This window comes from Oncorhynchus gorbuscha, unplaced genomic scaffold (genome assembly GCF_021184085.1).
Source record: "Oncorhynchus gorbuscha isolate QuinsamMale2020 ecotype Even-year unplaced genomic scaffold, OgorEven_v1.0 Un_scaffold_551, whole genome shotgun sequence".
Taxonomy (NCBI): Eukaryota; Metazoa; Chordata; class Actinopteri; order Salmoniformes; family Salmonidae; genus Oncorhynchus; species Oncorhynchus gorbuscha.
The window spans coordinates 382,320-454,408 of NW_025745380.1; the positions used below are offsets into that span (position 1 = coordinate 382,320).

General features: G+C 44.0%; 4 protein-coding genes across 6 annotated transcripts in view; 3 read left to right on the forward strand and 1 right to left on the reverse strand.

The window, feature by feature from the left end:
• The first annotated feature begins 3,478 nt into the window (after positions 1-3,478).
• LOC124018607 (chitobiosyldiphosphodolichol beta-mannosyltransferase-like) lies at positions 3,479-19,787 on the forward strand. The gene is made up of 14 exons (XM_046333950.1): positions 3,479-3,793; positions 3,959-4,036; positions 4,286-4,389; positions 7,131-7,279; positions 8,378-8,467; positions 9,487-9,515; positions 9,954-10,035; positions 11,635-11,756; positions 12,634-12,672; positions 14,523-14,582; positions 15,866-15,976; positions 16,372-16,486; positions 18,652-18,727; positions 19,308-19,787. The coding sequence occupies exons 1-14, from the start codon at positions 3,502-3,504 to the stop codon at positions 19,443-19,445; spliced, it is 1,485 nt and encodes a 494-aa protein (XP_046189906.1). The 5' UTR covers positions 3,479-3,501; the 3' UTR covers positions 19,446-19,787.
• Positions 19,788-20,375: 588 nt separating this feature from the next.
• Positions 20,376-26,327, reverse strand: LOC124018602 (protein-lysine N-methyltransferase EEF2KMT-like). Its single transcript, XM_046333946.1, has 8 exons — positions 26,099-26,327; positions 25,900-25,962; positions 25,692-25,772; positions 25,294-25,395; positions 24,801-24,934; positions 23,774-24,018; positions 22,576-22,725; positions 20,376-20,654 (listed from the first exon to the last, which is right to left on the reverse strand). Exons 1-8 carry the CDS (start codon positions 26,231-26,233, stop codon positions 20,554-20,556), a joined length of 1,011 nt encoding a protein of 336 aa, XP_046189902.1. The 5' UTR covers positions 26,234-26,327; the 3' UTR covers positions 20,376-20,553.
• Positions 26,328-26,959: 632 nt separating this feature from the next.
• On the forward strand, positions 26,960-57,859 carry LOC124018611 (phosphatidylinositol N-acetylglucosaminyltransferase subunit Q-like). Of its 3 annotated transcripts, none has more exons than XM_046333953.1 (14): positions 26,960-27,192; positions 30,294-30,543; positions 31,628-31,814; positions 32,926-33,179; positions 38,038-38,234; positions 40,752-40,883; positions 41,087-41,207; positions 43,993-44,119; positions 46,979-47,132; positions 50,007-50,118; positions 52,944-53,024; positions 53,810-53,924; positions 54,481-54,542; positions 57,637-57,859. In XM_046333953.1, the coding sequence occupies exons 2-14, from the start codon at positions 30,391-30,393 to the stop codon at positions 57,787-57,789; spliced, it is 1,848 nt and encodes a 615-aa protein (XP_046189909.1). In that variant the 5' UTR covers positions 26,960-27,192; positions 30,294-30,390; the 3' UTR covers positions 57,790-57,859. The 3 variants fall into 3 exon arrangements, with proteins under 3 accessions (XP_046189909.1, XP_046189910.1, XP_046189908.1); XM_046333954.1 differs by lacking the exon at positions 26,960-27,192 and adding an exon at positions 27,579-27,671; XM_046333952.1 differs by lacking the exon at positions 26,960-27,192 and adding an exon at positions 27,596-27,746.
• Positions 57,860-66,926: 9,067 nt separating this feature from the next.
• The window catches only part of rab40c (RAB40c, member RAS oncogene family), a 40,621-nt gene continuing 35,458 nt past the window's right edge, over positions 66,927-72,089 (forward strand). The window contains exons 1-2 of the mRNA XM_046333956.1: positions 66,927-67,276; positions 68,706-68,878. Coding sequence (XP_046189912.1) covers positions 68,737-68,878 — 142 coding nt within the window. The 5' untranslated portion in view covers positions 66,927-67,276; positions 68,706-68,736. The remainder of the gene's footprint in view (positions 67,277-68,705; positions 68,879-72,089) is intronic.

Below are 72,089 nucleotides of genomic sequence, written 5' to 3' on the forward strand. Positions count from 1 at the left end.
TTCCGCTAAGGTCCAAGCTGTCAGTGATTGGCCCGTTCCAAGGTCACGTGTCGAGTTGCAGCGCTTTTAGGTTTCGCTAATTTCTATCGGCGTTTCATTCGTAATTTCGGTCAAGTTGCTGCCCCTCTCACAGCTCTTACTTCTGTCAAGACGTGTTTTAAGTGGTCCGGTTCCGCCCAGGGAGCTTTTGATCTTCTAAAAGAACGTTTTACGTCCGCTCCTATCCTCGTTACTCCTGACGTCACTAGACAATTCATTGTCGAGGTTGACGCTTCAGAGGTAGGCGTGGGAGCCATTCTATCCCAGCGCTTCCAGTCTGACGATAAGGTTCATCCTTGCGCTTATTTTCTCATCGCCTGTCGCCATCTGAGCGCAACTATGATGTGGGTAACCGTGAACTGCTCGCCATCCGCTTAGCCCTAGGCGAATGGCGACAGTGGTTGGAGGGGGCGACCGTTCCTTTGTCGTTTGGACAGACCATAAGAACCTTGAGTACATCCGTTCTGCCAAACGACTTAATGCCCGTCAAGCTCGTTGGGCGTTGTTTTTCGCTCGTTTCGAGTTTGTGATTTCTTACCGTCCGGGTAGCAAGAACACCAAGCCTGATGCCTTATCCCGTCTGTTTAGTTCTTCTGTGGCTTCTACTGATCCCGAGGGGATTCTTCCTTATGGGCGTGTTGTCGGGTTAACAGTCTGGGGAATTGAAAGACAGGTTAAGCAAGCACTCACGCACACTGCGTCGCCGCCGCGCTTGTCCTAGTAACCTCCTTTTCGTTCCTGTTTCCACTCGTCTGGCTGTTCTTCAGTGGGCTCACTCTGCCAAGTTAGCTGGTCATCCCGGTGTTCGAGGCACTCTTGCGTCTATTCGCCAGCGCTTTTGGTGGCCGACTCAGGAGCGTGACACGCGCCGTTTCGTGGCTGCTTGTTCGGACTGCGCGCAGACTAAGTCGGGTAACTCTCCTCCTGCCGGTCGTCTCAGACCGCTCCCCATTCCTTCTCGACCATGGTCTCACATCGCCCTAGACTTCATTACCGGTCTGCCTTTGTCTGCGGGGAAGACTGTGATTCTTACGGTTGTCGATAGGTTCTCTAAGGCGGCACATTTCATTCCCCTCGCTAAACTTCCTTCCGCTAAGGAGACGGCACAAATCATTATCGAGAATGTATTCAGAATTCATGGCCTCCCGTTAGACGCCGTTTCAGACAGAGGCCCGCAATTCACGTCACAGTTTTGGAGGGAGTTCTGTCGTTTGATTGGTGCATCCGTCAGTCTCTCTTCCGGGTTTCATCCCCAGTCTAACGGTCAAGCAGAGAGGGCCAATCAGACGATTGGTCGCATACTACGCAGCCTTTCTTTCAGAAACCCTGCGTCTTGGGCAGAACAGCTCCCCTGGGCAGAATACGCTCACAATTCGCTTCCTTCGTCTGCTACCGGGTTATCTCCGTTTCAGAGTAGTCTGGGTTACCAGCCTCCTCTGTTCTCATCCCAGCTTGCCGAGTCCAGCGTTCCCTCCGCTCAAGCGTTTGTCCAACGTTGTGAGCGCACCTGGAGGAGGGTGAGGTCTGCACTTTGCCGTTACAGGGCACAGACTGTGAGAGCCGCCAATAAACGCAGGATTAAGAGTCCAAGGTATTGTTGCGGCCAGAGAGTGTGGCTTTCCACTCGCAACCTCCCTCTTACGACAGCTTCTCGTAAGTTGACTCCGCGGTTCATTGGTCCGTTCCGTGTCTCCCAGGTCGTCAATCCTGTCGCTGTGCGACTGCTTCTTCCGCGACATCTTCGTCGCGTCCATCCTGTCTTCCATGTCTCCTGTGTCAAGCCCTTTCTTCGCACCCCCGTTCGTCTTCCCTCCCCCTCCCGTCCTTGTCGAGAGCGCACCTATTTACAAGGTACATAAGATCATGGACATGCGTTCGGGACGGGGTCACCAATACTTAGTGGATTGGGAGGGTTACGGTCCTGAGGAGAGGAGTTGGGTTCCGTCTCTCGGGACGTGCTGGACCGTTCACTCATCGATGATTTCCTCCGTTGCCGCCAGGATTCCTCCTCGAGTGCGCCAGGAGGCGCTCGGTGAGTGGGGGTACTGTCATGTTTTGTCATTTATTATCTTGTCTTGTCCCTGTGCTTCCCATTCTATTCGTTTCCCTCTGCTGGTCTTATTAGGTTCTTTCCCTCTTTCTATCCCTCTCTCTCCCCCTCCCTCTTTCACTCTCTCGCTCTCTCTTCTCTCTATCGTTCCGTTCCTGCTCCCAGCTGTTCCTATTCCCCTAATCAATCATTTAGTCTTCCCACACCTGTTCCCGATCCTTTCCCCTGATTAGAGTCCCTATTTCTTCCTTTGTGTTCCGTTCCTGTCCTGTCGGTTCCTTGTTTAGTATTCACCGTGCTGTGTTTGTGTATCGCCCTGTCGTGTCGTGTTTTCCTCAGATGCTGCGTGGTGAGCAGGTGTCTGAGTCTGTCTGGTTCAAGTGCCTTCCCGAGGCAACCTGCTGTTCACCTGCTGTTCAAGTTCGAGTCTCCAGTTTGTCCTCGTCATATCGAGTGAAAGTTGTGTTTTTTTGTTTGTATTTACGTTACTGGATTAAAGACTCTGTTTTCGCCAAGTCGCTTTTGGGTCCTCTTTCACCTGCATGACAGTAGTTTAATATAATCTCTATAGTTACAGTCATATAGTTACATAGTGCCTGTATTTTAATAGAATCTCTATAGTTACAGTCATATAGTTACATAGTACCTGTAGTTTAATAGAATATCTGTAGTTACAGTCATATAGTTACATAGTACCTGTAGTTTAATAGAGTCTCTATAGTACCTGTAGTTTAATATAATCTCTATAGTACCTGTAGTTTAATAGAATATCTGTAGTACCTGTAGTTTAATAGAGTTTCTGTAGTTACAGTCATATAGTTACATAGTACCTGTAGTTTAATAGAGTTTCTGTAGTTACAGTCATATAGTTACATAGTACCTGTAGTTTAATATAATCTCTATAGTACCTGTAGTTTAATAGAATCTCTACAGTACCTGTAGTTTAATAGAATCTCTGTAGTTACAGTAATTAATCATCCCTGGTCGGCTACACTTTTAGAAAAAAGGTATTCAAACAGGTTCTTCGACTGTCCCCATTTTGGGTTCCATGTACAACCCTCTTGGGAAACTTCAATATGTACACATGGTTCCTCTTGGCATTTAACTTTAGAATTTTACCAGTCAGAGCTCGTTTTTTACGAGTTCCAAGTTGTCGGGAACGCAACTGATGTCGGAAATCGGAGATTCCCGAAATGTAAAATACAATTATATGGGAAACTATTTATTAAATTGAAGCAAACGGAACGTAACGGGGAGTGGATACCTGATTTTGTGCATTAGAGACTGTCGTTTTAGTTGAACAAATGTTTGGTCTAATGATAACACCGTAGGTGCACGGTCCCTTTAAATCCCAGTTGAACCCCTCCTCCCCCGTCACGTCACACTGAGACACGTCATCAGTCACAACAAACATGGCGGATGCCGGTGCATCTATGACTCTAGCGACAATTTCACTGATAGGTTTCGCATTACTGGCAGGGTTTTACCTGACCACTTTAAATGCACTATGGACACTGGTCTCCGTTACTGTTACTGCCGTGTTGGTGTCCCAGTTATTGCGGATGTTACGGAGAAGAGACGCGTTGACGGAGCGGCGTGTATGTGTGCTGGTTCTGGGGGATATCGGACGCAGCCCTCGCATGCAGTACCATGCCCTTTCACTCAGCAAACACGGCTACAGCGTAACGTTTGTTGGATTCCCTGGTAAATGAATAGATTGATTGTGTTATATGTATAAATAAACATGGAACTATACTTTAATTTGTGGCCTCCCTGCTGGCCGGGTCCCAGATGTGTTTGTGCTCTTGCCAACTCGAGCCCTTCTGACTATTCTTCTCTACTGTGACAACATGTTGTGGTTATTGTCAGGTACCAAGCCTCATCAGGATGTGATTGGAGATGAGAGGATCACAATCATCCCAATCACAGAACTTAAAGGACTCCAAGGTACTGGAACTGATCTGGAGAAGAGTTTACAGCATTTACCATGACCGTATATTTATGCCACATTACCATATATTTATGCCATATTACCATATATTTATGTATTTCATATTACCGAATATTTATTCCATTACTAATCACTGGTTGTATAACAGTAGTTAGGTCTTGAATCTATGCCATAATATGGCCTGGTTCTGAGAGGCACTACCAGAGAGCACTGAGACAAAAATCCATCTGTCTGTCTGTTTCCAGTGGGTCCTAGGATGGTGAGCTATGTTACCAAGGTGATTCTCCAGTCCCTGCAGCTTCTCCTGGTGTTATTGAAGACTGATGTCCAGTCCCATATTCTCATGCAGGTATAGTTCTACAATACACTCTGCTGTGTGTGTGTGTCCTATATTCTCATGCAGGTATAGTTCTATAATACACTCTGCTGTGTGTGTGTGTCCTATATTCTCATGCAGGTATAGTTCTACAATACACTCTGCTGTGTGTGTGTGTCCTATATTCTCATGCAGGTATAGTTCTATAATACACTCTGCTGTGTATGTGTGTTCTATATTCTCATGCAGGTGTTTCTACTACAATACAATAAACATAATGTAAACATTCCTACTTATTGACTGTACGAACTTGCAGAAAAACCAGTGAACTTTCATTTATTCTGTTCTGTAGCCTATCATGTCATATGTCCTGAGACATCTACAGATACTGCTGGGATTCCCCCCAAAACAACAGTTAGGATGCTGTTTGTGTCCTGAGACATCTACTGATACTGCTGTTATTCCCCCCAAAACAACAGTTAGAATGCTGTTTGAGTCCTGAGACATCTACAATACTGCTGCTATTCCCCCCAAAACAACAGTTAGGATGCTGTTTGAGTCCTGAGACATCTACAGATACTGCTGTTATTCCCCCCAAAACAACAGTTAGGATGCTGTTTGTGTCCTGAGACATCTACAATACTGCTGCTATTCCCCCCAAAACAACAGTTAGAATGCTGTTTGAGTCCTGAGACATCTACAATACTGCTGCTATTCCCCCCAAAACAACAGTTAGGATGCTGTTAATGTGTTTTGCTTTAGTAAAGGGTGAATTTAATGTTGGTTTTAATAGTGTTTATTAAGGACCTGACCTGCCATTCTATTAATTATATTCTGTTCTATTGTGTTCTATTCTACTTCTATTCTTATTCTATTCATTCTATTCTGTTCTATTGTGTTCTATTCTACTTCTTTAAATTCTATTCTACTTCTATTCTTATTCTATTCATTCTATTCTGTTCTATTGTGTTCTATTCTACTTCTTTAAATTCTATTCTACTTCTATTCTTATTCTATTCATTCTATTCTGTTCTATTGTGTTCTATTCTACTTCTTTAAATTCTATTCTACTTCTATTCTTATTCTATTCATTCTATTCTGTTCTATTGTGTTCTATTCTACTTCTTTAAATTCTATTCTACTTCTATTCTTATTCTATTCATTCTATTCTGTTCTATTGTGTTCTATTCTACTTCTATTCTTATTCTATTATTCATTCTATTCTGTTCTATTGTGTTCTATTCTACTTCTTTAAATTCTATTCTTATTCTATTCATTCTATTCTGTTCTATTGTGTTCTATTCTACTTCTTTAAATTCTATTCTACTTCTATTCTTATTCTATTCATTCTATTCTGTTCTATTGTGTTCTATTCTACTTCTTTAAATTCTATTATACTTCTATTCTTATTCTATTCATTCTATTCTGTTCTATTGTGTTCTATTCTACTTCTTTAAATTCTATTCTACTTCTATTCTTATTCTATTCATTCTATTCTGTTCTATTGTGTTTTATCCTATTCAGAATCCTCCAGGACTGCCCAGTATTGGTGTTCTGGTGTGTTATTACTTCTTTCCCCAGAATCCTCCAGGACTCTATTCTACGTTCTATTCTTATTCTATTAATTCTATTCTGTTCTATGGCTGGTGTTCTATTCTACTTCCTTTCCAGGACTGCCCTATTCTACTTCTATTGTTATTCTCTTTCCCCCAGAATTCCAGGACTATTAGTGGTTCTGGCTGGTGTGTTATTCTCTTCCTCCCCCAGAATTCCAGGACTGCCCAGTATAGTGGTACGTGGCTGGTATTGTTATCCTATTCAGAATCCTCCAGGACTATTCTGTGGTATGGCTGTTGTTATTGACTTCTTTCCCCAGAATCCTCCAGGACTGCCCAGTATAGTGGTACTGGCTATTCTTATTGACCTCTTCCTCCCCCAGAATCCTCCAGGACTGCCCAGTATATTCTGTTCTATTGTGTTCTCCCCCAGAATCCTCAGGACTGCCCAGTATTTAAAATCTATTCTTATTCTCCCCAGAATTCTATTCAGTATAGTTCTATTGTGTTTATTCTACTTCTTTAGAATCCTCTATTCTACTTCTATTCTTGTTCTATTCATTCTATTCTGTTCTATTGTGTTCTATTCTACTTCAGTATTTAAATTCTATTCTACTTCTATTCTTATTCTCCCCAGAATTCATTCTATTCTTTTCAGCTTGTGTTATTGACCTCTTCCTCCCCAGAATCCTCCAGGACTGCCCAGTATAGTGGTGACGTGGCTGGTGTGTTATTGACCTCTTCCTCCCCCAGAATCCTCCAGGACTGCCCAGTATAGTGGTGACGTGGCTGGTGTGTTATTGACCTCTTTCCCCCAGAATCCTCCAGGACTGCCCAGTATAGTGGTGACGTGGCTGGTGTGTTATTGACCTCTTCCCCCCAGAATCCTCCAGGACTGCCCAGTATAGTGGTGACGTGGCTGGTGTGTTATTGACCTCTTCCTCCCCCAGAATCCTCCAGGACTGCCCAGCATAGTGGTGACGTGGCTGGTGTGTTATTGACCTCTTCCTCCCCCAGAATCCTCCAGGACTGCCCAGTATAGTGGTGACGTGGCTGGTGTGTTACTGACCTCTTCCCCCCCCAGAATCCTCCAGGACTGCCCAGTATAGTGGTGACGTGGCTGGTGTGTTATTGACCTCTTCCTCCCCCAGAATCCTCCAGGACTGCCCAGCATAGTGGTGACGTGGCTGGTGTGTTATTGACCTCTTCCTCCCCCAGAATCCTCCAGGACTGCCCAGTATAGTGGTGACGTGGCTGGTGTGTGGTCTGAGAGGATCCAGGTTCATCATTGACTGGCACAACTACGGCTACACCATCATGGCCCTCTCACACGGCCCGGACCACCCCATCGTCAGGCTGGCACAGTGGTCAGTAACATCACCATGGCTGAGTCCCAAATAGATCCCTATTCAATACAGAGCATTCAGAAAGTATTCAGACCCCTTCTCCACATTTTGTTACATTAAAGCCTTATTCTAAAATGGATTAAATAAACAAAAATCCTCTTCAATCTACACACAACACCCCATAATGGCATCACAATACCCCATAATGACATCACAATACCCCATAATGACATCACAATACCCCATAATGACATCACAATACCCCATAATGACATCACAATACCCCATAATGACATCCAATAACCCATAATGACATCACAATACCCCATAATGACATCACAATACCCCATAATGACATCACAATACCCCATAATGACAAAGCAAACATATTTTTGGGGAAAATGTTGCAAATGTACAAATAAACAAAATGTATTTACACAAGTATTCAGATCCTTTGCTATGAGACTTGAATTTTAGATCAGGTGCATCCTGTTTCCATTGATCATCCTTGAGATGTTTCTACAACTTGATTGGAGTCCACCTTGTGGTAAATTCAATTGATTGGACATGATTTGGAAAGGCACACACCTGTCTATACAAGGTCCTACAGTTGACAGTGCATGTCCGAGCATGTCCGTAGAGCTCTGAGACATGATTGTGTCGAGGCACAGATCTGGGGAAGGGAACCATGTCTGCAGCATTGAAGGTCCCCGAGACCACAGTGGCCTCCATCATTCTTTAGTGGAAGAAGTTTGGAACAACCAAAACTCTTCCTAGAGCTGGACACCCGACCAAACTGAGCAATCAGGGGAGACGGGCCCTGGTCATCGAGGTGACCAAGAACCCGATGGTCACTCTGACAGAGCTCTAGAGTTCCTCTGTGGAGATGGGACACCCTTCCAGAAGGATAACCATCTCTGTAACAAATGTGGAAAAAGTCAAGGGGTCTGAATACTTTCTGAATGTATCTACAGCTTTGCATGAACACGGTCTTCTTCAGTGGGAACTAAACGGGCAGATCAAGGAGGGACCTACCTGAATTTGTCCCAAGAAATTGTTGCAGACTGTTTAGCTACGGTGTGCATTAATGAATAGGACCCATGTTCCTGTCTCTGGCAGGTATGAGCAGTTGTTTGGCCGACTCTCCAGCCATAACCTTTGTGTCACCAACGCTATGAAGGAAGACCTCCAGAACAACTGGAACATCAGGTAAGGATGGTTTTACTTTCAACATCCGTCTGTCAATCAATCCATCCGTAGATAGATAGACGTACAGACGACGGACGGACATACAGACAGACACAGATAGACGGGCGGAGAGACAGACACAGACGGACGGACGGACGGAGAGACACAGATAGACGTACAGACGACGGACGGACATACAGACAGACACAGATGTACAGACGACGGACGGACATACAGACAGACATCGATAGACGGGCGGAGAGACAGACACAGACGGACGGACGGACGGAGAGACACAGATAGACGGACTGAGGCACAGACAGATGCAGTGGGGAGTCTGAATCTATCCCCCCTATCTAAACCCTTGGCCATTAACTAAACCCTTGGCCATTAACTAAACCCTTGGACATTAACTAAACCCTTGGCCTTAACTAAACCCTTGGCCTTAACTAAACCCTTGGCCTTAACTAAACCCTTGGCCATTAACTAAACCCTTGGCCTTAACTAAACCCTTGGCCATTAACTAAACCCTTGGCCTTAACTAAACCCTTGGCGTTAACTAAACCCTTGGCCATTAACTAAACCCTTGGCCATTAACTAAACCCTTGGCCTTAACTAAACCCTTGGCCTTAACTAAACCCTTGGCCTTAACTAAACCCTTGGCCTTAACTAAACCCTTGGCCATCATGACTAACCCCTTGGTCATGACTAATCCCTTGGTCATCGTGACTAATCTCTTGGTCATCGTGACTAATCCCTTGGTCATCGTGACTAACCCCTTGGTCATCGTGACTAACCCCTTGGTCATCATGACTAACCCCTTGGTCATCATGACTAACCCCTTGGTCATGACTAACCCCTTGGCCTTGACTAACCCCTTGGTCATCATGACTAACCCCTTGGCCATGACTAACCCCTTGGTCATGACTAACCCCTTGGCCTTGACTAACCCCTTGGTCATCATGACTAACCCCTTGGCCATGACTAATCCCTTGGTCATGACTAACCCCTTGGTCATGACTAATCCCTAATCACTATAGGGCGACCACATTGTATGACAAGCCACCTGTCTTATCCTCCTCCTATAGGGGGACCACATTGTATGACAAGCCACCTGTCTTATTCTCCTCCTATAGGGCGACCACATGACAAGCCACCTGTCTTATCCTCCTCCTATTGGGCGACCACATTGTATGACAAGCCACCTGTCTTATCCTCCTCCTATAGGGGGACCACATTGTATGACAAGCCACCTGTCTTATTCTCCTCCTATAGGGCGACCACATGACAAGCCACCTGTCTTATCCTCCTCCTATTGGGCGACCACATTGTATGACAAGCCACCTGTCTTATCCTCCTCCAATAGGGGGACCACATTGTATGACAAGCCACCTGTCTTATTCTCCTCCTATAGGGCGACCACATTGTATGACAAGCCACCTGTCTTATCCTCCTTCTATAGGGGACCACATTGTATGACAAGCCACCTGTAGACCTGAAAGCCACCCTATCTTCAAGGAGACTTCAGTAGACCTAAAGCACCAGCTGTTCATGAGGCTGGCCAAGACTATTCCTCAGTTCCGGGTCTGGTGAGTCCAGTATAGTCTGTTGATGAGGCTGGCCAAGACTATCTCTCACTACAGTTATCCTCTTGGGTCTGGAGGAACACAGGGCCTGTACTATAGTTATCCTCTTGGTTGTGGAGGAACACAGGGCCTGTACTACAGTTATCCTGTTGGTTCTGGAGGAGGAACACAGGGCCTGTACTATAGTTATCCTCTTGGTTCTGGAGGAGGAACACAGGGCCTGTACTACAGTTATCCTCTTGGTTCTGGAGGAACACAGGGCCTGTACTACAGTTATCCTCTTGGTTCTGGAGGAACACAGGGCCTGTACTACAGTTATCCTCTTGGTTCTGGAGGAACACAGGGCCTGTACTACAGTTATCCTCTTGGTTCTGGAGGAGGAACACAGGGTCTGTACTATAGTTATCCTCTTGGTTCTGGAGGAACACAGGGCCTGTACTATAGTTATCCTCTTGGTTCTTGAGGAACACAGGGCCTGTACTATAGTTATCCTCTTGGTTGTGGAGGAACACAGGGCCTGTACTACAGTTATCCTGTTGGTTCTGGAGGAGGAACACAGGGCCTGTACTATAGTTATCCTCTTGGTTCTGGAGGAGGAACACAGGGCCTGTACTATAGTTATCCTCTTGGTTCTGGAGGAACACAGGGCCTGTACTACAGTTATCCTCTTGGTTCTGGAGGAACACAGGGCCTGTACTACAGTTATCCTCTTGGTTCTGGAGGAACACAGGGCCTGTACTACAGTTATCCTCTTGGTTCTGGAGGAACACAGGGCCTGTACTACAGTTATCCTCTTGGTTCTGGAGGAGGAACACAGGGTCTGTACTATAGTTATCCTCTTGGTTCTGGAGGAACACAGGGTCTGTACTATAGTTATCCTCTTGGTTCTGGAGGAACACAGGGCCTGTACTATAGTTATCCTCTTGGTTCTAGAGGAACACAGGGCCTGTACTATAGTTATCCTCTTGGTTCTGGAGGAACACAGGGCCTGTACTATAGTTATCCTCTTGGTTCTGGAGGAGGAACACAGGGCCTGTACTATAGTTATCCTCTTGGTTCTGGAGGAGGAACACAGGGCCTGTACTACAGTTATCCTCTTGGTTCTTGAGGAACACAGGGCCTGTACTACAGTTATCCTCTTGGTTCTAGAGGAGGAACACAGGGCCTGTACTACAGTTATCCTCTTGGTTCTTGAGGAACACAGGGCCTGTACTACAGTTATCCTCTTGGTTCTTGAGGAACACAGGGCCTGTACTACAGTTATCCTCTTGGTTCTTGAGGAACACAGGGCCTGTACTACAGTTATCCAACGTTGCCGTTCTTGGGCGGCTTTCTTTGCCTTTTAACAGTATAAGGAACAGTTATTATAATGTCATTACTCTGTCAAATACATTAAACAGACATGTTTATAATCACTGAGTTTGTTTATATTGGAGAGATAAAGAACTATCATAAAAATATATATATTACACTATCATAGACATGTCATAACACACTTTATAATCACTGAGTTTCTGTTTATATTGGAGAGATAAAGAACTATCATAAAAATATATATATTACACTATCATAGACATGTTATAACCCCTGTGTCTGTTACAGTGGTGGGCGACCTGGTGATGAGACAGAGAGAACAGCGTTTACATGTCGTGACCCCAGTGACCTTTCTGTGACTTTGACCTCAGGTCGACCTGCCCTACTGATCAGCAGCACCAGCTGGACCGGTCAGTACCCCACAGGCACAGCTTGAGTCCCAAATGGCACCCTATTCTCCATAGGGCTCTGGTCAAAAGTTGTGCACTACATTAGGGAATAGGGTGCCGTTTCGTAAGCAGCAGGAAACTCTGCATTATATTCAGTTTAAATGGGAAGTTTTTCTGGATTTTTACCCCAATCTAAATAGTTTTTCTTACCTCGAGAGCAGTTCTAGCCTCGTCCAAACATCCTGATCGCGCGAGTTTACATTCTGTTAGGAGTCAGGTCAGGATGGGGATCAGACTAGAGCCAGATTACATTCTGTTAGGAGTCAGGTCAGGATGGGGGTCAGACTAGAGCCAGATTACATTCTGTTAGGAGTCAGGTCAGGATGGGGGTCAGACTAGAGCCAGATTACATTCTGTTAGGAGTCAGGTCAGGATGGGGGTCAGACTAGAGCCACATTACATTCTGTTAGGAGTCAGGTCAGGATGGGGATCAGACTAGAGCCAGATTACATTCTGTTAGGAGTCAGGTCAGGATGGGGGTCAGACTAGAGCCAGATTACATTCTGTTAGGAGTCAGGTCAGGATGGGGATCAGACTAGAGCCAGATTACATTCTGTTAGGAGTCAGGTCAGGATGGGGGTCAGACTAGAGCCAGATTACAGGAGTCAGGGGAATGGGATCAGACTAGAGCCAGATTACATTCTGTTAGGAGTCAGGTCAGGATGGGGATCAGACTAGAGCCACATTACATTCTGTTAGGAGTCAGGGTCAAAATGGGGATCAGACTCGAGCCAGGATTGTAATTTTATGTGTTTAGTTGACAGGTGTACAACGTAAGTACACACAGCTGTCAGGTGTAAACACTTGTCTCACTGTTTCCCCTGTCTGTGTTCAACAGAGGATGAGGACTTCTCCATTCTGCTGAAGGCTCTGGAAGGTAATCATTACCATCTGCAGTTGGGCCCCATTTTAAAGAGCATCCTCCCATCCTCCCATCATCCATCCATCCATCCTCCCATCCATCCTCCAATCCTCCCATCCTCCCATCCTCCCATCCATCCATCCTTCCTCCCATCCTCCCATCCATCCATCCATCCTCCCATCCTCCCTCCCTCCCATCCTCCCATCCATCCATCCTCCCATCCTCCCATCCATCCTCCCATCCTCCAATCCTCCCTCCCATCCATCCTCCAATCCTCCAATCCTCCCTCCCATCCTCCAATCCTCCCTCCCATCCATCCATCCATCCATCCATCCTCCCATCCTCCCTCCCATCCATCCATCCATCCATCCATCCATCCTCCCATCCTCCCTCCCATCCATCCTCCCTCCCATCCATCCATCCATCCTCCCTCCCATCCATCCATCCATCCATCCTCCCATCCTCCCTCCCTCCATCATCCATCCATCCATCCATCCATCCATCCATCCATCCATCCATCCATCCATCCATCCATCCTCCCATCCATCCATCCATCCATCCATCCATCCATCCATCCATCCATCCATCCTTCCTTCCTTCCTTCCTCCCACCCACCCACCCACCCACCCACCCATCCTTCCTCCCACCCACCCACCCACCCACCCATCCATCCATCCTTCCTTCCTCCCACCCATCCATCCTTCCTTCCTCCCACCCACCCATCCTTCCTCCCACCCATCCATCCTTCCTCCCACCCATCCTTCCTCCCACCCACCCATCCATCCATCCTTCCTTCCTCCCACCCATCCTTCCATCCTTACTCCCACCCATCCATCCATCCATCCATCCTTCCTCCCACCCATCCATGCTTCCATCCTTCCATCCTTCCTCCCACCCACCCATCCATCCTTCCTCCCACCCACCCACCCACCCACCCACCCATCCATCCATCCTTCCTTCCTCCCACCCACCTATCCTTCCTACCACCCATCCATCCATCCTTCCTCCCACCCACCCACCCACCCTTCCTTCCTTCCTTCCTTCCTTCCTTCCTTCCTTCCTTCCTTCCTTCCTTCCTTCCTTCCTTCCTTCCTCCCTCCCTCCCTCCCCCCAGCCTTCCCCCTCCAGTTGCCAGAACCAGGCCTTCATTAGAATCAATCATGTCTTATCAGTGATTCTAAGAGAGAAAGGAAAGAGACCTCTCAGTGGTGTCCTCTTAGGGCCCATGGGGCTCTGGTCAAAAGGTAGTGCACTACATGGGGAGTAGGGTGCTGTTTGGGATACAACGGGCCCATGGGGCTCTGGTCAAAAGGTAGTGCACTACATGGGGAGTTGGGTGCTGTTTGGGATACAAAGGGCCCATGGGGCTCTGGTCAAAAGGTAGTGCACTACATGGGGAGTTGGGTGCTGTTTGGGATACAACGGGCCCATGGGGCTCTGGTCAAAAGGTAGTGCACTACATGGGGAGTTGGGTGCTGTTTAGGATACAACGGGCCCATGTGGCTCTGGTCAAAAGGTAGTGCACTACATGGGGAGTTGGGTGCTGTTTGGGATACAAAGGGCCCATGGGGCTCTGGTCAAAAGGTAGTGCACTACATGGGGAGTTGGGTGCTGTTTGGGATACAAAGGGCCCATGGGGCTCTGGTCAAAAGGTAGTGCACTACATGGGGAGTTGGGTGCTGTTTGGGATACAAAGGGCCCATGGGGCTCTGGTCAAAAGGTAGTGCACTACATGGGGAGTTGGGTGCTGTTTGGGATACAAAGGGTCCATGGGGCTCTGGTCAAAAGGTAGTGCACTACATGGGGAGTTGGGTGCTGTTTGGGATACAAGCCCTTGTATTAACCTTGTGTGTTTTCTCTACCAGACTACGAGGGGTTTGTGAAAGCAGGAGCCTCTCTTCCCTCACTGGTCTGTGTCATTACAGGTAACTATAGTGTTGACAGTGTTCTGCAGGTCTTTATGGTCCAGGTAACTATAGTGTTGACAATGTACTGCAGGTCTTTATGGTCCAGGTAACTATAGTGTTGACAGTGTACTGCAGGTCTTTATGGTCCAGGTAACTATAGTGTTGACAGTGTACTGCAGGTCTTTATGGTCCAGGTAACTATAGTGTTGACAGTGTACTGCAGGTCTTTTATGGTCCAGGTAACTATAGTGTTGACAGTGTACTGTAGGTCTTTATGGTCCAGGTAACTATAGTGTTGACAGTGTACTGCAGGTCTTTATGGTCCAGGTAACTATAGTGTTGACAGTGTACTGCAGGTCTTTATGGTCCAGGTAACTATAGTGTAGACAGTGTACTGCAGGTCTTTATGGTCCAGGTAACTATAGTGTTGACAGTGTACTGCAGGTCTTTATGGTCCAGGTAACTATAGTGTTGACAGTGTACTGCAGGTCTTTATGGTCCAGGTAACTATAGTGGTGACAGTGTACTGCAGGTCTTTATGGTCCAGGTAACTATAGTGTTGACAGTGTACTGCAGGTCTTTATGGTCCAGGTAACTATAGTGTTGACAGTGTACTGCAGGTCTTTATGGTCACAGGTAACTATAGTGTTGACAGTGTACTGCTGGTCTGTGTGATCACAGGTAACTATAGTGTTTACAGTGTACTGCTGGTCTGTGTGATCACAGGTAACTATAGTGTTGACAGTGTACTGCAGGTCTTTATGGTCCAGGTAACTATAGTGTTGACAGTGTACTGCAGGTCTTTATGGTCCAGGTAACTATAGTGTTGACAGTGTACTGCAGGTCTTTATGGTCCAGGTAACTATAGTGTTGACAGTGTACTGCAGGTCTTTATGGTCACAGGTAACTATAGTGTTGACAGTGTACTGCTGGTCTGTGTGATCACAGGTAACTATAGTGTTTACAGTGTACTGCTGGTCTGTGTGATCACAGGTAACTATAGTGTTGACAGTGTACTGCAGGTCTTTATGGTCCAGGTAACTATAGTGTTGACAGTGTACTGCAGGTCTTTATGGTCCAGGTAACTATAGTTACCAGGCCGGATTACAGTAAAGCACTTTGACATGCTCCGTCTGATTTGGTCTTTTGACCAATCAGATCAAGTCTTTTGACCAATCAGATCTGATCAGACCAATCAGATTGTTGCTAGATTAAACCAACTGAGAAAAACCTTTACAATTGTTGTCGGTCCTGTTAACCCTAGTTACGTGTTTCAATTCCCTGTGTGTGTGTGAGACCAGGTAAGGGTCCTCAGAAGGACCACTACAGGAAGCTGATCGACACCCTGCGCTTTGAGCACGTGAAGATCTGTACTCCATGGCTGGAGGCAGAGGACTACCCTGTTCTGCTAGGTTAGTGTGGTCTCCCTGTCCCAGGCTCAGCAGGTCTGTAGACTACCCTGTTCTGCTAGGTCAGTGTGTTCTCCCTGTCCCAGGCTCAGCAGGTCTGTAGACTACCCTGTTCTGCTAGGTCAGTGTGTTCTCCCTGTCCCAGGCTCAGCAGGTCTGTAGACTACCCTGTTCTGTTAGGTCAGTGTGTTCTCCCTGTCCCAGGCTCAGCAGGTGTGTGTGTGTGTGTGTGTGTGTGTGTGTGTGTGTGTGTGTGTGTGTGTGTGTGTGTGTGTGTGTGTGTGTGTGTGTGTGTGTGTGTGTGTGTGTGTGTGTGTGTGTGTGTGTGTGTGTGTGTGTGTGTGTGTGTGTGTGTGTGTGTGTGTGTACTGATGTTCTGAATGGTCTCCCTGTCCCAGGCTCAGCAGATCTGGGTGTTTGTCTCCATAAGTCGTCCAGTGGTCTGGACCTGCCTATGAAAGTGGTGGACATGTTTGGCTGCTGTCTGCCTGTCTGTGCCATCCACTTCTACTGGTGAGACAGGACTCTTTAACAGGCACCTTCTGACACCATGTCCACACACACTGTCTGTGCCATCCACTTCTACTGGTGAGACAGGACTCTTTAACAGGCACCTTCTGACACCATGTCCACACACACTGTCTGTGCTGTCACCTTCTACTGCTGAGGGAATACTCTAAAATACTGCTGAGGGAAACCCTGGGTCACCTTCTACTGCTGAGGGAATACTCTAAACCCTGGGTCAACAGTCACCTTCTACTGCTGAGGGAATACTCTAAACCCTGGGTCAACAGTCACCTTCTACTGCTGAGGGAATACTCTAAACCCTGGCTCAACAGTCACCTTCTACTGCTGAGGGAATACTCTAAACCCTGAGTCACCTTCTACTGCTGAGGGAATACTCTAAACCCTGAGTCACCTTCTACTGCTGAGGGAATACTCTAAACCCTGAGTCACCTTCTACTGCTGAGGGAATACTCTAAACCCTGAGTCAACAGTCACCTTCTACTGCTGAGGGAATACTCTAAACCCTGAGTCACCTTCTACTGCTGAGGGAATACTCTAAACCCTGGGTCACCTTCTACTGCTGAGGGAATACTCTAAACCCTGGGTCACCTTCTACTGCTGAGGGAATACTCTAAACCCTGAGTCACCTTCTACTGCTGAGGGAATACTCTAAACCCTGGGTCACCTTCTACTGCTGAGGGAATACTCTAAACCCTGGGTCACCTTCTACTGCTGAGGGAATACTCTAAACCCTGGGTCACCTTCTACTGCTGAGGGAATACTCTAAACCCCGAGTCACCTTCTACTGCTGAGGGAATACTCTAAACCCTGGGTCACCTTCTACTGCTGAGGGAATACTCTAAACCCTGGGTCAACAGTCACCTTCTACTGCTGAGGGAATACTCTAAACCCTGGGTCACCTTCTACTGCTGAGGGAATACTCTAAACCCTGGGTCACCTTCTACTGCTGAGGGAATACTCTAAACCCTGAGTCACCTTCTACTGCTGAGGGAATACTCTAAACCCTGAGTCAACAGTCACCTTCTACTGCTGAGGGAATACTCTAAACCCTGAGTCACCTTCTACTGCTGAGGGAATACTCTAAACCCTGGGTCACCTTCTACTGCTGAGGGAATACTCTAAACCCTGGGTCACCTTCTACTGCTGAGGAATACTCTAAACCCTGAGTCACCTTCTACTGCTGAGGGAATACTCTAAACCCTGGGTCACCTTCTACTGCTGAGGGAATACTCTAAACCCCGAGTCACCTTCTACTGCTGAGGGAATACTCTAAACCCTGGGTCACCTTCTACTGCTGAGGGAATACTCTAAACCCTGGGTCAACAGTCACCTTCTACTGCTGAGGGAATACTCTAAACCCTGGGTCACCTTCTACTGCTGAGGGAATACTCTAAACCCTGGGTCACCTTCTACTGCTGAGGGAATACTCTAAACCCTGAGTCACCTTCTACTGCTGAGGGAATACTCTAAACCCTGGGTCACCTTCTACTGCTGAGGGAATACTCTAAACCCTGGGTCAACAGTCACCTTCTACTGCTGAGGGAATACTCTAAACCCTGGGTCACCTTCTACTGCTGAGGGAATACTCTAAACCCTGGGTCAACAGTCACCTTCTACTGCTGAGGGAGTACTCTAAACCCTGGGTCAACAGTCACCTTCTACTGCTGAGGGAATACTCTAAACCCTGAGTCACCTTCTACTGCTGAGGGAATCCTCTAAACCCTGGGTCAACAGTCACCTTCTACTGCTGAGGGAGTACTCTAAACCCTGGGTCAACAGTCACCTTCTACTGCTGAGGGAATACTCTAAACCCTGAGTCACCTTCTACTGCTGAGGGAATCCTCTAAACCCTGGGTCAACAGTCACCTTCTACCCCCATGCAGAGAGGCTATGTGCTGATCTGACCTGTTTTGGACTGAGATTCCTGTGCTGTGTTTAATGTGGATCTAATTCTGTTATATTCTCCTGTGTTGTCAGTCTCTCTGTTATGTTCTCCTGTGTTGTCAGTCTCTCTGTTAACCCTGTTATATTCTCCCGTGTTGTCAGTCTCTCTGTTATATTCTCCTGTGTTGTCAGCCTCTCTGTTAACTCTATATTCTCCTGTGTTGTCAGTCTCTCTGTTGTTAACCCTGTTATATTCTCCTCTGTAGTCTACATGAGCTGGTGAAGCACGAGGAGAACGGGTTGATCTTCAAAGACTCTGAGGAACTATCTGGACAGCTCAAGGTACAGTAATATAATACTACTGTTCAGCTGAGGAGATACAGAAACCCCTGATTTATCCCAGTGGTATGATCCTGTCAACTGCCATCTGTCTCACCTGACTGTAACCAGTTCCTGTGACAGTGGTATATGGTCTGATATACACATGGCTGTTTTAGCCAGGTGATCCTGTCAACTGCCATCTGTCTCATCTGACTGTAACCAGTTCCTGTGACAGTGGTATATGGTCTGATATACACATGGCTGTTTTAGCCAGGTGATCCTGTCAACTGCCATCTGTCTCACCTGACTGTAACCAGTTCCTGTGACAGTGGTATATGGTCTGATATACACATGGCTGTTTTAGCCAGGTGATCCTGTCAACTGCCATCTGTCTCACCTGACTGTAACCAGTTCCTGTGACAGTGGTATATGGTCTGATATACACATGGCTGTTTTAGCCAGGTGATCCTGTCAACTGCCATCTGCCTCATCTGACTGTAACCAGTTCCTGTGACAGTGGTATATGGTCTGATATACACATGGCTGTTTTAGCCAGGATCCAATCTACCCGTTTTATAAAACCTGTGTTGTGTCTCTCCAGGCTCTGCTATGGGACTTCCCTGACTGTGAGGATGAGGGCAAACTGGGTCAGTTCAGGAGGAACCTCCGGGCCAGTGGGGGGCAGCGGTGGGACCAGAACTGGGACCAGAACGTCCTGCCTCTCCTCACTGCACCCTGACTCCCCCTGTTAGACAGAGCTCTTTACAGCAGCTGACTCATCCCCTCTCTACATCTTCGCTCCGTCTCAAACCCACTTCTTGAGCCTCCAATCGTGAATATTTTAACAGACGCTCTTATCCAGAACGACTTACAGGAGCAATTAGGGTTAAGTGCCTTGTTCAAGGGCACATCCACAGATGTTTCACCAAGTCTGCTCGGGGACTCAAACCAACGACTTTTTGGTTACTGGCCCAACGCGCTTAACCGCTAGGCTACCTGCTCTGAACCGCTAGGCTACCTGCTCTGAACCGCTAGGCTACCTGCTCTGAACCGCTAGGCTACCTGCTCTGAACCGCTAGGCTACCTGTGTAACGGATGTGAAATAGCTAGCTAGTTAGCGGTGGTGTGCGCTAAATAGCGTTTCAATCGGTGACGTCACTTGCTCAGACCTTGAAGTAGTGGTTCCCCTTGCTCTGCAACGTCCGCAGCTTTTGTGGAGCAATGGGTAACGATGCCTCGTGGGTGACTGTTGTTGATGTGTGCAGAGGGTCCCTGGTTCGCGCCCATGTATGGGCGAGGGGACGGTCTAAAGTTATACTGTTACACCTGCTCTGAACCGCTAGGCTACCTGCTCTGAACCGCTAGGCTACCTGCTCTGAACCGCTAGGCTACCTGCTCTGAACCGCTAGGCTACCTGCTACCAACTGCCACATGGTCCACTTAGAGGACCTGTCGGAAAGCGAGATCGTTACATCAGGCTCGTCTTTCCTCTGCTCTCTCTCTCTCCCCATTTCTCTCTCTCTGTCTCTCCCCATTTCTCTCTCTCTCTCTCTCTCTCTCTCTCTCTCTCTCTCTCTCCTTCTGTGGATCTCTTCATTCCAGGCCGTTTAGATTCTCCTCTTAAACAACACTTGAAGGTATAAATGGGATATTTTCCACACAATGTAAATATCTTGATGTAAATAAAGACTTTATTACACAGTAATACACATCTGGTTCTGGCTTGGTCTCATATTGAGTGCATCCCAAATGGCACCCTATTCCCTATCTAGTGCACTACTATTGACCACAGCCCTATGGACCCTGGTCAAAACTAGTGCACTTACAATGGGAATAGGATGCCATTATTATATGTAGAGTTTGATCATCTCTATGGTGGCTTGTCTGTTGTAAAAGAACACATGGGTCACTGGTCCTGTCATGACCTCATGTTGGATTCCAGAACTTTCTGTGGGAGAAAAACAAAGAAGAAATTATAGACCCATCAGTTTCAGATGTGTAGAATTATAGACCCATCAGTTTCAGATGTGTATAATTATAGACCCATCAGTTTCAGATGTTTATAATTATAGATCCATCAGTTTCAGATGTTTATAATTATAGACCCATCAGTTTCAGATGTGTATAATTATAGATCCATCCGTTTCAGATGTTTATAATTATAGATCCATCCGTTTCAGATGTTTATAATTATAGACCCATCAGTTTCAGATGTGTATAATTATAGACCCATCAGTTTCAGATGTGTATAATTATAGACCCATCAGTTTCAGATGTTTATAATTATAGATACATCAGTTTCAGATGTGTATAATTATAGATCCATCCGTTTCAGATGTTTATAATTATAGACCCATCAGTTTCAGATGTGTATAATTATAGATCCATCCGTTTCAGATGTTTATAATTATAGATCCATCCGTTTCAGATGTTTATAATTATAGACCCATCAGTTTCAGATGTGTATAATTATAGACCCATCAGTTTCAGATGTGTATAATTATAGACCCATCAGTTTCAGATGTTTATAATTATAGATACATCAGTTTCAGATGTGTATAATTATAGACCCATCAGTTTCAGATGTTTATAATTATAGATCCATCCGTTTCAGATGTTTATAATTATAGATACATCAGTTTCAGATGTTTATAATTAGTTACATCAGTTTCAGATGTGTATAATTATAGACCCATCAGTTTCAGATGTTTATAATTATAGATACATCAGTTTCAGATGTTTATAATTATAGATCCATCAGTTTCAGATGTGTATAATTATAGACCCATCAGTTTCAGATGTTTATAATTATAGATCCATCAGTTTCAGATGTGTATAATTATAGACCCATCAGTTTCAGATGTGTAGAATTATAGACCCATCAGTTTCAGATGTGCAGAATTATAGATCCATCCGTTTCAGATGTGTAGAATTAGACCCATCAGTTTCAGATGTGTAGAATTATAGACCCATCAGTTTCAGATGTGTAGAATTATAGATCCATCCGTTTCAGATGTGTAGAATTATAGATACATCCGTTTCAGATGTGTAGAATTATAGATCCATCAGTTTCAGATGTTTATAATTATAGATCCATCAGTTTCAGATGTTTATAATTATAGACCCATCCGTTTCAGATGTGTAGAATTATAGACCCATCCATTTCAGATGTTTATAATTATAGATCCATCCGTTTCAGATGTGTATAATTATAGACCCATCAGTTTCAGATGTGTATAATTATAGACCCATCAGTTTCAGATGTGTATAATTATAGATGCATCAGTTTCAGATGTGTATAATTATAGATCCATCCGTTTCAGATGTGTATAATTATAGATCCATCCGTTTCAGATGTGTATAATTATAGACCCATCAGTTTCAGATGTGTATAATTATAGATCCATCCGTTTCAGATGTGTAGAATTATAGACCCATCCGTTTCAGATGTGTATAATTATAGATCCATCCGTTTCAGATGTTTATAATTATAGATCCATCCGTTTCAGATGTGTATAATTATAGACCCATCAGTTTCAGATGTTTATAATTATAGATGCATCTGGAAAGGAATTAATCCAAGGCAATAGGATTAGATCTCTCCAGAACAGTGGAGATGGACTAGATCAATCACATGTATTTATAAAGCCCTTTTTACATCAGTTGTCACCTAGAACTTCACTGTAACCCAACATACAAGGTGACGAGTCCACTTGAAGACCATTGAGATTCATCCTCTACAGTATCTATGGGTTGGAGAGTCTCCTCACTCAGCTGCTCTTTGAAACAGTTGGTTTACTACTAACGATACATTAAACTTGTAAAGCTATTTTCATTAGTTCTCTCAAAGCTCTAGGTTTAGTACTGACCTAGCTGGTGTTTAAAACTGTTATATGTGTCGGGGTTTCTGATGGTGGAGGAGATGTAGACATCAGGAGGGCTGCCATTGGCCGAACACCTCAGGATCTTAGAGAGAAGCTGCACCAGACAGCCAATGATATCTGGATCGTAAACTACGTCTACAACACAGGAAACAACAGAACATGTGTCAGCTGACAGAATTAGGAAACAACAGGACATGTGTCAGCTGACAGAATTAGGAAACAACAGGACATGTGTCAGCTGACAGAATTAGGAAACAACAGGACATGTGTCAGCTGACAGAATTAGGAAACAACAGGACATGTGTCAGCTGACAGAATTAGGAAACAACAGGACATGTGTCAGCTGACAGAATTAGGAAACAACAGGACATGTGTCAGCTGACAGAATTAGGAAACAACAGGACATGTGTCAGCTGACAGAATTAGGAAACAACAGGACATGTGTCAGCTGACAGAATTAGGAAACAACAGGACATGTGTCAGCTGACAGAATTAGGAAACAACAGGACATGTGTCAGCTGACAGAATTAGGAAACAACAGGACATGTGTCAGCTGACAGAATTAGGAAACAACAGGACATGTGTCAGCTGACAGAATTAGGAAACACATTTTATCCCTCACCAGCAAATGGGGAGCTGTTCCAGAAAGCTGGATCAATTAGTTAGTCAGGTAACTGCCAGGTAACTGCCAGGTAACTACCAGGTAACTGCCAGGTAACTGCCAGGTAACTACCAGGTAACTGCCAGGTAACTACCAGGTAACTGCCAGGTAACTGCCAGGTAACTACCAGGTAACTGCCAGGTAACTGCCAGGTAACTGCCAGGTAACTACCAGGTAACTGCCAGGTAACTGCCAGGTAACTACCAGATAACTGCCAGGTAACTGCCAGGTAACTGCCAGATAACTGCCAGGTAACCTAACTGCCAGGTAACTTAACTGCCAGGTAACTTAACTAATAATATATTTTGAGAAATATATACTTTTGTTGTAATTAAAGGCTGGATTCAATCCATATCGCCAAAGCATCGCAGAAGATCTGCATACAAATGTAAAGGTAATTTCTGACTGAGTTGACATATGCAGTGTTTATTGTGAAGGAAGTCTCGACAGAGGGAACATTGCCTTTAAAGCGGATCTTCAGCTTTACGGATTGAATAGAATAGAGCCAGGCCATGTTCCTACCTGCAGCGATGACCGTGGCGGCTCCGATCTCTCTCAGCTGCTTCTCTGTCACCTCCTCCCAGTCCAGATGCTCCACACTCACTCTGGGAGAGTTCTGGTTGTCCAGCCCATTGAGCTGGACATTGTCCCTCAGTCTATGTAGAACGCTGAGGTGACAGTCACTGAACACGTAGCTGGAGGGACTGCAGGACCTACACACTGCTATACCAGTCAACCCTACACCACTGCCCAGCTCTAGGACTGTCCTGTAGGAGAGAGCAGAGACAGGACTCACACACACACACACACACAGGGACAGGACTCACACACACACAGGGACATGACTCACACACACACACACACACACACACACACACACACACACACACACACACACACACACACACACACACACACACACACACACACACACACACACACACACACACACACACACACACACACACAGGGAGAGGACACACACAGGGAGAGGACACACACACACACACACAGGGAGAGGACACTCACAGGGAGAGGACACACACAGGGAGAGGACACACACAGGGAGAGGACACACACAGGGAGAGGACACACACAGGGAGAGGACACACACAGGGAGAGGACACTCACAGGGAGAGGACACACACAGGGAGAGGACACACACACACACACAGGGAGAGGACACTCACACCAGATTGAGATTACGAGTTGTAACCACAGCATGAGTTGTAGACAGAACACAATGACAGAACACACACAGTAGTGTACCAACCTATCAGTGAAGAGGTGTTTGTTCTCCAGACAGAACACAATGACAGAACACACACAGTAGTGTACCAACCTATCAGTGAAGAGGTGTTTGTTCTCCAGACAGAACACAATGACAGAACACACACAGTAGTGTACCAACCTATCAGTGAAGAGGTGTTTGTTCTCCAGACAGAACACAATGACAGAACACACACAGTAGTGTACCAACCTATCAGTGAAGAGGTGTTTGTTCTCCAGACAGAACACAATGACAGAACACACACAGTAGTGTACCAACCTATCAGTGAAGGCGTGTGTGTTCTCCAGAGCCCATTCTGCCAGGTAAAGAGCAGCCTCCCATGTGACCAGGCCTGTAGTTCCTTCAGAGATCACAGCTGTACTCTCTGATAGACTCACTGCTTCTCCACACGGCTACACACACACACACACACACACACACACACACACACACACACACACACACACACACACACACACACACACACACACACACACACACACACACACACACACACACACACACACACACACACACACGGTAAATATTCAAATTAATATTTAATTAAAGTAATCTTGAATTTACTTTATCTTGAGTCCCGTGTGGCTCGGCTGGTAGAGCATGGTGCTTGCAACGCCAGTGTTGTGGGTTCAATTCCCACGTGGGGACCAGTACGAACACAATGTATTCAGTCACTACTGGAAGGTGTTCAGGATCAGAGCGTCTGCAAAGTGTAGAATACAGCTTCTGTTAAATACAGTGTGTGTAGTACCAGTAAATAGCTCTTGTAGCACTCTGTCCCCTCCTCTACCCCCAGGACTTCCCCCAGTGCATCATAGAGCTCATCCAGAGGCTGCCTCCCACTGGCTTCATGCTGCACACAGGGAAGAGAAGCATCACATTACCGTTGTTTACTTTAATAATATACTTATACTTTATTGTATTCATGTGAAACGTGTAAGAATTGCCTTTTTTTTTTAAATGCACCAGTTATTTTCTGACAGAATGATACCAGACAAAAAAATATATCAGATAAAATAACTTAGTTATACTTTATTGTATTCATGTGAAACATGTAAGTATTGCCTTTTTTTTAAATGCACCATTTAGTGAACTATTTTCTGACAGACTGATACCAGACAAAAAAATATATCAGATAAAAGAACTCACCCTTTTGATGAGCTGAGACAGAAACAGTCTCCTATATCTCACTGAGGGAGGATGTTTACAGCACAGTGGATGAAGACATGTCTGGAAACAGGTGACAATAGTAACTGTTAGTGTGGTTTCCAACTCGGTAATCCAATGTACTGTTTCTAGATATTTAACTAAATAGGTGCGACATTCAAAACAAAATAATGCTTTTGACAGGCAATACCTGCTTTAGAATGTCTAGAATCATTTCTGATGAGCTGTCGGTCTCGAGCTCCCTTTCAAGGGACTGTAGAAAACAACAACAGATGATGTTATTACTGTATTCATGTCTTACTATTCCTAAACAATAAAAACATAAAGAAATACATTATATTTATGATGAAGACCCTACAGTACAACATGCAAGCAGCCCCGCTACTTACATTCCATGGGAAATTTGGCAGTTGACCCATAGTGAAAAAGGAGACTTTAAAGTCATATATAACGTCTGCTCTATTCCTTATGCACGTGACTTCGGTTTTGTCGGTCTGACCCTTAGACAGATACATTTCGTTCATTTTCAACCAACCGAGAATTGAATTTACACTAAACCACAGGCTGGCCACGTGTTTCCCTGAGTTTGTTGTCTTCCTCTTTTACCCAAGAAGCACTCCTCCTGTCGCAATGCCTGATGGTCAATGTAGTATAATCATGACAGACAGTAACGCGATAACATCTTCTTTTTTTAAAGAAAGTACAAATTAGAAAACATTTACAATGAGATGAGAGCTGTATTTTATTTCCTAATAGAACCTGTATCTGTGGGCCTACTGTTCTCAGTACATAGAACCTGTATCTGTGGGCCTACTGTTCTCAGTGCATAGAACCTGTATCTGTGGGCCTACTGTTCTCAGTACATAGAACCTGTATCTGTGGGCCTACTGTTCTCAGTGCATAGAACCTGTATCTGTGGGCCTACTGTTCTCAGTACATAGAACCTGTATCTGTGGGCCTACTGTTCTCAGTGCATAGAACCTGTACTACTGTTCTCAGTCACATAGAACCTGTATCTGTGGGCCTACTGTTCTCAGTGCATAGAACCTGTATCTGTGGGCCTACTGTTCTCAGTGCAACCCTTGACGTTGATACAAGTCTACTGTTTGAGACCACTCCCCTTGTCTGTGTTATCTCTGCCTCCACAACTGTCATCCCAAATAAATGAAGCACCCAACATGTGCCAGATTACGATAATGTAGCCTACTAAAGCTGCATAAGGACATAGCTATTCTTCTGAAATGTGACTTTCTTTGACATTTCAGGTGGAATTAAGATCTCGTCTAAATGAACAAGCTGTGTGCACAAGGGTGTAAGATATTATGGACAGTGGATGTGGGTTACTTATAATATCTACTTGTCTAAAGCTTTTTCAGCCCGCTCTTTTCCTGCAGTGTCATTCAGAGAAGATAACACCTCCTACAGTTGTTCTTCATTCAACAGAATGACCGCAAACAGCAAACAACACGTCTGAACATTGAAGGTCAGAAATGTCATTTCGACGGTGATGTTTTCAAATTTTGTAACACTATATTCAAATGGATATTATCGCTGCCTTATTGAGTCGAACTGAAATTCCATGTTTGATTACAATCGTTTTGGTAATAATGAAAAATGTGTCCTTTTCAACTGGCAGAAATGGATGGGATATTTTTTTACAGAATATTCAGTGGTAGTGGAATCCAGTGGCCATAATAAAGTGTAGTATTTTATGATTATATTTGATATTATTAGGCTACATATCATGCGTTTTGTTGTGGCTGGAAATGGCTATCAAACAGAGGGTTTAGTTCAGATTATTCACAGAACTGCAACATCATCTCATCCAGCAATCCACCGGAACTCTTGTTACTGCAATGATATTCCAACCGGAGCGTAAATGTTGACGGTCTATCAACAACAAAGATGGCTGCCAATAGACGCTAACTTCAATTTGACAAGTGAAGGGTAAATCATGTAACGGTACGATCCCAAATCTGTTTGAAACGGTCTTGACAAAAGCAGATTTCATTCGAATAGAAATAAACAACCCTGCAGGTATGGAATATTTTATATTATTTGCCGAAATGTTGTTAACTAGCTGAAGACGGATTTAGTCGTTACTAAGTTAGCTAATGTCTGTCTCTTTGCACTGTGCGCCCAGTGTGGATAACTGCCTGCAGAATATATTATCACTGACATTGAAGATATGCATCACATCAGAGAGGAATACAGAAACTATTGTTGATTTATGTTGATTTTATTTTGACAACGGATAACGATACGGGTGTCGCACAGCCTTTCGACGCTGGCTGGACTGTGCACTAACTTCGATTAGGCCCTATTTGTGCTCATTTAATCAAAATAAGCGTCTCACTTTGTCTCAAACGTACACTGCAAAACTTCGATTAATGCCCCCAAATTAGTTGTAAATGTTATATTAACATGTAACGTAGTTTAGGCAGCAATAGTGCTGTTATAGATGTGACGGGGAAACGACAGGCACATCAATAGTTATAAGCCCACAGGCATGGTTGGCATGGAGACGAAGGCAAGGCTCAATATTCTGAAGGACACAAAGAGGACAGAGGCAACGGGGACTCCACTGAAACGGTCCGACAAAAATGATTCGTTTGAGTTGACTAACAAACAGCTGGTCCTGATGGCTGAATTGAAATGTCTGCTAATCAGTTGGAGTGAGTCACTCTGACAACCCTCCTGATTCTGGGTCATGTTTATTAAACAACATCGGCTCACACCACACGAGGACATTCACAATGTGACAAGATGAAACACTGGTATACACAGTATAACTAAACTATATACAGACCTTAATGTTACTACTTTTGGGTGGAAACTAGTGTAGGTATAGTAATTATTGGTAACTAGTATAGGTGGGTAATGGGTATGCTAATTATTGGGAACTAGTGTAGCTGGGTAATGGGTATAGTAATTATTGGGAACTAGTGTAGCTGGGTAATGGGTATAGTAATTATTGGGAACTAGTGTAGCTGGGTAATGGGTATGCTAATTATTGGGAACTAGTGTAGCTGGGTAATGGGTACTGATTATTGGGAACTAGTGTAGCTGGGTAATGGGTATGCTAATTATTGGGAACTAGTGTAGCTGGGTAATGGGTATGCTAATTATTGGGAACTAGTGTAGCTGGGTAATGGGTATGCTAATTATTGGGAACTAGTGTAGCTGGGTAATGGGTACTGATTATTGGGAACTAGTGTAGCTGGGTAATGGGTATGCTAATTATTGGTAACTAGTGTAGCTGGGTAATGGGTATACTAATTATTGGTAACTAGTGTAGCTGGGTAATGGGTATGCTAATTATTGGTAACTAGTGTAGCTGGGTAATGGGTATACTAATTATTGGGAACTAGTGTAGCTGGGTAATGGGTATACTAATTATTGGTAACTAGTATAGCTGGGTAATGGGTTTAGTAATTATTGGTAACTAGTATAGCTGGGTAATGGGTACTGATTATTGGGAACTAGTATAGCTGGGTAATGGGTACTGATTATTGGGAACTAGTGTAGCTGGGTAATGGGTACTGATTATTGGTAACTAGTATAGCTGGGTAATGGGTACTGATTATTGGGAACTAGTATAGCTGGGTAATGGGTACTGATTATTGGGAACTAGTGTAGCTGGGTAATGGGTACTGATTATTGGTAACTAGTGTAGCTGGGTAATGGGTACTAATTATTGGGAACTAGTGTAGCTGGGTAATGGGTATACTAATTATTGGGAACTAGTGTAGCTGGGTAATGGGTATAGTAATTATTGGGAACTAGTGTAGCTGGGTAATGGATATAGTAATTATTGGGAACTAGTGTAGCTGGGTAATGGGTACTGATTATTGGGAACTAGTGTAGCTGGGTGATGGGTACTGATTATTGGGAACTAGTGTAGCTGGGTAATGGGTATAGTAATTATTGGGAACTAGTGTAGCTGGGTAATGGGTATAGTAATTATTGGGAACTAGTGTAGCTGGGTAATGGGTATACTAATTATTGGGAACTAGTGTAGCTGGGTAATGGGTATACTAATTATTGGGAACTAGTGTAGCTGGGTAATGGGTATACTAATTATTGGTAACTAGTATAGCTGGGTAATGGGTTTAGTAATTATTGGTAACTAGTATAGCTGGGTAATGGGTATGCTAATTATTGGGAACTAGTGTAGCTGGGTAATGGGTATACTAATTATTGGTAACTAGTATAGCTGGGTAATGGGTTTAGTAATTATTGGGAACTAGTGTAGCTGGGTAATGGGTATAGTAATTATTGGGAACTAGTATAGCTGGGTAATGGGTATAGTAATTATTGGTAACTAGTGTAGCTGGGTAATGGGTATAGTAATTATTGGGAACTAGTGTAGCTGGGTAATGGGTATAGTAATTATTGGGAACTAGTATAGCTGGGTAATGGGTATAGTAATTATTGGGAACTAGTGTAGCTGGGTAATGGGTATAGTAATTATTGGTAACTAGTGTAGCTGGGTAATGGGTACTGATTATTGGGAACTAGTGTAGCTGGGTAATGGGTATACTAATTATTTCATCCTTCACAAAATGTTTCTCCATTCTGCAGGTATCTGAAGACACTAGGCTAACCTGTGATCACCTACTCCAGAAGTTTAGACTGAAGGAGCGTGCCTGACCTCTGACCCCTGACCTCCAGTCCCATCATGGTGCTGAAGATTTTCTTCCCTCAGTGCTGTAACAAGGCAGACAGTGGGCTGCTTGTGGGGCGATGGATCCCAGGACAGAACTCGGCCGTGGTGCTAGCTGTTATCCACTACCCCTTCATCCCTGGACAGGTCAAGCAGTACATCCACCAGGTAGAGTATGTGCATGTGTGTGCGTGTGTGTGTATCAGTCAGTGTGTATCCGGGCGGCAGGTAGCCTAATGGTTAGAGGGGCGGGCCAGTAACCGAAAGGTTGCTAGATCAAATCCCCGAGCTGACAAGGTAACAATCTGTCGTTCTGCCCCTGAACAAGGCAGTTAACCCACTGTTCCCCAGTAGGCCGTCATTGTAAATAAGAATGTGTTCTTAACTGACCTGCCTAGTTAAATAAATGTTAAATATTAATATATATATATTTTTTTTTTAATCTGTCAGTCACCCAATACCCCTTCATCCCTTGTCAGGTCAAACAGTACATACAGCAGGTAGAGAGTGTGTGTGTTGTAACCTTCCTGTCCCTGGTCCAGATGGTACATACAGCAGGTAGAGAGTGTGTGTGTGTTAACCTTCCTGTCCCTGGTCCAGATGGTACATATAGCAGGTAGAGAGTGTGTGTGTTGTAACCTTCCTGTCCCTGGTCCAGATGGTACATATAGCAGGTAGAGAGTGTGTGTGTTAACCTTCCTGTCCCTGGTCCAGATGGTACATAAAGCAGGTAGATAGAGTGTGTGTTGTAACCTTCCTGCCCCTGGTCCAGATGGTACATATAGCAGGTAGAGAGAGTGTGTGTTGTAACCTTCCTGTCCCTGGTCCAGATGGTACATATAGCAGGTAGAGTGTGTGTGTTGTAACCTTCCTGTCCCTGGTCCAGATGGTACATATAGCAGGTAGAGAGTGTGTGTGTTAACCTTCCTGTCCCTGGTCCAGATGGTAAATCAAATCAAATCAAATCAAATTTTATTTGTCACATACACATGGTTAGCAGATGTTAATGCGAGTGTAGCGAAATGCTTGTGCTTCTAGTTGACAATGCAGTGATAAACAAGTAATCTTAACAATTCCAAAACTACTGTCTTATACCTGGATAAGGAACATGTACATAAGGATATATGAATGAGTGATGGTACAGAGCAGCATACAGTAGATGGTATCGAGTACAGTATATACATATGAGATGAGTGTGTAGACATACAGCAGGTAGAGAGAGTGTGTGTTAACCTTCCTGTCCCTGGTCCAGATGCGTGGCCAGAGTGGGGTGGATCTGACGGTGCTGGGCTCGTGGAGCATGCCCAAGGAGGGCCAGGAGGGCATGGAGAGTTTCCTCAGGGACCTCAGCACCATCTTCCCCCAGGGACAGTGGCTCCAGCTCAGTAGAGAGATGGGCAAGATAGGCTTCAGGTGTCACGTCCTCACAAGGGACCAGAGTAAGTCTCCGTTTGCATCCCAAGTGGCCCCTATTGGTCCCTATATAAAGACACCTACTTTTAACCAGGGCCCATGGGGTACATTTTACCCTCTGACCCATGGGCCCTGGTCTAAAGTAGTGCACTATGTAGGGAATAGGGTGTCATAGATCTCTGGTCTAAAGTAGTGCACTATGTAGGGAATAGTGTGTCATAGAGCTCTGGTCTAAAGTAGTGCACTATGTAGGGAATAGAGTGTCATAGAGCTCTGGTCTAAAGTAGTGCATTATGTAGGGAATAGGGTGTTATTTGGGATGCAGACTTTGTAACCGCATCAAATGTGTTTTGTTTTGATTCAGAGATCACTCTCTTTGGAGATCAACTGTTTATATAGAATTATTGACGAATGGCTTTCTTATGAAATGAATGTTCTGTCTAGACGTGCATCACAGTTTTCTCACACTGAAATGAATGTTCTATATATATATATATGTATATATATATATATATATGTATATATATGCCATTTAGCAGACGCTTTTATCCAAAGCGACTTACAGTCATGTGTGCATACATTCTACGTATGGGTAGTCCCGGGGATCGAACCCACTACCCTGGCGTTACAAGCGCCATGCTCTACCAACTGAGCTACGTCTGTAGACGTGCATCACTGTTTTCTCACACTGAAATGAATGTTCTGTCTATAGACGTGCATCACTGTTTTCTCACACTGAAATGAATGTTCTGTCTATAGACGTGCATCACTGTTTTCTCACACTGAAATGAATGTTCTGTCTATAGACGTGCATCACTGTTTTCTCACACTGAAATGAATGTTCTGTCTATAGACGTGCATCACTGTTTTCTCACACTGAAATGAATGTTCTGTCTATAGACGTGCATCACTGTTTTCTCACACTGAAATGAATGTTCTGTCTATAGACGTGCATCACTGCATCACTGTTTTCTCATAGCAACAACAAGAGTTTGTAAATTAGATTGCTTAATTCACTCTGCTCTTTTTAATTCATAGAGAGACAGATCACTGTATATTTAATCGAAAGGCGGATATTTCTGTTGTTATCATCATGCAGTGCATCTGTAATAAAATGTCCCTCTGCCCCTGCCGTAGATGGGAAGCTGGTACAACAGGAAAAGGAGCTGAAAGAGGATGGTGGTGGAGAGAAAGGAGAGGGGAAGAAAGGAGGGAAGGGAGGAGCAACAAAGAGAGGAGGAGGAGAGAATAAAGTAGAGGGAGAGGAAGGAGGAGGAGATAAGGACAAGGTGATCTTTATCCACTATGAACAGAGGAAGGTCATGCTGTCTCAGCTGCACCCCATAGAGAACGGGGTTCCTGACCCTCAAACTGAGTCACAACTACCACAGGTGAGGACGTTGACTCACAGCCTGATTTACATGTAGATGTTGTTGCTCATTGAACACAGGGGTTTTCTATCCTCTCCTGTGTTGTTTACCTCTGATATTGTTGTTGTTATACATATGTGTTGTCTGTTGTTGTTGTTGTTGTTGTAATACATATGTGTTGTTGTTGTTGTTATACACATGTGTTGTCTGTAGTTGTTGTTGTTGTTATACATATGTGTTGTTGTTGTAATATATGTGTTGTCTGTTGTTGTTGTTGTTGTTATACATATGTGTTGTTGTTATACACATGTGTTTTCTGTTGTTGTTGTTGTTGTTATACATATGTGTTGTTGTTGTAATATATGTGTTGTCTGTTGTTGTTGTTATACATATGTGTTGTTGTTGTTGTTATACACATGTGTTGTCTGTTGTTGTTGTTATACATATGTGTTGTCTGTTGTTGTTGTTATACATATGTGTTGTCTGTTGTTGTTGTTATACATATGTGTTGTCTGTTGTTGTTGTTATACATATGTGTTGTCTGTTGTTGTTGTTGTTATACACATGTGTTGTCTGTTGTTGTTGTTGTTGTTATACATATGTGTTGTCTGTTGTTGTTGTTGTTATACATATGTGTTGTCTGTAGTTGTTGTTGTTGTTGTTATACATATGTGTTGTTGTTGTAATATATGTGTTGTCTGTTGTTGTTGTTATACATATGTGTTGTTGTTGTTGTTATACACATGTGTTGTCTGTTGTTGTTGTTATACATATGTGTTGTCTGTTGTTGTTGTTATACATATGTGTTGTCTGTTGTTGTTGTTATACATATGTGTTGTCTGTTGTTGTTGTTGTTATACACATGTGTTGTCTGTTGTTGTTGTTATACATATGTGTTGTCTGTTGTTGTTGTTATACATATGTGTTGTCTGTTGTTGTTGTTGTTATACATATGTGTTGTCTGTTGTTGTTGTTGTTATACATATGTGTTGTCTGTAGTTGTTGTTGTTGTTATACATATGTGTTGTTGTTGTAATATATGTGTTGTCTGTTGTTGTTGTTATACATATGTGTTGTTGTTGTTGTTGTTATACACATGTGTTGTCTGTTGTTGTTGTTATACACATGTGTTGTCTGTTGTTGTTGTTATACATATGTGTTGTCTGTTGTTGTTGTTATACATATGTGTTGTCTGTTGTTGTTGTTGTTATACACATGTGTTGTCTGTTGTTGTTGTTATACATATGTGTTGTCTGTTGTTGTTGTTATACATATGTGTTGTCTGTTGTTGTTGTTATACATATGTGTTGTCTGTTGTTGTTGTTATACATATGTGTTGTCTGTTGTTGTTGTTGTTATACATATGTGTTGTCTGTTGTTGTTGTTGTTATACATATGTGTTGTCTGTTGTTGTTGTTGTTATACATATGTGTTGTCTGTTGTTGTTGTTGTTATACATATGTGTTGTCTGTTGTTGTTGTTGTTATACATATGTGTTGTCTGTTGTTGTTATACATATGTGTTGTCTGTTGTTGTTGTTATACATATGTGTTGTCTGTTGTTGTTGTTGTTGTTGTTGTTGTAATATATGTGTTGTCTGTTGTTGTTGTTGTAATACATATGTGTTGTTGTTGTTGTTATACACATGTGTTGTCTGTAGTTGTTGTTGTTGTTATACATATGTGTTGTTGTTGTAATATATGTGTTGTCTGTTGTTGTTGTTGTTGTTGTTATACATATGTGTTGTTGTTATACACATGTGTTTTCTGTTGTTGTTGTTGTTATACATATGTGTTGTCTGTTGTTGTTGTTGTTATACACATGTGTTGTCTGTTGTTGTTGTTATACATATGTGTTGTCTGTTGTTGTTGTTGTTATACATATGTGTTGTCTGTTGTTGTTGTTATACATATGTGTTGTCTGTTGTTGTTGTTGTTATACATATGTGTTGTCTGTTGTTGTTGTTGTTATACATATGTGTTGTCTGTTGTTGTTATACATATGTGTTGTCTGTTGTTGTTGTTATACATATGTGTTGTCTGTTGTTGTTATACATATGTGTTGTCTGTTGTTGTTATACATATGTGTTGTCTGTTGTTGTTGTAATACATATGTGTTGTCTGTAATTGTTGTTGTTGTACATATGTGGTGTCTGTTGTTGTTGTTGTACATATGTGGTGTCTGTTGTTCTTGTACATATGTGTTGTCTGTAATTGTTGTTGTTGTTGTTTTACATATGTGGTGTCTGTAATTGTTGTTGTTGTTGTTATACATATGTGTTGTCTGTAATTGTTGTTGTTGTTGTAATATATACGTGTTGTCTGTAATTGTTGTTGTTGTTGTTGTTATACATATGTGGTGTCTGTAATTGTTGTTGTTGTTGTTGTTGTTATACATATGTGGTGTCTGTAATTGTTGTTGTTGTTGTTATACATATATGTTGTCTGTAATTGTTGTTGTTGTTGTTGTTATACATATGTGGTGTCTGTAATTGTTGTTGTTGTTGTTGTTATACATATGTGGTGTCTGTAATTGTTGTTGTTGTTGTTGTTATACACATGTGTTGTCTGTAATTGTTGTTGTTGTTATACATATATGTTGTCTGTAATTGTTGTTGTTGTTGTTGTTATACATATATGTTGTCTGTAATTGTTGTTGTTGCTGCTGCAGGTGTTGTCTGTAATTGGTGTTGTTGCTGCTGCAGGTGTTGTCTGTAATTGTTGTTGTTGTTGCTGCTGCAGGTGTTGTCTGTAATTGTTGTTGCTGTTGCAGGTGTTGTCTGTAATTGTTGTTGTTGCTGCTGCTGGTATTGTCTGTAATTGTTGTTGTTGCTGCTGCAGGTGTTGTCTGTAATTGTTGTTGTTGCAGGTGTTGTCTGTAATTGTTGTTGTTGCTGCTGCAGGTGTTGTCTGTAATTGTTGTTGCTGCAGGTGTTGTCTGTAATTGTTGCTGCTGCAGGTGTTGTCTGTAATTGTTGTTGTTGCTGCTGCAGGTGTTGTCTGTAATTGTTGTTGCTGCAGGTGTTGTCTGTAATTGTTGTTGTTGCTGCTGCAGGTGTTGTCTGTAATTGTTGTTGTTGCTGCTGCAGGTGTTGTCTGTAATTGTTGTTGTTGCTCCTGCAGGTCTTGTCTGTAATTGTTGTTGTTGCTGCTGCAGGTGTTGTCTGTAATTGTTGTTGTTGCTGCTGCAGGTGTTGTCTGTAATTGTTGTTGTTGCTTCTGCAGGTGTTGTCTGTAATTGTTGTTGCTGCTGCAGGTGTTGTCTGTAATTGTTGTTGTTGTTGCTGCAGGTGTTGTCTGTAATTGTTGTTGTTGCTGCTGCAGGTGTTGTCTGTAATTGTTGTTGTTGCTGCTGCAGGTGTTGTCTGTAATTGTTGTTGTTGCTGCTGCAGGTGTTGTCTGTAATTGTTGTTGTTGTTGCTGCAGGTGTTGTCTGTAATTGTTGTTGTTGCTGCTGCAGGTGTTGTCTGTAATTGTTGTTGTTGCTGCTGCAGGTGTTGTCTGTAATTGTTGTTGTTGCTGCTGCAGGTGTTGTCTGTAATTGTTGTTGTTGCTGCTGCAGGTGTTGTCTGTAATTGTTGTTGTTGCTGCTGCAGGTGTTGTCTGTAATTGTTGTTGTTGCTGCTGCAGGTGTTGTCTGTAATTGTTGTTGTTGCTGCTGCAGGTGTTGTCTGTAATTGTTGTTGTTGCTGCTGCAGGTGTTGTCTGTAATTGTTGTTGTTGCTGCTGCAGGTGTTGTCTGTAATTGTTGTTGTTGTTGCTGCAGGTGTTGTCTGTAATTGTTGTTGCTGCTGCAGGTGTTGTCTGTAATTGTTGTTGTTGTTGCTGCTGCAGGTGTTGTCTGTAATTGTTGTTGTTGTTGCTGCAGGTGTTGTCTGTAATTGTTGTTGTTGCTGCTGCAGGTGTTGTCTGTAATTGTTGTTGTTGCTGCTGCAGGTGTTGTCTGTAATTGTTGTTGATGCTGCTGCAGGTGTTGTCTGTAATTGTTGTTGCTGCAGGTGTTGTCTGTAATTGTTGTTGTTGCTGCTGCAGGTGTTGTCTGTAATTGTTGTTGTTGCTGTTGCAGGTGTTGTCTGTAATTGTTGTTGTTGCTGCTGCAGGTGTTGTCTGTAATTGTTGTTGCTGCTGCTGCAGGTGTTGTCTGTAATTGTTGCTGCTGCAGGTGTTGTCTGTAATTGTTGCTGCTGCAGGTGTTGTCTGTAATTGTTGTTGTTGCTGCTGCAGGTGTTGTCTGTAATTGTTGTTGTTGTTGCTGCAGGTGTTGTCTGTAATTGTTGTTGTTGCTGCTGCAGGTGTTGTCTGTAATTGTTGCTGCTGCAGGTGTTGTCTGTAATTGTTGTTGTTGCTGCTGCAGGTGTTGTCTGTAATTGTTGTTGCTGCTGCTGCAGGTGTTGTCTGTAATTGTTGTTGTTGCTGCTGCAGGTGTTGTCTGTAATTGTTGTTGTTGCTGCTGCAGGTGTTGTCTGTAATTGTTGTTGTTGTTGCAGGTGTTGTCTGTAATTGTTGTTGTTGTTGCAGGTGTTGTCTGTAATTGTTGTTGTTGCTGCTGCAGGTGTTGTCTGTAATTGTTGTTGTTGTTGCAGGTGTTGTCTGTAATTGTTGTTGTTGTTGCAGGTGTTGTCTGTAATTGTTGTTGTTGCAGGTGTTGTCTGTAATTGTTGTTGTTGCTGCTGCAGGTGTTGTCTGTAATTGTTGTTGTTGCTGCTGCAGGTGTTGTCTGTAATTGTTGTTGTTGCTGCTGCAGGTGTTGTCTGTAATTGTTGTTGTTGCTGCTGCAGGTGTTGTCTGTAATTGTTGTTGTTGCTCCTGCAGGTCTTGTCTGTAATTGTTGTTGTTGCTGCTGCAGGTGTTGTCTGTAATTGTTGTTGTTGCTGCTGCAGGTGTTTGGGACAGTGTGTCAGAGTGAGCCGCTGTTCTTCCTGGATAAGTATGATGACGGTCCAGTGAAGATGACCCACTGGCAATCAGAGGGACGGGAGGGATCCATTATAGTAGAACTGATGAAACAGGCCTCGACACCGCTCTGTCTGCTAACCACCTGGATGCTAACACTGTGGACCAGCCTCTGTAGTAGCAGGTAAGGGGGAGGGACGGGAGGGCTCCATTATAGTAGAACTGATGAAACAAGCCTCGACACCGCTCTGTCTGCTAACCACCTGGATGCTAACACTGTGGACCAGCCTCTGTAGTAGCAGGTAAGGGGGAGGGACGGGAGGGCTCCATTATAGTAGAACTGATGAAACAGGCCTCGACACCGCTCTGTCTGCTAACCACCTGGATGCTAACACTGTGGACCAGCCTCTGTAGTAGCAGGTAAGGGGTGTGTGTCAGTACCTGTCTGTCTGCTAACCACCTGGATGCTAACACTGTGGACCAGCCTCTGTAGTAGCAGGTAAGGGGGAGGGACGGGAGGGCTCCATTATAGTACTAACACTGTGGACCAGCCTCTGTAGTAGCAGGTAAGGGGTGTGTGTCAGTACCTGTCTGTCTGCTAACCACCTGGATACTAACACTGTGGACCAGCCTCTGTAGTAGCAGGTAAGGGGTGTATCAGTACCTGTCTGTCTGCTAACCACCTGGATGCTAACACTGTGGACCAGCCTCTGTAGTAGCAGGTAAGGGGGGGGGGTGTCAGTACCTGTCTGTCTGCTAACCACCTGGATACTAACACTGTGGACCCTGTATGTTCGTCAGTTGCAACTCTTTGTGTGCCAAGAGACACTGACCCAGTCTGTCTGTCTGTCTGTCTGTCTGTCTGTCTGTCTGTCTGTCTGTCTGTCTGTCTGTCTGTCTGTCTGTCTGTCTGTCTGTCTGTCTCCCCAGGATATTGAATGTGTCTGTCTGTCTCCCCAGGATATTGAATGTGTCTGTCTGTCTGTCTCCCCAGGATATTGAATGTGTCTGTCTGTCTGTCTCCCCAGGATATTGAATGTGCCTGTCTGTCTCCCCAGGATATTGAATGTGCCTGTCTGTCTCCCCAGGATATTGAATGTGTCTGTCTGTCTCCCCAGGATATTGAATGTGTCTGTCTGTCTCCCCAGGATATTGAATGTGTCTGTCTGTCTCCCCAGGATATTGAATGTGTCTGTCTGTCTCCCCAGGATATTGAATGTGCCTGTCTGTCTCCCCAGGATATTGAATGTGTCTGTCTGTCTGTCTGTCTCCCCAGGATATTGAATGTGTCTGTCTGTCTGTCTGTCTCCCCAGGATATTGAATGTGTCTGTCTGTCTCCCCAGGATATTGAATGTGTCTGTCTGTCTGTCTGTCTGTCTCCCCAGGATATTGAATGTGTCTGCCTGTCTGTCTCCCCAGGATATTGAATGTGTCTGTCTGTCTGTCTCCCAGGATATTGAATGTGCCTGTCTGTCTCCCCAGGATATTGAATGTGCCTGTCTGTCTCCCCAGGATATTGAATGTGTCTGTCTGTCTCCCAGGATATTGAATGTGCCTGTCTGTCTCCCAGGATATTGAATGTGTCTGTCTGTCTCCCCAGGATATTGAATGTGCCTGTCTGTCTGTCTCCCCAGGATATTGAATGTGCCTGTCTGTCTGTCTCCCAGGATATTGAATGTGTCTGTCTGTCTCCCCAGGATATTGAATGTGTCTGTCTGTCTGTCTCCCCAGGATATTGAATGTGTCTGTCTGTCTCCCCAGGATATTGAATGTGTCTGTCTGTCTCCCCAGGATATTGAATGTGTCTGTCTGTCTCCCAGGATATTGAATGTGTCTGTCTGTCTCCCCAGGATATTGAATGTGTCTGTCTGTCTCCCCAGGATATTGAATGTGCCTGTCTGTCTCCCCAGGATATTGAATGTGCCTGTCTGTCTCCCCAGGATATTGAATGTGTCTGTCTGTCTCCCCAGGATATTGAATGTGTCTGTCTGTCTCCCCAGGATATTGAATGTGCCTGTCTGTCTCCCCAGGATATTGAATGTGCCTGTCTGTCTCCCCAGGATATTGAATGTGCCTGTCTGTCTCCCCAGGATATTGAATGTGTCTGTCTGTCTCCCAGGATATTGAATGTGCCTGTCTGTCTCCCCAGGATATTGAATGTGTCTGTCTGTCTCCCCAGGATATTGAATGTGCCTGTCTGTCTGTCTCCCCAGGATATTGAATGTGCCTGTCTGTCTGTCTCCCAGGATATTGAATGTGTCTGTCTGTCTCCCCAGGATATTGAATGTGTCTGTCTGTCTGTCTCCCCAGGATATTGAATGTGTCTGTCTGTCTCCCCAGGATATTGAATGTGTCTGTCTGTCTCCCCAGGATATTGAATGTGTCTGTCTGTCTCCCCAGGATATTGAATGTGTCTGTCTGTCTCCCCAGGATATTGAATGTGTCTGTCTGTCTCCCCAGGATATTGAATGTGCCTGTCTGTCTCCCCAGGATATTGAATGTGCCTGTCTGTCTCCCCAGGATATTGAATGTGTCTGTCTGTCTCCCCAGGATATTGAATGTGTCTGTCTGTCTCCCCAGGATATTGAATGTGCCTGTCTGTCTCCCCAGGATATTGAATGTGCCTGTCTGTCTCCCCAGGATATTGAATGTGCCTGTCTGTCTCCCCAGGATATTGAATGTGCCTGTCTGTCTCCCCAGGATATTGAATGTGCACCCGATGAGGTTCATATCCAGTAAGTTGTCTACGTGTGTTCAGCTGAGCTACAGAACAGAACACCTTCAGACAGTCTGCTCTCCTACCAGAGCCACCGCACACAACCACTTCATGAGGTAGAGACCAAACACACACACACACACACACACACACACACACACACAGCCCCGTGGCAGACTGGCTACAAGATGGTATCTAACTCACCCCATTGCGTCTCAAATCGCACACTATTCCCTGTATAGTGCAGTGCATTTGACCAGAGCCCTATTGACCTCGAGTCAAAAGTAGTGAGTGACTCTCTCTCTTTCTCGCCACACAGGAAAGCCAATATCTTTGTGTCGTTCTTTGTGGATGTGTCTCTGGGCCTGCTGCTGGTGTCGTGGATGTATAGAGAGAACCGTATAGGCAAACTGGCCAACACACTGGTACCTGCTGCTGACGTAAGACATCATGGACAACAGTTCCCCGGTGCAAAAGCAATGTACAACAATTTAAACCTCATTTATAATCTGTCAGAGAGATTTTATTTAAAATAAAAAATGTCTTCAACAACGTTCAGTATCGAGAGGTGACTATTTCTGTATCGCTCAGTTGACTCTAGTTACATTACCACCTCCGTAAAACTCACATTGGTGACGATGAGCTTCAAATGAAATCACGTTGCCACATTATCAAGAGGTTCAGGGTCGTTTTTGCCCTACGAAATATCCCCCTCAATATCCCCCTAGAATAACCCCCTAGAATATCCCCCTCAATATCCAACCCAATATCCCCTTCAATGTCCAACCCAATATCCCCCTAGAATAACCCCTCAATGTCCAACCCAATATCCCCTAGAATAACCCCTCAATATCCAACCCAATAACCCCTCAATGTCCAACCCAATAACCCCTAGAATATCCCCCTCAATATCCAACCCAATATCTCCTTCAATGTCCAACCCAATATCCCCTCAATATCCCCCTCAATATCCAACCCAATATCCCCTAGAATATCCCCCTAGAATATCCCCCTCAATATCCAACCCAATATCCCCTAGAATATCCCCCTCAATATCCAACCCAATAGCCCCCTAGAATATCTCCTCAATATCCAACTACAATAACCCCTTAATATCCAACCCAATATCCCCTAGAATAACCCCCTCAATATCCCCTAGAATAACCCCTCAATATCCCCCTAGAATAACCCCCTAGAATAACCCCCTCAATATCCCCTAGAATAACCCCCTCAATATCCCCTAGAATAACCCCTAGAATAACCCCTCAATATCCAACCCAATATCCCCTAGAATATCCCCTAGAATAACCCCTCAATATCCAACCCAATATCCCCCTAGAATATCCCCCTAGAATATCCCCCTCAATATCCAACCCAATATCCCCTAGAATATCTCCCTCAATATCCAACTACAATAACCCCTTAATATCCAACCCAATATCCCCTAGAATAACCCCCTCAATATCCCCTAGAATAACCCCCTCAATATCCCCTAGAATAACCCCTCAATATCCCCTAGAATAACCCCCTCAATATCCCCTAGAATAACCCCCTAGAATAACCCCTCAATATCCAACCCAATATCCCCTAGAATATCCCCTAGAATAACCCCTCAATATCCAACCCAATATCCCCCTAGAATATCCCCTAGAATAACCCCCTCAATATCCATCCCAATATCCCCTAGAATATCCCCTAGAATAACCCCCTCAATATCCCCCTAGAATATCCCCCTAGAATATCCCCTCAATATCCATCCCAATATCCCCTAGAATATCCCCCTAGAATATCCCCTCAATATCCCCTAGAATATCCCCCTAAATATCCAACCCAATATCTCCCTAAATATCCAACCCAATATCTCCCTAGAATAACCCCTCAATATCCATCCCAATATCCCCTAGAATATCCCCTAGAATAACCCCCTCAATATCCCCTAGAATATCCCCTAGAATAACCCCCTCAATATCCCCCTAGAATATCCCCTAGAATAACCCCCTCAATATCCCCCTAGAATATCCCCTAGAATAAACCCCTCAATATCCAACCCAATATCCCCCTAGAATAAGGTCCCCTCCAATATCCCCTAGAATATCCCCTAGAATAACCCCTCAATATCCCCTAGAATAACCCCTCAATATCCCCTAGAATATCCCCTAGAATAACCCCTCAATATCCATCCCAATATCCCCTAGAATAACCCCTCAATATCCATCCCAATATCCCCTAGAATATCCCCTAGAATAACCCCTCAATAAGGTCCCCCTCAATATCTCCTCGATATCCCCTAGAATAACCCCCTCAATATCCAACCCAATATCCCCTAGAATTACCCCCTAAATAACCCCTCAATATCTCCCTTGATATCCCCCTCAATATCTCCCTCGATATCCCCCTCGATAACCCCCTCAATAACCCCCTCAATATCTCCCTCGACATCCCCCTAAATAATCTATCTCTGAGTATGTGTGCTGATCTAGGATCAGTTTTGCCTTTAGATCACAAGGAATAAGATAACATGGACCAAGGGGAGCATTATAACATATTATGATCCCCACGTCCCTCCTGTCCATTATAATCATATTCATTATGATCTAGGATCTGGTCCTCCTCTCCATTATAGTCATATTCATTATGATCTAGGATCAGGTCCCTCCTCTCCATTATAATCATGTTCATTATGATCTAGGATCAGGTCCTCCTCTCCATTATAGTCATATTCATTATGATCTAGGATCAGGTCCTCCTGTCCATTATAATCATGTTCATTATGATCTAGGATCAGGTCCCTCCTGTCCATTATAATCATATTCATTATGATCTAGGATCAGGTCCTCCTGTCCATTATAATCATGTTCATTATGATCTAGGATCAGGTCCTCCTGTCCATTATAATCATATTCATTATGATCTAGGATCAGGTCCTCCTGTCCATGTAATCTGATTCATTATGATCTAGGATCAGGTCCCCCTGTCCATGTAATCTGATTCATTATGATCTAAAAGGCTAAACTGATCCTAGATCAGCTCTCTGAGACACTTTATAAATACAGCCCATAGTGTATATATTATAAGGTGAGACTAAATGTTGTTCTGTGATTTGTAAGCATGTAGCTAAGCTATGTATTGTTGTGTGTGTTGTTGTTAGTATGTAGCTAAGCTGTGTATTGTGTTTTGTTGTTAGCATGTAGCTAAGCTATGTATTGTTGTGTGTTTTGTTGTTAGCATGTAGCTAAAGAGCTGGAGGAGCTGTTGCAGTGGCTGATGGGAGCTCCAGCTGGTCTGAAGATGAACCGGGCTCTAGACCAGGTGTTAGGACGATTCTTCCTCTACCATATACACTTGTGGATCAGTGAGTCACACACACACACACACACCCATGCCCCTCCTCCACACACACACACACACACACACACCCATGCCCCTCCTCCACACACACACACACCCATGCCCCTCCTCCACACACACACACACACACCCATGCCCCTCCTCCACACACACACACACACACCCATGCCCCTCCTCCACACACACACACACACACACACACACACACACACACACACACACACACACACACACACACACACACACACACACACACACACACACACACACACACACCCATGGCCCTCCTCCACACACACACACACACACACACACACACCCATGGCCCTCCTCCACAGACACAAACACCCATGACCCTCCTCCACACACACACACACACCCATGACCCTCCTCCACAGACACAAACACCCATGACCCTCCCCCACACACACACACACACACACCCATGGCCCTCCTCCACACACACACCCATGCCCCTCCTCCACACACACACACACACACACACACACACACACACACACACACACACACACACACACACACACACACACACACACACACACACACACACACACACACACCCATGCCCCTCCTACACACACACACACACACACACACACACACACACACACATGGCCCTCCTCCACACACACATACACCCATGACCCTCCTCCACAGACACAAACACCCATGACCCTCCTCCACACACACACACACACACACACACACACACACACACACACACACACACACACACACACACACCCATGGCCCTCCTCCACACACACACACACACCCATGGCCCTCCTCCACACACACACACACCCATGACCCTCCTCCACAGACACAAACACCCATGACCCTCCTCCACACACACACACACACACACACACACACCCATGGCCCTCCTCCACACACACACACCCATGGCCCTCCTCCACACACACACACCCATGGCCCTCCTCCACAGACACAAACACCCATGCCCCTCCTCCACACACACACACCCATGACCCACCTCCACACACACACACCCATGACCCTCCTCCACACACACACACCCATGACCCTCCTCCACACACACACACCCATGACCCTCCTCCACAGACACAAACACCCATGACCCTCCTCCACACACACACACACCCATGACCCTCCTCCACAGACACAAACACCCATGACCCTCCTCCCACACACACACCCATGACCCTCCTCCCACACACACACACACACACACCCATGACCCTCCTCCACAGACACAAACACCCATGGCCCTCCTCCACACACACACACACCCATGGCCCTCCTCCACACACACACACACCCATGGCCCTCCTCCACACACACACACACCCATGGCCCTCCTCCACAGACACAAACACCCATGCCCCTCTCCACACACACACACCCATGACCCACCTCCACACACACACACCCATGACCCTCCTCCACACACACACACCCATGACCCTCCTCCACACACACACACCCATGACCCTCCTCCACAGACACAAACACCCATGACCCTCTTCCACACACCCACACACCCATGACCCTCCTCCACAGACACAAACACCCATGACCCTCTTCCACACACCCACACACCCATGACCCTCCTCCACAGACACAAACACCCATGGCCCTCCTCCACACACACACACACCCATGGCCCTCCTCCACACACACACACCCATGCCCTCCTCCACACACACACACCCATGGCCCTCCTCCACACACACACACCCATGGCCCTCCTCCACACACAAACACCCATGGCCCTCCTCCACACACACACACACCCATGACCCTCCTCCACACACACACACCCATGGCCCTCCTCCACACACACACACCCATGACCCTCCTCCACACACACAAACACCCATGGCCCTCCTCCACACACACACACCCATGGCCCTCCTCCACACACACACACCCATGGCCCTCCTCCACACACACACACCCATGGCCCTCCTCCACACACACACACCCATGACCCTCCTCCACACACAAACACCCATGGCCCTCCTCCACACACACACACCCATGACCCTCCTCCACACACACACACCCATGCCCTCCTCCACACACACACACCCATGGCCCTCCTCCACACACACACACCCATGACCCTCCTCCACACACAAACACCCATGGCCCTCCTCCACACACACACACCATGACCCTCCTCCACACACAAACACCCATGGCCCTCCTCCACACACACACACCCATGGCCCTCCTCCACACACACACACCCATGACCCTCCTCCACACACACACACCCATGGCCCTCCTCCACACACACACACCCATGACCCTCCTCCACACACACACACCCATGACCCTCCTCCACACACACACACCCATGGCCCTCCTCCACAGACACACACCCATGACCCTCCTCCACACACACACACACCCATGACCCTCCTCCACACACACACACCCATGACCCTCCTCCACACACACACACCCATGACCCTCCTCCACACACACACACCCATGGCCCTCCTCCACACACACACACACCCATGACACTCCTCCACGCACACACACCCATGGCCCTCCTCCACACACACACACCCATGACCCTCCTCCACACACACACACTCATGACCCTCCTCCACACACACACACCCATGGCCCTCCTCCACAGACACACACACCCATGACCCACCTCCACACACCCATGACCCTCCTCCACACACACACACCCATGGCCCTCCTCCACAGACACACACACCCATGGCCCTCCTCCACAGACACACACACCCATGACCCTCCTCCACACACACACACACCCATGACCCTCCTCCACACACACACACACCCATGACCCTCCTCCTCCTCCTCTCTGCAGGCTACATTCACCTGATGTCTCCGTTCGTTGAGATGATTCTGTGGTACGTGGGTCTGTCTGCCTGCCTGGGCTTGACCTTTGCCCTCTCCCTGCTCTCTGACATCACCGCCCTGCTCACCTTCCACATCTACTGTTTCTACGTCTATGGAGCCAGGTGAGAAGAGACCGGTCACTAACCCTGCTATATCTACTGTTTCTATGTCTATGGAGCCAGGTGAGAAGAGACCGGTCACTAACCCTGCTATATCTACTGTTTCTATGTCTATGGAGCCAGGTGAGAAGAGACCAGCACCGTCACGATGCCTCCCAAAAGTGCACCACGTTTGACCTTAGTGCACTATAAAGGGAATACCCTATGAGCTCTAGTCAGAAGAGGTGCACTACGGAGAGGATAGGGTCCCATTCGGGATATAGACATTGAGTCTCCAGTGTAGTTTGGCAGGTTAACACGCCATGAGAGTAAGAATGACCACATATTTGAATCTTCTTCTTCCTAAAGCCTCACGTTGCGCCGGATGTCACGAATTTCAATCGGGACGTGCTCATCGAAGTGGAAACGTAACCCCCTTGCGGTTGAAGGTTCCGTTGAAAGACAGACTTTTTTCAAACTTTTGCGTCCTCTTCAGTTCGTCGAAGAACATGTTTATTATCAGCTGAAACTGATATTTATCCTGTTTAAAAAAAAAAAAAATGTCATATTCTTCCAAAATAAATACGATCCCTGACGAGATAGGCTCTGCTCAATCTTGCGTTATAAACACTACACTTGACTTGTCAGTTCAGTAGCGGAGCAAAACGCCGTGAAGATGACGTACGACGTAATGAGACACGTCGCGATGGAAACACGACCCACTGCCGCAAAGGTGACTCGTCAGTGTAGCCTAGTGATGCGAACAAGCGGATATTTTAGGTGAACGAAACCGAATTGCATCATGAGAGAGCTGTTCATTTACTCCCTAATGTGCATACTGGTAGGCTACTACTGATTTTTAGCGATTCTCTTCAGATAAATTGTGAAAACATTCGATGAAGATGTTGAGTACCTCACTGCAAGGAACAATAAGTAGTAGAGCCTTATTCTGGTCCAAAATATGATTTTTAAAAAACAAACAGATTGAAGGTTATAAAAGCTGATGTCATGATACTTCAGGTTATTGGTCTACTGATGTGATTTAAAGTGTTGGCAATGGAGTAAATCAACTGCTGCTTTCTGTGAAACAAAGCCCATGTTTAACACCTGCTTCAATCATCAGTCACACCTGTTGGTCTATTCGTGGGCTCCTGACTGTATAAAGATGGGGTTCCCCATCTGGCAGGGGGGTACGGGGGACCTCCCCCTGAAAATATTTACATTTTAAAAACTTTTATGGGATATTGTGTGTAGATTGAGGGGGGGGATGTTTTTAAGGCTGTAATGTAACAACATGTGGAAAAAGTCAAGGGGTCTGAATACATTGTGAAGGCTCTGTACCTCTCAGCCCTGTGAACATTATGGTGACGTGTTAACTCTTTCCCCTTTACTAATGGATGTGTGAGGAGCTCTCAGCATGTCATTTACAGACTTATTAAATGTGTATGAAGGCTAAAAATATCTTCCTTCTCTCACCCTCCATCCTCCCTCTCACTCTCCATCCTTCTTTCTCTATCCCCTCCCCCTCTCCGCCCTGCTCTTCCCCCTCCTTTCCCTTTCGTCTCCCCATCCCTCATTCCCCTCCCCATCACTCATTCCCCTCCCCCTCTCCCCCTCCACTCTCTTCCCCCTCCTGCTCCTTTCCCTCTGTCCCCTCTTCCCCCTACCTCCCTTTCCTCTCACCATCTCTCATCTCCCTTCTCTCTCTCTCTCTCCCTCTCTCTCTCTCCTCTCTCTCCCCCTCGTCTCTGTCTCTCTCTCCCCCTCGTCTCTGTCTCTCTCTCCCCCTCGTCTCTGTCTCTCTCTCCCCCTCGTCTCTGTCTCTCTCTCCCCCTCGTCTCTGTCTCTCTCTCCCCCTCGTCTCTGTCTCTCTCTCCCCCTCGTCTCTCTCTCCCCTCTCGTCTCTCTCTCCCCTCTCGTCTCTCTCTCCCCTCTCGTCTCTCTCTCCCCCTCCCCTCGTCTCTCTCCCCTCCCCTCGTCTCTCTCCCCTCCCCTCGTCTCTCTCCCCTCCCCTCGTCTCTCTCCCCTCCCCTCGTCTCTCTCCCCTCCCCTCGTCTCTCTCCCCCCTCCTCTCTCCCCTCCCCTCGTCTCTCTCTCCCCCTCCTCCCTCTCTATCTCTCCCTCTCTCTCCCCTCCCCTCCTCCTCTCTCTACTCCTCTCTCTCTCCCCCTCCTCTCTCTCTATCTCTCTCTCTCTCTCTCTCCCCTCTCTCTCTCTCTCCCCTCCTCCTCTCTCTCCCCCTCCTCCTCTCTATCTTTCTGTCTCTCTCTCTCTCTCTCCCCCTCCTCTCTCTCCTCTCCCCTCCTCCTCTCTCTACTCCTCTCTCTCCCCTCCTCCTCTCTCTCTCTCCCTCCTCTCTCTCCCCTCCTCCTCTCTCTCCCCCTCCTCCTCTCTATCTCTCTCTCTCTCTCCCCCTCCTCTCTCTCTCTCTCCCCCTCCTCTCTCTCTCTCTCCTCCCTCCTCTCTCTCCCCCTCCTCTCTCTCCCCCTCCTCCTCTCTATCTCTCTCTCTCTCCCCCTCCTCTCTCTCTCTATCTCCTCCCCCCTCTCTCTCTCCTCCCCTCCTCTCTCTCCTCCACTCCTCTCTCTCCCACTCCTCTCTCTCTCCCACTCCTCTCTCTCCCCCTCCTCTCTCTCTCTCTCTCTCCCCCCCTCTCTCTCCCCTCCTCCTCTCTCTCCCCCTCCTCTCTATCTCTCTCTCTCTCCCCCTCCTCTCTCTCTCTCTCCCCCTCTCTCTCTCTCTCTCCTCCCCTCCTCTCTCTCTCCCCTCTCTCTCTCTCTCCCCCTCCTCTCTCTCTCTCCCCCTCCTCTCTCTCTCCCCCTCCTCCTCTCTCTCTCTCTCTCTCTCTCTCCCTCTCCTCTCTCTCTCCCTCCTCTCTCTACTCCTCTCTCTCTCCAGGCTGTATTGTATGACAGTATATGGTCTGTCCTCTCTGTGGAGGCTGTTCAGGGGGAAGAAATGGAATGTCCTCAGACAGAGAGTAGACTCCTGCTCTTATGACCTGGACCAGGTAGTCACACACCTATTACACACACACACACACACCTATTACACACACACACACACACACACACACACACACACACACACACACACCTACACACACACACACACACACACACACACACACACACACACACACACACACACACACACACACACACACACACACACACACACACACACACACACACACACACACACACACACACCTGTTACACACACACCTATTACACACCTATTACACACACACCTATTACACACACACACACACCCCTATTACACACACACACACACACACCCCTATTACACACACACACACACACACACACCCCTATTACACACACACACACACACACACACACACACACACACACACACACACACACACACACACACACACACACACACACACACACACACACACACACACACACACACCTATTACACACACACACACACACCTATTACACACACACACACACCTATTACACACACACACACACCTATCACACACACACACACACCTATTACACACACACACACCTATTACACACACACACACACACACACACACACACACACACACACACACACACACACACACACACACACACACACACACACCTACACACACACACACACACACACACACACACACACACACACACACACACACACACACACACACACACACACACACACACACACACACACCTATTACACACACACACCTATTACACACACACACACACACCTATTACACACACACACACACACACACACACACACACCTATACACACACACACACACACACACACACACACACACACACACACACACACACACACACACACACACACACACACACACACACACACACCTACACACACACACACACACACCTATTACACACACACACATTTGTTACAGTGAACTAATTTGTGTGTATTTGTTATAGTGAACTAACGTGTGTATTTTTTACAGTGAACTAACGTGTGTGTATTTGTTACAGTGAACTGATGTGTGTATTTGTTACAGTGAAGTAATGTGTGTGTATTTGTTACAGTGAACTGATGTGTGTATTTGTTACAGTGAACTGAAGTGTGTGTATTTGTTACAGTGAACTGAAGTGTGTGTATTTGTTACAGTGAACTAACGTGTGTGTATTTGTTACAGTGAAGTAATGTGTGTGTATTTGTTACAGTGAACTGATGTGTGTGTATTTGTTACAGTGAACTGATGTGTGTGTATTTGTTACAGTGAACTGATGTGTGTATTTGTTACAGTGAACTGAAGTGTGTGTATTTGTTACAGTGAACTAACGTGTGTATTTGTTACAGTGAACTAACGTGTGTATTTGTTACAGTGAACTGATGTGTGTGTATTTGTTACAGTGAACTGATGTGTGTATTTGTTACAGTGAACTAACGTGTGTATTTGTTACAGTGAACTGAAGTGTGTATTTGTTACAGTGAACTGAAGTGTGTATTTGTTACAGTGAACTAACGTGTGTGTATTTGTTACAGTGAACTGATGTGTGTATTTGTTACAGTGAAGTAATGTGTGTGTATTTGTTATAGTGAACTAACGTGTGTGTATTTGTTACAGTGAACTGAAGTGTGTGTATTTGTTACAGTGAACTGACGTGTGTGTATTTGTTACAGTGAACTAACGTGTGTGTATTTGTTACAGTGAACTAACGTGTGTATTTGTTACAGTGAACTGAAGTGTGTGTATTTGTTACAGTGAACTAACGTGTGTATTTGTTACAATGAACTGATGTGTGTGTATTTGTTACAGTGAACTGATGTGTGTGTATTTGTTACAGTGAACTAACGTGTGTATTTGTTACAGTGAACTGAAGTGTGTATTTGTTACAGTGAACTGATGTGTGTGTATTTGTTACAGTGAACTGATGTGTGTATTTGTTACAGTGAACTAACGTGTGTGTATTTGTTACAGTGAACTAACGTGTGTGTATTTGTTACAGTGAACTAAAGTGTGTGTATTTGTTACAGTGAACTAACGTGTGTATTTGTTACAGTGAACTGAAGTGTGTATTTGTTACAGTGAACTGATGTGTGTGTATTTGTTACAGTGAACTGATGTGTGTATTTGTTACAGTGAACTAACGTGTGTGTATTTGTTACAGTGAACTAACGTGTGTGTATTTGTTACAGTGAACTAAAGTGTGTGTATTTGTTACAGTGAACTAACGTGTGTATTTGTTACAGTGAACTAATGTGTGTATTTGTTACAGTGAACTAACGTGTGTATTTGTTATAGTGAACTAATGTGTGTATTTGTTACAGTGAACTAACGTGTGTATTTGTTACAGTGAACTAAAGTGTGTGTATTTGTTACAGTGAACTAAAGTGTGTGTATTTGTTACAGTGAACTGATGTGTGTGTATTTGTTACAGTGAACTGATGTGTGTGTATTTGTTACAGTGAACTAATGTGTGTGTATTTGTTACAGTGAACTAATGTGTGTGTATTTGTTACAGTGAACTAACGTGTGTATTTGTTACAGTGAACTGATGTGTGTATTTGTTACAGTGAACTAACATGTGTATTTGTTACAGTGAACTGATGTGTGTGTATTTGTTACAGTGAACTAACGTGTGTGTATTTGTTACAGTGAACTAAAGTGTGTGTATTTGTTACAGTGAACTAAAGTGTGTGTATTTGTTACAGTGAACTGAAGTGTGTGTATTTGTTACAGTGAACTGAAGTGTGTGTATTTGTTACAGTGAACTGAAGTGTGTGTATTTGTTACAGTGAACTGAAGTGTGTATTTGTTACAGTGAACTGACGTGTGTTGTTTTCTAGTTGTTCATAGGGACGTTACTCTTCACCATCCTGCTGTTCCTCCTGCCAACCACAGCTCTATACTACCTAGTGTTTACCCTGGTGAGAACACACACAGAGGCACTTTAATCCCCTCTCCATCCATGTCTGTCTGTCTGTTCCTCCTGCCAACCACAGCTCTATACTACCTAGTGTTTACCCTGGTGAGAACACACACAGAGGCACTTTAATCCCCTCTCCATCCATGTCTGTCTGTCTGTTCCTCCTGCCAACCACAGCTCTATACTACCTAGTGTTTACCCTGGTGAGAACACACACAGAGGCACTTTAATCCCCTCTCCATCCATGTCTGTCTGTCTGTTCCTCCTGCCAACCACAGCTCTATACTACCAAGTGTTTACCATGGTGAGAACACACAAAGAGGCACTTTAATCCCCTCTCCATCCATGTCTGTCTGTCTGTTCCTCCTGCCAACCACAGCTCTATACTACCTAGTGTTTACCCTGGTGAGAACACACACAGAGGCACTTTAATCCCCTCTCCATCCATGCCTGTCTGTCTGTTCCTCCTGCCAACCACAGCTCTATACTACCTAGTGTTTACCCTGGTGAGAACACACACAGAGGCACTTTAATCCCCTCATCCATGTCTGTCTGTCTGTCTGTCTGTCTGTCTGTCTGTCTGTCTGTCTGTCTGTCTGTCTGTCTGTCTGTCTGTCTGTCTGTCTGTCTGTCTGTCTGTCTGTTTCTCTCTGTCTGTCTGTCTCTCTCTGTCTGTCTGTCTGTTTCTCTCTGTCTGTCTGTCTGTCTGTTTCTCTCTGTCTGTCTGTTTCTCTCTGTCTGTCTGTCTGTTTCTGTCTGTCTGTCTGTTTCTCTCTCTCTCTCTAGCTCCGCCTTGTGGTAGTAATGTTCCAGGGAGTTCTCCACCTCAGTGTTGACTTCATCAACTCCTTCCCTCTGTTCGCCATGGGCCTCCGACTCTTCAGATCCTACAGACTGGCAGGTGGGAGGGACCGTCTCCGCCAACATGTCTGTGTAGAAGGAAATGTACTTTAACACTTTGAGGAAGTGACTTTGCCGATATGAAACGACTTTGCTGATATGAAACGACTTTGCCGATATGAAACGACTTTGCCGATATGACACTACTTTGTTGATATGAAACTTTGACTTTGTCGATATGACACTACTTTGTCGATATGAAACGACTTTGTCGATATGACACTACTTTGTCGATATGAAACGACTTTGTCGATATGACACTACTTTGTCGATATGAAACGACTTTGTCGATATGACACTACTTTGCCGATATGACACTACTTTGCCGATATGAAACAGACAATCATAATGTCAGTCAAAAATATCAAATTTCCAGTTTATGTTACAAAACCAACTTTATAAAATGTTTTTTAAAATGTTCTGGACTGTGGTTTCTATATTCCTTTTATTTAACCAGGTTAGTCTCTATTTTTAAGAGAGACCTGGTTGAATGAGGAAGGAGACCGTGCTGGGCTGTGATGTTCTGTGTTTGACTGAGATGTGTGTGTTCTCTACAGAGGGGGTGAAGTTCAGAGTGCTCTGTGAGGAACCAGGAACACCTCTACACCTTATGATGGATGTAAGACATCTCTCATCTCTCTTCTCTCTCTGTTTCTCTCTCTTTCCTTCTCTCTCTTCTCTCTCTCTTTCCTTCTCTCTCTCTTCTCTCTTTCCTTCTCTCTCTTCTCTCTCTTTCCTTCTCTCTCTTCTCTCTCTTTCCTTCTCTCTCTTCTCTCTCTTTCCTTCTCTCTCTTTCTATCTCTCTCTTCTCTCTCTTTCCTTCTCTCTCTTCTCTCTCTTTCCTTCTCTCTCTTCTCTCTCTTTCCTTCTCTCTCTTTCTATCTCTCTCTTCTCTCTCTTTCCTTCTCTCTCTTTCTATCTCTCTCTTCTCTCTCTTTCCTTCTCTCTCTTCTCTCTCTTCTCTCTCTTCTCTCTCTGTTTCTCTCTCTTCTCTCTCTTCTCTCTCTGTTTCTCTCTCTTTCTATCTCTCTCTTCTCTCTCTTTCCTTCTCTCTCTTCTCTCTCTTTCCTTCTCTCTCTTCTCTCTCTATCTCTCTCTTCTCTCTCTTTCCTTCTCTCTCTCTTCTCTCTTTCCTTCTCTCTCTCTTCTCTCTTTCCTTCTCTCTCTTCTCTCTCTTTCCTTCTCTCTCTTCTCTCTCTTTCCTTCTCTCTCTTCTCTCTCTTTCCTTCTCTCTCTTTCCTTCTCTCTCTTCTCTCTCTTTCCTTCTCTCTCTTTCTATCTCTCTCTTCTCTCTCTTTCCTTCTCTCTCTTCTCTCTCTTCTCTCTCTTCTCTCTCTGTTTCTCTCTCTTCTCTCTTCTCTCTCTTTCCTTCTCTCTCTTCTCTCTCTTTCCTTCTCTCTCTTTCTATCTCTCTCTTCTCTCTCTTTCCTTCTCTCTCTTCTCTCTCTTCTCTCTCTTCTCTCTCTGTTTCTCTCTCTTCTCTCTCTTCTCTCTCTGTTTCTCTCTCTCTCTCTTTCCTTCTCTCACTCTCTTCTCTTTCTCCTCTTTGTTTATTTCTCTTCTCTCTTCTTTCTCTCAGTTGTCTCTCTTTCTCTCCTCTCTTTTTCTCTTTCATTATATTTTTCATAACATACATTGTCTTTTCGTTCTGTCTTTTAATTTCTTTAATCATTTAAAACTAGATCCACACAAAATGATGCATTTGATTAAGAATCATTGAGGATACAAAAGTATACGACTTATTTAAATTGTGATCCTCTTTCATGACGGCGTTTGGCTTATGTGGAATAAGTTTACGTTATTTATTCCTGTAAAACCACACAGACATACCCTACACACAGTCAGTTTAGGTTATTACTGTAAAACCACATAGACATACCCTACACACAGTCAGTTTAGGTTATTACTGTAAAACCACATAGACATACCCTACCCTACACACAGTCAGTTTAGGTTATTACTGTAAAACCACATAGACATACCCTACACACAGTCAGTTTAGGTTATTACTGTAAAACCACATAGACATACCCTACACACAGTCAGTTTAGGTTATTTATTACTGTAAAACCACATAGACATACCCTACACACAGTCAGTTTAAGTTATTTATTCCTGTAAAACCACATAGACATACCCTACACACAGTCAGTTTAGGTTATTACTGTAAAACCACATAGACATACCCTACACACAGTCAGTTTAGGTTATTACTGTAAAACCACATAGACATACCCTACACACAGTCAGTTTAGGTTATTACTGTAAAACCACATAGACATACCCTACACACAGTCAGTTTAGGTTATTTATTACTGTAAAACCACATAGACATACCCTACACACAGTCAGTTTAAGTTATTTATTCCTGTAAAACCACATAGACATACCCTACACACAGTCAGTTTAGGTTATTACTGTAAAACCACATAGACATACCCTACACACAGTCAGTTTAGGTTATTTATTACTGTAAAACCACATAGACATACCCTACACACAGTCAGTTTAAATTATTTATTCCTGTAAAACCACATAGACATACCCTACACACAGTCAGTTTAGGTTATTACTGTAAAACCACATAGACATACCCTACACACAGTCAGTTTAAGTTATTTATTCCTGTAAAACCACATAGATATACCCTACACACAGTCAGTTTAGGTTATTTATTACTGTAAAACCACAGACATACCCTACACACAGTCAGTTTAAGTGATTTATTCCTGTAAAACCACATAGACATACCCTACACACAGTCAGTTTAAGTTATTTATTCCTGTAAAACCACATAGATATACCCTACACACAGTCAGTTTAGGTTATTTATTACTGTAAAACCACAGACATACCCTACACACAGTCAGTTTAAGTGATTTATTCCTGTAAAACCACATAGACATACCCTACACACAGTCAGTTTAGGTTATTACTGTAAAACCACATAACCTAAACTGACTGTGTGTAGGGTATGTCTATTACTGTAAAACCACATAGACATACCCTACACACAGTCAGTTTAGGTTATTTATGACTGTAAAACCACATAGACATACCCTACACACAGTCAGTTTAGGTTATTACTGTAAAACCACATAGACATACCCTACACACAGTCAGTTTAGGTTATTTATTACTGTAAAACCACATAGACATACCCTACACACAGTCAGTTTAGGTTATTTATTCCTGTAAAACCACCACAACACAGACATACCCTACACACAGTCAGTTTAGGTTATTTATTACTGTAAAACCACATAGATATACCCTACACACAGTCAGTTTAGGTTATTTATTACTGTAAAACCACATAGACATACCCTACACACAGTCAGTTTAGGTTATTTATTACTGTAAAACCACATAGACATACCCTACACACAGTCAGTTTAGGTTATTTATGACTGTAAAACCACATAGACATACCCTACACACAGTCAGTTTAGGTTATTACTGTAAAACCACATAGACATACCCTACACACAGTCAGTTTAGGTTATATATTACTGTAAAACCACATAGACATACCCTACACACAGTCAGTTTAGGTTATTACTGTAAAACCACATAGACATACCCTACACACAGTCAGTTTAGGTTATTTATTACTGTAAAACCACATAGACATACCCTACACATGTGTCATTCACAGTTTTTCTCCTAGATAAACCTAGACATGTTTATGTCCCCCCCCGTCTCTCTCTCAGATTAACCCTCTGAAGGCGAGCAGTGTGGTTCAGACCTACAGGACCCCCACCTACAGCTGCTACCCTAAAGACTCCTGGCTGGCTCTCTGCAAGAAGCTGTTCCTGGGAGAACTCATCTACCCCTGGAGACACAAGACTACCAAGATAGACTAGGAGACACAAGACTACCAAGATAGACTAGGACCAGGGGAGAGAGACAAAGGGAGAGATGGGGAGAGAGAGATGGGGGAGGCTGTTTCTGGGAGAACTCATCTACCCCTGGAGACACCACCAAGATCAACTGAGACCAGGGGAGAGACAGAATAGAGAAGGGGGAGAGACAGAATAGAGAAGGGGGAGGGATAGGGGGAGAGACAGAATAGAGTAGGGGGAGGTATAGGGGGAGAGACCGAGAATAGAGAAGGGGAGGGATAGGGGGGAGAGACAGAATAGAGAAGGGGAGGTATAGGGGGAGACAGAATAGGGGAGGGATAGGGGGAGAGACAGAATAGAGAAGAGGGAGGGATAGGGGAGAGACAGAATAGAGAAGGGGGAGTTATAGGGGGAGACAGAATAGAGAAGGGGAGGGATAGGGGGAGAGACAGAATAGAGAAGGGGGAGTTATAGGGGGAGACAGAATAGAGAAGGGGAGGGATAGGGGGAGAGACAGAATAGAGAAGGGGGGGGATAGGGGGAGAGACAGAATAGAGAAGGGGAGGGATAGGGGGAGAGACAGAATAGAGAAGGGGAGGGATAGGGGGGAGAGACAGAATAGACAAGGGGGAGGGATAGGGGGAGAGACATAATAGAGAAGGGGAGAGAGACAGAATAGAGAAGGGGAGGTATAGGGGGAGAGACAGAATAGAGAAGGGGGAGTTATAGGGGGGGAGACAGAATAGAGAAGGGGGAGGTATAGGGGGAGAGACATAATAGAGAAGGGGAGGTATAGGGGGAGAGACATAATAGAGAAGGGGAGGTATAGGGGGAGACATAATAGAGAAGGGGAGGTATAGGGGGAGAGACAGAATAGAGAAGGGGGAGGTATAGGGGGAGAGACATAATAGAGAAGGGGAGGTATAGGGGGAGAGACATAATAGAGAAGGGGGAGGTATAGGGGGAGAGACATAATAGAGAAGGGGGAGGTATAGGGGGAGAGACATAATAGAGAAGGGGAGGTATAGGGGGAGACAGAATAGAGAAGGGATAGGGGAGAGACATAATAGAGAAGGGGGAGGTATAGGGGGAGACATAATAGAGAAGGGGAGGTATAGGGGGAGAGACAGAATAGAGAAGGGGGAGGTATAGGGGGAGAGACATAATAGAGAAGGGGGAGGTATAGGGGGAGAGACATAATAGAGAAGGGGAGGTATAGGGGGAGAGACATAATAGAGAAGGGGAGGTATAGGGGGAGAGACATAATAGAGAAGGGGGAGGTATAGGGGGAGACAGAATAGAGAAGGGATAGGGGGAGAGACATAATAGAGAAGGGGGAGGTATAGGGGGAGACAGAATAGAGAAGGGATAGGGGGAGAGACAGAATAGAGAAGGGGAGGTATAGGGGGAGAGACAGAATAGAGAAGGGGGAGGTATAGGGGGAGAGACATAATAGAGAAGGGGAGGTATAGGGGGAGACATAATAGAGAAGGGGGAGGTATAGGGGGAGAGACAGAATAGAGAAGGGGGAGGTATAGGGGGAGAGACATAATAGAGAAGGGGAGGTATAGGGGGGAGACAGAATAGAGAAGGGGGAGGGATAGGGGGAAGAGACAGAACACCAAGGTTGATGAGAAGAGGGGGAGGGATAGGGGGAAGAGACAGAACACCAAGGTTGATGAGAAGAGGGGGAGGGATAGGGGGAGACAGAATAGAGAAGGGGGAGGTATAGGGGGGAGAGACATAATAGAGAAGGGGGAGGTATAGGGGGAGACAGAATAGAGAAGGGGAGGTATAGGGGGGAGAGACAGAATAGAGAAGGAGGAGGTATAGGGGGAGACAGAATAGAGAAGGGGAGGGATAGGGGGAGAGACAGAATAGAGAAGGGGGAGGTATAGGGGGAGACAGAATAGAGAAGGGGAGGGATAGGGGGAAGAGACAGAATAGAGAAGGGGAGGGATAGGGGGAAGAGACAGAATAGAGAAGGGGAGTGGGACAGGGGGGAGAGATAAGAACACCAAGGTTGATGAGAGGAGGGGGAGGGGTGGTGGGAGAGGATGTTAGTGTGTTAGCTGCTGATGAGACCTTGTAAAGGAGATGTGTGTGTCTCCTTTTAAATCAGGTATTTAGGGCTGCTGGCACCCTATTCCCTTCATAGTGCACTACTTTTGACCAGAGCTCTATGGGGCTCTGGTCAAAAGTAGTGCACTATGTAGGGAATAGGGTGCCATTTGATGCTGTCTAAAGCATCTACTGCACTAATTACTCCTTGTCTTATTTAACTCCAGATGTATTTTATATTATAAGATTAAAATAAAACATTCACATTTTTAGGATGAATTGATTGTTTATACATTCCGACTAATGTGTATTGAGATTATGTCAATGCATTTATTTTCATTGAAAACATTCAGTATTTATTCTTAGTTTAGTACTCTAGGTCATTTTTTTACTCTGGTAATGTGCCATTTTCCCCCCTAAAAACCTGCTAACCCCAAACCTACAGTACAGTATCTAACTGCCAGATAAGTACTAGAGTATAGAAGTACTGTATTCAGTACAGTATCTAACTACCAGAGAAGTACTAGAGTATAGAGGTACTGTATTCAGTACAGTATCTAACTGCCAGAGAAGTACTAGAGTATAGAGGTACTGTATTCAGTACAGTATCTAACTGCCAGAGAAGTACTAGAGTATAGAAGTACTGTATTTAGTACAGTATCTAACTACCAGAGAAGTACTAGAGTATAGAGGTACTGTATTCAGTACAGTATCTAACTACCAGAGAAGTACTAGAGTATAGAAGTACTGTATTTATTTAACCTTTTTATTTAGCATTACGTTTGAAAGATTCTCCTAACTTTCCCCATTTTCCCAGGTTTTCCTTCTGAAATCCTGGTTATAATATTCCCTGAATCTGGAGGGAAGAAGCAGGAAATCAGGGAATCCTCCATCTGGGAATTCTGAAATACAAAAAGGGATTTCTCAACTTTATTGAGAGCCTTTATTTTTTAACAATAACAACCTGGTATTATCCTGGTTTATCTTCTCAGAACGTATTTTTAAAAAAATCTTTAATTTCATAGACTGATTTTTTGTTGTTGTTTGTGCCATAATGGAAGAAATAAGAAAACAATTGATTCTAAATCAGGACCGTAGTTTGTCATATTGTCATGTTTGATTGCATTTGATTTGTGTTGAGTGTTGACTACTACTGAAGTTGTTGAATGTACAACTCTGGGGATGTGTCTCAAATGGAACGCTATAGACTAAGTAGTGCACTACTTTTTGACTAGGGCTATGTGGTCCGTATCCCCAATGTCCCTTTCATAATAATAAAGGCCCAGTTGATTTGAATGTGGTTTGAAAAGGAGTAGCCTCATTGTTTTACAGTAGAGAGAGAGAGAGAGAGATTTTTATATGTTTGTATATATATATATAGAGAGAGAGTTTTATATATATATAGAGAGAGGTTTATATATATATATATATATAGAGAGAGAGAGGTTTTTATATGTGTATATATATAGAGAGAGGTTTTTATGTTTGTATATATATATATATATATATATAGAGAGAGGTGTATATATATATATAGAGAGAGAGAGGTTTTTATATATATAGAGAGAGAGTTTTTATATGATATATATATATAGAGAGATTTATATATATATATATATATATATATATATAGAGAGAGAGGATTTTTATATATATATATATATAGAGAGAGGTTTATATATATATATATAGAGAGAGAGAGAGAGATTTTTATATATATATATAGAGAGGTTTTTATGTGTATATATTATATAGAGGTTTATATATATATATAGAGAGAGAGAGGTTTTTATATATATATAGAGAGAGGTTTTTATGTTTGTATGTTTATATATATATAGAGAGAGGTGTATATATATTATATATATATAGAGAGAGAGAGGTTTTTATATATATATAGAGGTTTTTATATGTTTTATATATATATAGAGAGAGAGAGAGGTTTATATATATATATATAGAGAGAGAGGTTTATATATATATATATATATAGAGAGAGAGATTTTATTTTATATGTTTTTTGTGTATATATATAGAGGTTTATATATATATATATAGAGAGAGAGAGTTTTTATATATATATAGAGAGAGGTTTTTATATGTGTATATATATATATAGAGAGAGAGGTTTATATATATATATATAGAGAGAGAGAGAGAGAGAGAGAGGTTTATATATAGAGAGAGGTTTATATATATATAGAGAGAGAGAGGTTTATATATATATATAGAGAGAGAGAGAGAGGTTTTTATATGTGTATATATATAGAGAGAGAGAGGGAGGTTTTTATATGTGTATATATATATAGAGAGAGAGAGGTTTTTATATGTGTATATATATATAGAGAGAGAGAGGTTTTTATATGTGTATATATATAGAGAGAGAGGGAGAGGTTTATACACTTCTCAAAAAAATAAAGGGAACACTAAAATAACATCCTAGATCTGAATGAATGAAATATTCTTATTAAATACTTTTGTCTTTACATAGTTGAATGAGCTGACAACACAATCGCACACAAATTATCAATGGAAATCAAATGTATCAACCCATGGAGGTCTGGATTTGGAGTCGGACTCAAAATTAAAGTGGAAAACCACACTACAGGCTGATCCAACTTTGATGTATTTGTAAGTCGCTCTGGATAAGAGCGTCTGCTAAATGACTTAAATGTTAAATGTTAAATGATGTAATGTCCTTAAAACAAGTCAAAATGAGGCTCAGTAGTGTGTGTGGCCTCCACGTGCCTGTATGACCTCCCTACAACGCCTGGGCATGCTCTTGATGAGGTGGCGGATGGTCTCCTGAGGGATCTCCTCCCAGACCTGGACTAAAGCATCCGCCAACTCCTGGACAGTCTGCAGTGCAACGTGGCGTTGGTGGATGGAGCGAGACATGATGTCCCAGATGTGCTCAATTGGATTCAGGTCTGGGGAACGGGCGGGCCAGTCCATAGCATCTATGCCTTCCTCTTGCAGGAACTGCTGACACACTCCAGCCACATGAGGTCTAGCATTGTCTTGCATTAGGAGGAACCCAGGGCCAACCGCACCAGCATATGGTCTCACAAGGGGTCTGAGGATCTCATCTCGGTACCTAATGGCAGTCAGGCTACCTCTGGCGAGCACATGGAGGGCTGTGCGGCCCCCAAAAGAAATGCCACCCCACACCATGACTGACCCACCGCCAAACCAGTCATGCTGGAGGATGTTGCAGGCAGCAGAACGTTCTCCACGGCGTCTCCAGACTGTCACGTCTGTCACATGTACTCAGTGTGAACCTGCTTTCATCTGTGAAGAGCACAGGGCGCCAGTGGCGAATTTGCCAATCTTGGTGTTCTCTGGCAAGCACAACCCCCACCTGTGGACGTCGGGCCCTCATACCACCCTCATGGAGTCTCATGGAGTTTGATGGATATAATCCAGGGTTTATATATATTATCTGAGATTCATATTGATGATGGATATAATCCAGGGTTTATATATATTATCTGAGATTCATATTGATGATGGATAATCCAGGGTTTATATATATTATCTGAGATTCATATTGATGATGGATAATCCAGGGTTTATATATATTATCTGAGATTCATATTGATGATGGATATAATCCAGGGTTTATATATATTATCTGAGATTCATATTGATGATGGATAATCCAGGGTTTATATATATTATCTGAGATTCATATTGATGATGGATAATCCAGGGTTTATATATATTATCTGAGATTCATATTGATGATGGATAATCCAGGGTTTATATATATTATCTGAGATTCAGATTGATGATGGATATAATCCAGGGTTTATATATATTATCTGAGATTCATATTGATGATGGATAATCCAGGGTTTATATATATTATCTGAGATTCAGATTGATGATGGATATAATCCAGGGTTTATATATATTATCTGAGATTCATATTGATGATGGATAATCCAGGGTTTATATATATTATCTGAGATTCATATTGATGATGGATATAATCCAGGGTTTATATATATTATCTGAGATTCATATTGATGATGGATAATCCAGGGTTTATATATATTATCTGAGATTCATATTGATGATGGATAATCCAGGGTTTATATATATTATCTGAGATTCAGATTGATGATGGATATAATCCAGGGTTTATATATATTATCTGAGATTCATATTGATGATGGATAATCCAGGGTTTATATATATTATCTGAGATTCAGATTGATGATGGATAATCCAGGGTTTATATATATTATCTGAGATTCATATTGATGATGGATAATCCAGGGTTTATATATGTTATCTGCATCATTGTGATGATTGGTATAATCCACTAGTAAAGTATTTTGAGTTTTTATCAGGCTAAAGCAGATTATTCCAATGGGAGGTATTGACCAAGTGTTTGGTTCATACAATATTGTTCCCATATACTATGTATCTGTCAGGAGTGTTTGTGTGAAATAGCTGTGTGTGCGTACATGCACATCATGGTGTCATGGTGTGTGTTTTATAGGTGTGTGTGTCTGGAGTCCTGTCATGGTGTGTGTTTTATAGGTGTGTGTCTGGAGTCCTGTCATGGTGTGTGTTGTATAGGTGTGTGTCTGGAGTCCTGTCATGGTGTGTGTTGTATAGGTGTGTGTGTCTGGAGTCCTGTCATGGTGTGTGTTGTATAGGTGTGTGTCTGGAGTCCTGTCATAGTGTGTGTTGTATAGGTGTGTGTCTGGAGTCCTGTCATAGTGTGTGTTTTATAGGTGTGTGTAACTCTAATGAATTTCTCCTCTGCAGCAGAGGTAACCTTGGCTCTTCCTTTCCTCATGAGAGACAGTTAACTCTAATGAATTTCTCCTCTGCAGCAGAGGTAACCTTGGCTCTTCCTTTCCTCATGAGAGACAGTTAACTCTAATGAATTTCTCCTCTGCAGCAGAGGTAACCTTGGCTCTTCCTTTCCTCATGAGAGACAGTTAACTCTAATGAATTTCTCCTCTGCAGCAGAGGTAACCTTGGCTCTTCCTTTCCTCATGAGAGACAGTTTCATCACTTGAAGGTTTTTACGACTGCACTTTTTCCCACATTGACTGACCTTCATGTCTTAATGAAATGAGAGACTCATTTCTCTTTGCTTATTTGAGCTGTTCTTGCCATAATATGGACTTGGTCTTTCACCAAATAGGGCTTCTTCTGTATTCCAACCCTACCTTGTCACAACACAACTGATTGGCTCAAACGCATTAAGAAGGAAAGAAATTCCACAAATTAACTTATATGAAGGATTTATTTAACACTTTGTTGGTTACTACATGACTCCATATGTGTTATTTCATAGTTTTGATGTCTTCACTGTTATTCTACAATGTAAAAAGAAAAACATTTGAATGAGTAGGTGTTCTAAAACTTCTGACTGGTAGTGTATATATATGTGTGCGTGTGTGTGTGTGTGTGTGTGTGTGTGTGTGTGTGTGTGTGTGTGTGTGTGTGTGTGTGTGTGTGTGTGTGTGTGTGTGTGTGTGTGTGTGTGTGTGTGTGTGTGTGTGTGTGTGTGTGTGTATAAAATATGTATTAACAACAAATCTAACACAATATAAAAACATATCTTATAAAACAGTATAACAAATAATTTTGGTGTGGCAGATAGCCTAGTGGTTAGAGCATTGGGCCAGTAACCGAAAGGTTGCTGGATCGAATCCCCTGAACAAGGCAGTTAACCCACTGTTCCCCGGTAGGCCGAAATCAGAATTGAGCTGCCTCTGTAAACGCAGCCTACAAGCTTCAATATGAGGTCCTAAACCTAGTATGAAAGTGCATCCTTGTAGATATGTGGGCTAACATAGTCAAAATGTTTGCCTTGGGGAAAGTTGAGCCAATGGCAAGTGGAGCAAATTGCATTTTGTCTTCCCAGGGCAAAGCATTATCGCTGGGATATGAAGTAAATAAAGCTAAAAATTAAATATATACAAATAAATAATAATGCTTGTGTTTGGGTAATACATCTCTACATGGTTTTAAAAAGGTAGTGGTAATATTGAATTCAGTACAGAACTTTGAAGGCAGCTTAATTTACCCTGTCAAGAGACTACTTTTCTTGGACAAGCTATGTTTTTAAAATTGTAATGTTTACCAGAATTCTGTTTTTTTTCCAAGGATACACAATATCCTGAAATATATATCTAAAAAAATATTTGCCGGCGATACGGAAGCCTATATGGGTCCGCTAATACATGACTAGTATATATATATATTATTATTGTTATTTTTCAGCGGATGCTTCAGCACCACTACTTACCTCGGCTACGTGTGTGTGTGATTAATTCAATCAGTCATTCATTCATTCGAGTATTTATCCGTGGGAGAGGAGAGGTAATGAGTCATGGTTTTCAAACAGGTTTGACACACATTCACACCCTCTGTCAACTGACAGTATCCCACTCAAACGTGTTTGTTAAGGTTACTTCCGTGTCCTTTGTTTCAACATTTATGACGTTACTAGTATCACTACATTTCCCCATTGTTTTTTATTCCGTTTTTGTTTGGGCCAGTGCTTTAATCCATTCTATCATCTGATTGGCATTGAAGGCATTCGATTCATCTGTCCGGGACGCCCGATGAGGCGTGTTTTGCACCGGGCTGCCCCCCAGGCGTGAGCCAGGTACCACATTCAAAGCCCATGGCGAAATCGGCTCAAAAACAAAAGTGACATAATTAAACTCGTGGAGTAATGTGTATTACTTTTTCATGTGTTATGACATGAAAAAGTTATTTAAAAAAAAATTATATATAAACGCTGTATATGCCTTCCAAATGAAAACTAATTGGAAAAATTCAAACATATATATTTTTTATTGGAAAGAGATGTAATGTTTCTGGACGATGCACAATGCTGCCTTGTTGACAACACGAACCGAGCAGCGCAAGATTACCGTTCCTCCTTCACCACCAGTACGATCAACAATAGTCGAATCTGCCCCTTTAATCTCAGTCACTTCCACACTCTCAATGTGTTGTTGACAGATTTTATGATTGATTTTTCTGATAGCCAATCGTATCATTCTGTGTGTATGTGTATCCAATCAGAGGCTGGTAAGGGCGGAGCGGGAACCTCGAGCACCAGACAGTGCAGTGCCTATCTGTCAGCTTCAGTGTGTTAGAGGAGAAAAAAAACACATGTATGATTTTACAAACAGAGATTTTCAAATGATTTACCGCGGACTTGGACTAAAACCTTTACATCTCAACTTGTGCTTTGGACCCACGAGAAAATACGGCAAACTGCAAGTTCTGGATTTGAACCAAGGCAAAGGAAAAGGTCGGGAAGTTACGGATCTTTGTTGTCCGGACAAGAGAGAGGGGCCCGATTTCAGAGCAGCCAGACTCGGGTGAAGTTAGCAAGCAAATCGGTACCAAGGAAGCCAGCATCGTAAACCAGTTAGGAAGAGGATAGTCCAGTTTTCGACAGGTTAGGAGATTACTCGTACAATTATTACTTTTATGAATGAGAGCTCTGGCAAACTGATACATATTAGGGTATGTTATTTAATTCGGGATGTTTGACCTCAGTCGTTGATTTGATTTGACACTTGTCAACTAACCACGAATATCAAGCTAGTTTAGCATTACCAGCTAGTTTAGCATACCCAGCTAGTTTAGCATACCCAGCTAGTTTAACATACCCAGCTAGTTTAGCATTACCAGCTAGTTTAGCATTACCAGCTAGTTTAGCATTACCAGCTAGTTTAGCATTACCAGCTAGTTTTGCATTACCAGCTAGCTTAGCATTACCAACTAGCTTAGCATACCCAGCTAGCTTAGCATACCCAGCTAGTTTAGCATTACCAGCTAGCTTAGCATACCCAGCTATCTTAGCATACCCAGCTAGCTTAGCATACCCAGCTAGCTTAGCATACCCAGCTAACTAGCTCCTCCTGTCTTGCCAGCCACGCAAAGCTGTTGTTCATAGTTAGCTTGCTAGCTACCATTCACGGCTAGCTGCCTATTTACCCTTTAATTACTATAACAGGGTTGCTAACCATCTAGTAAAAAAACAAAAACAGGCTATAAATATTTTTTTTGTGGGCTCAATATAGACTAACGTTAGATGTTCTTGATAACACTTTCTTTGTTGCGATAGCTAGCCCATAATGGCATTACTCGCTAGCTAGCTAACGTTATGCTAACAATAAGGACACAGATAGCCTGTTCGCTAACTAGGAAACTAGCTACATATCCTTACAATATACAGTTTAGCTAACGTCACGTCCACAAAACAAATATGTTGTTTTCATCTAAAGAGAGGTTATTGCCAGATAGTTCACAACAAGGTTCGTTTACTAACCGTCTGTTGATGAAGCAACCGCGTTGTATTTTAAATGTAATTGTTGTTTTAAACTGTGACAGGTGTTTGAAGCGCTAGCAGTCAGAGAAGTCGGTGGTTAAATAAATACCAGTTGTAAAACGGTGTTGAGGTTGGAAGATCAGGACTTCTGCTCGCAGCTTGCTTTCAGCAGTGACGTTATTTGGACCACCACTGGTACCCTGCCTCATTCCTGTCCAAGGGACGTTTTTGGTTTTGAGCAGCACACTGTACTTCCAACTCCTGCAAGCTGTTTAACCTGGAGGGACTTTTTTTTTTTCAAATTAATTGTGTCCACTATTGCTGCATCATTCAGACTTGCCAAGCTACAATGGTGGTCAGGTGTTTTAACCTGTAGCAGCGCCTCAACTCCACCTCGACACACAACAGTGGGCCGTAGGGCTAATCAACAATTCTCAACTGGAGGACCACACAGACTCTTGACTACTCTAACTTCTCTGCTGGAATAGACCATACCTGTCCCCTCCCCTCCCCTCTCCGTCCCCCTCTGCCTCCATCCCCTCTCCTCCCCCAGTGTGTGAGGGGACAGATGTGAGGAAGGCAGGATGGGGACCCAGGGCAGCCCGGTGAAGAGTTATGACTACCTGTTGAAGTTCCTCCTGGTCGGGGACAGCGATGTGGGGAAAGGGGAGATACTAGACAGCCTACAGGATGGATCGGCAGAGTCTCCGTACGCGTACAGCAGTGGTGAGTCACGAGCTCAGGACTTTTCTGATAACTACTTTATTGAGGGGGAAAATGTACTTACTGTGATTATGTGGGTTGTCCAACCGAGCTGTCTTAAGGATGAATGCACTAACTGTAAGTCGCTCTGGATAAGAGCTTCTGCTAAATGACTCACTTGAAAATGTACTACACACACACACTGTCTCGGCAGCAGCTAAGGGGGATCTCTAATAAATACAAATACACAGCACGAACGTGTAAAGACACAGATGCACGGACACAACACATGTACACACACACACACACACACACACACACACACACACACACACACACACACACACACACACACACACACACACACACACAGGGAGAGGACACAAGTCTTGGCAGCAGCTAAGGGGGATCTCTAATAAATACAAAGACAAAGAGACACACAGACGCACGGACACATAACACATGTATACACATACTACACACACATACACACACACACCATCTACACACACACACCACCTAAAAACAGACACATACCAGTCCGCTGTGGTAAGTGAATAATATTTTCCGCTCCTGTACAAACGTCTGAACAATGCAGACACATTCATATTGTCTCACTAACTAATAATGCATCAGCTACAGCAGAAGGTCTAGTCACTGTCTCACTAACTAATAATGCATCAGCTACAGCAGAAGGTCTAGTCACTGTCTCACTAACTAATAATGCATCAGCTACAGCAGAAGGTCCAGTCACTGTCTCACTAACTAATAATGCATCAGCTACAGCAGAAGGTCCAGTCACTGTCTCACTAACTAATAATGCATCAGCTACAGCAGAAGGTCCAGTCACTGTCTCACTAACTAATAATGCATCAGCTACAGCAGAAGGTCCAGTCACTGTCTCACTAACTAATAATGCATCAGCTACAGCAGAAGGTCCAGTCACTGTCTCACTAACTAATAATGCATCAGCTACAGCAGAAGGTCCAGTCACTGTCTCACTAACTAATAATGCATCAGCTACAGCAGAAGGTCCAGTCACTGTCTCACTAACTAATAATGCATCAGCTACAGCAGAAGGTCCAGTCACTGTCTCACTAACTAATAATGCATCAGCTACAGCAGAAGGTCCAGTCACTGTCTCACTAACTAATAATGCATCAGCTACAGCAGAAGGTCCAGTCACTGTCTCACTAACTAATAATGCATCAGCTACAGCAGAAGGTCTAGTCACTGTCTCACTAACTAATAATGCATCAGCTACAGCAGAAGGTCTAGTCACTGTCTCACTAACTAATAATGCATCAGCTACAGCAGAAGGTCCAGTCACTGTCTCACTAACTAATAATGCATCAGCTACAGCAGAAGGTCTAGTCACTGTCTCACTAACTAATAATGCATCAGCTACAGCAGAAGGTCCAGTCACTGTCTCACTAACTAATAATGTATCAGCTACAGCAGAAGGTCTAGTCACTGTCTCACTAACTAATAATGCATCAGCTACAGCAGAAGGTCTAGTCACTGTCTCACTAACTAATAATGCATCAGCTACAGCAGAAGGTCCAGTCACTGTCTCACTAACTAATAATGCATCAGCTACAGCATAAGGTCTAGTCACTGTCTCACTAACTAATAATGCATCGGCTACAGCAGAAGGGCCAGTAGCTGAAAGGTCGCTGCCCGAGTCGACAAGGTGAAAATCTCCAAGTGCCTTGAGGAAGGCACTTAACCCTAGTTTCCTCCAGGGGTAACATACTACTATGTCTGACCCTGTAGAACACCTATCATACTACTATGACTGACCCTGTAAAACAACACCTATCATACTTGTGACGACCCTCCCACTCTGTCTGCCGTATTCTGTCTTTGTTCTTGTTTCCTTATTAGGATGCCGGTGGGCGGAGTTGAGAGGGTCGTCAGCTACATGGGAAACACCTGGGCCAGGTGTCTCCCAGGATAAATAGACCTCTTCCACATTCATGGAGGAGACTCTCTCCATGCAGACACCTGTTGTAGATTGTGGTGTGGTTCTTGGTGGCCTTTTGTTTGTGTGCTTTGGCACCTTTCAACACCCTGCATTATCACATTCATGCATGCAAAACACTCACTTACACTACGGACTACTGATTACACACACCATTGGATATTTTCCTTAGTTGCTTTAGTTAATAAATATATCTTTTGTTACTCCTTATCTCCACGTTGTCTCCCTTTGTTACGGGCTTTGAGCCGGTTCGTGACAAGTTTTGATAAAATCAGAAACATCCCTCTTTAATCTAGGCCAAAAGAAATGTCTTAATATGCGATTGTAGGTTTTCCTCACCCCCATATGTCCAGCAACGTCACTGTGAGAAGTTTCCAACACCAACTCACGAAGCTTAACTGGTACAACAACCTGACTAATTGCCTCCCCCAGACAAACACTATCATGAGACACCCACTTTCTCATCAGGACATCCTCTTGGAGAAAATAGCCATGGGCGACATCTCCCAACTGTTCTATAGGCACAATTTGATCACGCAACTCTTCCAACGTGGGGTCATCCCGTTGAGCATTGATTAGATCTGAGCGGGTTACAGATAACGGGATAACAGGGAAAACAGTGACATACTTTGTATTATTATCATTAGTCGGCGCAGTGACTAGTTCGCCACGGCTCATAGAACGTGTCACTGCACACGCAGAGAACACCTCTGGGAAACTCTGTACACTCTCATCAGGAATCCCAACAAATGACGGCTTAGTGGAAACCACTAGAGATGGAAACACAACTGGCCATACACGCTCACCTGCTAAGTTATTCCCAAGGATAACGTCGATACCCTCAATAGGCAACGAAGGACGCACCCCCACAACAACTTCACCCTTCACCAGCCCACAATCCAACATCAGTTTATGCAATGGAACTGACAGAGTGTTCAAACCTATTCCCCTAATTAGAACACTATTCCCCGAATCAGTCTCAGCAGAAAAGGGTAACACAGACTCCAACACAAATGATTCAGAGGCACCTGTGTCTCTCAGGATCTTCACTGGCACTAGGTAACAAAGGGAGACAACGTGGAGATAAGGAGTAACAAAAGATATATTTATTAACTAAAGCAACTAAGGAAAATATCCAATGGTGTGTGTAATCAGTAGTCCGTAGTGTAAGTGAGTGTTTTGCATGCATGAATGTGATAATGCAGGGTGTTGAAAGGTGCCAAAGCACACAAACAAAAGGCCACCAAGAAC

What these genes read in the sequence shown, in the direction of transcription:
- LOC124018602 (XM_046333946.1), bottom strand. Translation starts at nt 26,233, where the DNA reads ATGAACGAAATGTATCTGTCTAAGGGTCAGACCGACAAAACCGAAGTC. An exon ending in ACACACGCCTTCACTGATAG is followed by an intron (nt 24,019 to 24,800) that starts GTTGGTACACTA and finishes TCTCTCCTACAG; the next exon opens with GACAGTCCTAGAGCTGGGCA. An exon ending in CAGTTTTAAACACCAGCTAG is followed by an intron (nt 20,655 to 22,575) that starts GTCAGTACTAAA and finishes TTTCTCCCACAG; the next exon opens with AAAGTTCTGGAATCCAACAT.
- LOC124018611 (XM_046333953.1), top strand. Translation starts at nt 30,391, where the DNA reads ATGGTGCTGAAGATTTTCTTCCCTCAGTGCTGTAACAAGGCAGACAGT. An exon ending in CACTGGTACCTGCTGCTGAC is followed by an intron (nt 41,208 to 43,992) that starts GTAAGACATCAT and finishes TTTTGTTGTTAG; the next exon opens with CATGTAGCTAAAGAGCTGGA. An exon ending in TTCTACGTCTATGGAGCCAG is followed by an intron (nt 47,133 to 50,006) that starts GTGAGAAGAGAC and finishes CTCTCTCTCCAG; the next exon opens with GCTGTATTGTATGACAGTAT.
- LOC124018607 (XM_046333950.1), top strand. Translation starts at nt 3,502, where the DNA reads ATGGCGGATGCCGGTGCATCTATGACTCTAGCGACAATTTCACTGATA. An exon ending in AGAACTTAAAGGACTCCAAG is followed by an intron (nt 4,037 to 4,285) that starts GTACTGGAACTG and finishes GTCTGTTTCCAG; the next exon opens with TGGGTCCTAGGATGGTGAGC. An exon ending in ATTCCTCAGTTCCGGGTCTG is followed by an intron (nt 10,036 to 11,634) that starts GTGAGTCCAGTA and finishes TGTCTGTTACAG; the next exon opens with TGGTGGGCGACCTGGTGATG.